The sequence below is a fragment of the Micropterus salmoides genome, unplaced genomic scaffold, assembly GCF_014851395.1.
Source record: "Micropterus salmoides isolate LMB-PRFRI ecotype aquatic unplaced genomic scaffold, ASM1485139v1 Ms_hic_scaffold_10, whole genome shotgun sequence".
NCBI lineage: Eukaryota > Metazoa > Chordata > Actinopteri > Centrarchiformes > Centrarchidae > Micropterus > Micropterus salmoides.
The window spans coordinates 35,310,595-35,366,839 of NW_024040041.1; the positions used below are offsets into that span (position 1 = coordinate 35,310,595).

General features: G+C 43.2%; 3 protein-coding genes across 4 annotated transcripts; all 3 read right to left on the reverse strand.

Annotated features, from left to right (window-relative positions):
* Positions 1–3,055: 3,055 nt before the first annotated feature.
* On the reverse strand, positions 3,056–9,790 carry LOC119896606 (DELTA-sagatoxin-Srs1a-like). Its single transcript, XM_038710100.1, has 3 exons — positions 9,550–9,790; positions 5,298–5,377; positions 3,056–3,974 (listed from the first exon to the last, which is right to left on the reverse strand). The coding sequence occupies exons 2-3, from the start codon at positions 5,363–5,365 to the stop codon at positions 3,545–3,547; spliced, it is 498 nt and encodes a 165-aa protein (XP_038566028.1). The 5' UTR covers positions 5,366–5,377; positions 9,550–9,790; the 3' UTR covers positions 3,056–3,544.
* An 11,542-nt stretch (positions 9,791–21,332) lies between these two features.
* LOC119896609 lies at positions 21,333–55,558 on the reverse strand. Of its 2 annotated transcripts, none has more exons than XM_038710103.1 (3): positions 55,501–55,558; positions 32,632–32,742; positions 21,333–23,752 (listed from the first exon to the last, which is right to left on the reverse strand). In XM_038710103.1, the coding sequence occupies exons 2-3, from the start codon at positions 32,673–32,675 to the stop codon at positions 22,882–22,884; spliced, it is 915 nt and encodes a 304-aa protein (XP_038566031.1). In that variant the 5' UTR covers positions 32,676–32,742; positions 55,501–55,558; the 3' UTR covers positions 21,333–22,881. The 2 variants fall into 2 exon arrangements, with proteins under 2 accessions (XP_038566031.1, XP_038566030.1); XM_038710102.1 differs by lacking the exon at positions 55,501–55,558 and adding an exon at positions 33,113–33,168.
* On the reverse strand, positions 39,076–44,043 carry LOC119896608. The gene is made up of 3 exons (XM_038710101.1): positions 42,759–44,043; positions 41,682–41,851; positions 39,076–41,308 (listed from the first exon to the last, which is right to left on the reverse strand). The coding sequence occupies exons 1-3, from the start codon at positions 43,734–43,736 to the stop codon at positions 40,153–40,155; spliced, it is 2,304 nt and encodes a 767-aa protein (XP_038566029.1). The 5' UTR covers positions 43,737–44,043; the 3' UTR covers positions 39,076–40,152.
* Positions 55,559–56,245: the final 687 nt, after the last annotated feature.

The window sequence follows — 56,245 nt, forward strand, 5'->3', positions numbered from 1 at the left end:
GTAATTTCATTAAATATTAAATATATAATTAAATAATCGTAAGGGTCAGTTCTCTCAGCAGAGTCCTCGTCGCTGCAGAGCCTTTTCACCAAATCTAACTGTGTAACCTGAACTAATATTCAAAGGTTCAGTGTGTACGCTTTAGTGGGCTCTAGAGGTGGCTAGTCTACCGCTCCGCTAGGCATGCTGCGAGAGGTGTTAGGACTGCCCATGTTGCAGGGCAATAGATTGCAATGTCCGTACTGCGAGACGCCTCATACAGTGATACAGGGAGACAGGAAGAACAGCTGATTATCCTCGCAGTAGCAGACCAAATGTGACAAAGCCTGCACAGGATCACAGGACCACAACAGACAGAATCAGAATCAGTTTTATTTGTCAAGTATGTGTACACATACCAGGAATTTGACTTTGGATTGTTCAATGCTCACAATGTTTGTGGGAAGAAACTGTTCCTGAGTCTGTTGGTTTTGGCGTACAGTGCTCTGTAGCGCCTCCCAGAGGGGAGGAGCTGGAACAGGTTGTGTCCGGGGTGATATGGATCTGCAGTGATGTTACCTGCCTCTGGAAATGTCCTGAATGGAGGGCAGGTTGGCACCGATGAGTTTTTCTGCAGTCCTGACTGTCCGTTGTAGTCTGCTCCTGTCCTTTTTGGTGGCAGATCCAAACCAGACAGTGACGGAGGTGCAGAGGACAGACTGGATGATGGCTGTGTAGAACTGGATCAGCAGCTCCTTAGGCAGGTTGAGCTTCCTGAGCTGACGCAGGAAGTACATCCTCTGCTGGGCCTTCTTGATGATGGTGTCAGTGTTGGGCTCAGACTTCAGGTCCTGGGATATAGTGGATCCCAGAAACCTGAAAGATTCCACAGCAGACACAGGGCTTTTGAGTATGGTGATGGGGGCCAGAGTGGGGGGGGCTCCTCCTGAAGTCCACGGTCATCTCCACAGTTTTGAGCGTGTTAAGCTCCAGACCGCACCAGAGAGCCAGCTGATCAACCTCCCGTCTGTAGGCCGACTCATCACCATCCCGGATGAGTCCGATGACCTTTGTGTCGTCAGCGAACTTCAGGAGTTTGACAGATGGGTCTCTTGAGGTGCAGTCGTTGGTGTAGAGGGAGAAATGCCTCACCAATATACTGGTCAAATATCAAAATTTTAAAGCATATATTGCAGAGAATCTTGCTTCCTCTGGTGTTGGAATGACTGCATAATATGCTGCGTAAGGCTGTGCCCAAAATCCCCTCTCATTCACTACTCCCTACCCCCTATGTAGGGAGATGAACGTAGAGCACTATATAGTGAGCTCACTCGCATTATTAAAACATCACTTTCGGACACTACTCCGATTGTTATTTCGGCGCTGTTAATTACGTCATTGCCATCGGACAATCACTTTTTTCTATCTATTCCTCTATGTACACTACTATTTAAAATGCATTCTGGGATACATTGAGTGGACTATATAGGTTATAATAATTATCACTATACATTCGGACAGCACTAAAAAATGGCGAGCTCACTATATAGTGAATGAGTGGGGATTTCGGACACAGCCTGAGTCGCTTACATGCCTGGTTGTGATAAGAGGAGTTTGGTCAGTCCCTTAGGAGGGTGGGGTGACGAGATTCAGTGCTTTTTCTTAACTGTGATTAAACTGTCTTATAGTAAATAATAATGACAATTAAGCTCAGTAAGAAGCTGATTCAAATGCGCGAGTGAGTGATTTTCTTATTGATCGGAGTTGATTGGAATCTTGTTTGATTCCAAACTTATAGACTGAGGTCTTGTAAATGTAAGGGATAATGACTGGAGTAATATGTGGGTTGTCAGAGAGGAGATGAAAGGGCATTTATTTTATTGAAGTAATATAGGGTCTTACACAGCTAGGAGAAAAAAAGCGACTCACAGGTGTCGCAGGATAAAACTGTGGTAGAGGTGCTTGCGCATCACAGACATTTAAGAACCCTATAAAATTCACGATATTACCTACAGTTGTTCTCTCTATATACAAGTAAATTAAGTATAGTGGATTATCATCCTTCTGCCCTATCAATATGTATTGAGAGGAATATCAAGATTTTAAAGCATATAATACAGACACTCCTCCTTCCTCTTGTGACGGCGTAATATGGGTTGTGAGTCTCTGACTCTGACATGCAGTAGTGCAACACCTAGTTGTGAGAATGTGTTACTACATAATATTGGATCCTATTAAAAACTAGGTTAAAAATTTGCAGTATCGCTATTGTAGCGGGGGTTGGGAATTCTTGGAGGATGTGTGAATGCTTCCTATCAAAAGACTGGAAATGAAAGAGTGTTTTTCGAATGTGTATTCACTGACATCTATCTCTGCATAATGTCGGACTAACAGGTGTCGTAGGATAAAACTGTGAAAGTAGAGCGCTGATGTTTTATCTTTACTGTAATATAGCCTACTTTATATGATGCAATACTGCTATCAGGAACTAAACGTTACAAAGAGCAAATGCTAGAGTTGGTGAATCGGGACGAGTTTACGTGTGAAAAAAAAAAGATGGCGATCACAGAGAGGTGACAGTCCTTAATATAGTCGCCCCCAGACCCCCATAAGGGTCGGCGGACTGATTGTCAGACAAAAAAAAGAGCTCCATTCTGTTAAACTTTAGCTCACCTCCTATATTTTAAGATAGATAGTCATTAGTAAAATAACATCTTAAGTATTTAAAACATTTATTAGACAGCAATACTGCATGTGCATATAATATCCTCTAACATTTAACAGTAGCTACACAAAGTCTAGCTATTTATTTATAACCAGCCCACATCGTGGTTGTTTTTATTTTCTCTTCTGTGATGGAAACTTGATATTTTACTGTATTTACTGTTTCACCCTGCATGCTTCATCAGAATAGAGTGTTTCACTGTGTGGTATTTGATTATTTTATTATGTTACAGCTAGGTGAAGTTTTCCATGGGAAAGAAGTTTCCTTATCTGACTGTCCTTGCTGGGCCTTCATTTCAGGTTGCACTCTGTATGTCTGTCTGACCCTTCAGAATAAAACCCTTAAAAGACGTCTGGATTGGACTCTTTATTTCAGAAGACTCACTAAAGGACAGATTTCCATTTCAACAAACATGCACATATGTTGTTTTGGGTTATTTTGTTTTCATTTAATAAATATTTTGTATTTATTTAATATTTTGCACACTGTTCCACAGTTTGTTTTTCCATTTCAGAAACTGAGACCTGTTGTTTCTGTTCAGAGTGATTCAGAACAGACATGTACCCTTATAGTGATACTCATTCCTAGTCTGAGCTCGTGTTACAGACAGAAAGCTGCTGACAATTTTATCCAACTATTTCTGCTTGAAATGTAATTTTTCTAGTTTTTTATTTTGCTGTATAAAATTTGTTTTGTAAATGTGTTCACACAGATATTTAGTAGATTAGATTAATCTTTATTGTCATTACACACAGTCAGTTCCAGAATACGGTATCTAAGGAGACAGCAGAAAGATAAACTCACAAAAGTGAAATGACCGTACTAGTGGGCCAACTGGGATTACTTGTTCATGGAAGAATGTGAAAACACCTGCACCTTGATGACAGATGTGTAGCTGTCGGACATGGTGGCTCTGATGGTGACAGCTTTGCCTTTGTAAGTCAGACTGTCTTTAGCTTTACGTCTGACAAAATCTATCTCTGCCTCATTATACATCATGTTATAAAGGTTGTAATCACACTCTATATTCATACTAAAGACTCCCACTGCGTACAAGTTAGAGTACTGGTTGTAGTCATAAGGAACAGAGTACATGACGGCCATATTCCCATCAGATTCCTTTGTGGATTTGTTCTGCAGCTCATAGGTGAGGACGCCAACAGCTCCATATGTTGTGTTTGGAGTATTGATGAACAGAGCGCTGCAAGATTCAGAGGGACCAAGAGTTGGTGACAAAGGCTTCTCATAGGATCCACCATAAGTGAACACCCTGAGGAGACAGAGAGAAGAGACGTCACGACTTTAACACTGTGTGAACAAACACTGGAAGCAGGGGAAAACTGTTAGCTTAGTTCTATTAAAAGGGAAACTGTCGGGTCGGAAATAAGGACCGGCTGGGCCAGTAAAAGACCTGGTCCCTACCCTAACCAACGTAATAAACTCAATAAAATTACTCTATTAGATTTCTTCTTTAGTCAAAAGACGGCGTAGTCAAAAACTTCACTGGAGACGGTCAAGAGTCGGTGCAAAAGAGTTTATTCCAATAAAGGACAGATAAACCCGAGCAACATCCCTGCAGGCCTCAGGATGGAACCGAGTTGGTGGTCAGCGAACATCGCCTTATATTCACCTTAAGCTCCACCTTGTCCCTCCTTTCAGGTGGGCGTTACTCCTTAACTCCACCTATGGTGTTCGCTGACCACTCCTCCCCTTTGGTGAATTTCTTATCCTCTACTGCCATCTAGTGGCCTTTTTCTTGTACTGTTTTACCAAATTAACCCTTTCATTAATGTTACAATTTTCACCTTTTAACTATTATTATATGTAATTATTGTTACCATTTATCTCTCTTTATATTTTTTACATTATTGGATTAGAAAATGTTTCAACTTCAGTCCCACCGTCTTTTTTTAAAAGTTATATAGGCATAGTTTGACACCATTAAAACTTAAACATTTTTTAAAAGAATTAATAAGGAATAACATATTTCATACATGTATAACGTGATTCAATGAACAATTACATGATTTAACAATGCCAACCATGAGAGTGCTTTGTCTCATACAAGGTTTCTTTCGGCAGCGCAAAGCTTGGTTGCATGCAGTACCTAGCCGTACCAGGCGCCATAAATCACAACATGTCATGATCTCATTCTTGGCTTCAGTTCGCGATGATCTCAGCCCTGGCGTACGTGACTTTCTGCATGTGCCTTGCTTCTAATGAGCGGGTTACGGTTGGCTAGGTTTTGCCTGCGCGGCCTGAGCAGCTTCTCTGCTCATTAAAAAGCACACGTTCATGAATACACAGAGTATAGGAATAATGTATGATAAACACACAGAGTATAAGAATAAAATATGAGTTTGAACACACTCATTAAACACTCAGTAGTTAAACTTTACACTATAAAATAACAATTTAAATGATGACAATGTAGACCACCATTGCTCTAGTAATAAATGATAACAATTTAGGCTATAATGCTCCAAAAAATTCACAACAAAACATGTAGCCGTTAGCAGCTGATCTTAATCCTCTCATAAAAACATTTAGCAAAGGTTTAAAGACACTCAGAGAGAAACTAAAGCAGACTTACTTCGGGTTACACAGGGTGTACTCAGAGCACTTATTCTCAATCTCAACGGTGCACTGGCGGTTTCCCATGATGTCTTCTGCCTGCAGAGGGAGACAGAGCAGCAGACAGACTGTTCAGACTTCATGTGAGTAAATGCCTGTACTGATTCTGTTCTGTCAGATTTACTGCCATCTGCAACCCTCCAAATGGGAATGTTAGTCTTCTGGGAAAAGCATTTAGCCTAGTCCCGTAGGACACGGCCACAACCTAAATCACAATGTCTTGAAACCAGCTGAGAACTTTAAATTGAGCCAAACTCTGTGAAGCACTTGGTATTTTGCCTTTAATATAGATAGATTAATATAGATGTATTAATGTGACCTTATTCAAACATTCAATACTTCTAAAGAATATATAGGATCGGGGGGAACTGATGAAGATGAAGCTCATGAGTCCGTCATGCTGCTGGACAGCCTCTCAGTGAGCAGAACGTCCTACCTGCTGTGGAGTGATGAAGAGAAAAGGCCGTGTGTTGTGTTCATCGTTTATATGCAACTACTAATTTATACCACTAGGCGGCACTGTCGTAGTATCAAGACTGTTTTACTACTGAATATAGATACGGTGAAGCTACTACACACCATGTTGCTGTACTGCTGTTAGCCTGCTGAAGTAAACCACGTTCGTAAGATCCCCATGTTCTTTTGTTCTTGAGCTTACACCACCACACTGGGCTAGGCCAGCTAAAGCCCGATCCAACCCCTCACCACTTTAAGAATCTTTGTCTGAATAATCGATGGCTCGCCAAAAACTTGTAGTCAAAAATTTCCCTGGAGTCTGCTGGAAATGCTGCTGTTCCAGTAAAAGACGAAAGCCAACCAAGTGAAATCCTAGCAGGCATCAGGTTGGAACTAGTGTTGTGTCATTCAAAGAACGTTTCGTTCATTTGATCTTGTATGTGACTCAGGAGGAACGGGTCGTCTGAGGGAGTAATTCGTTCATTTTCACGCATGCGTTAAGGATCTTGGACTCTTACGTTCACTCGTCACACGGCAGCTGCAAGGTCTCCGTCAGCACAGGAAACAGAATTGATTAGTTCAGGACTCTGGGTCTCTGGGTTTGAGTCGTTCATTTGTCACGTGACAGCTCGGCTACTGTGGAGCGGGAATGAACTAATCGTTCAGTGCTCACCCAGAGTCTGTCTTCACTCGGCAGGCTGACTTACTGCCAGCACCAGGGAATGAGAGGCAAGTCTGTAGTCAGGTAACTGGACTGACCATTTCTTTCTTACCGAACATGGGACCCCTTTTTGGACTATCTGGATGCATCTCGGAGGATGAGACTGGGTTTGTTGGATTTGGCCTGGCAACAAAGGGACAATTCCTAGCTCTTTGGATTCCCTTTGTCTTTATTCATTTAAGTATGTCCTTGTCTTGTGTATGTATATGATCTTATGTGATGTTACCCTGGTTCAATAAACCAATTATTGGTGCATTTGTTTTGCTAACTTAGCTCTGTGCTGTAATACATGGAGCCCTTTCAGCAGAGAAGAGCTCATAAACATCAGGAGACTTGATTCAAACTTTTCTCGTGTCATCAGTGGAATTATTGGATGTTCTGGTCAATGCTGTTGTTCATGTGGTGAAATGCTAGAGGAGGAGGAGTTCTGGTACACTGGTGCAAATATATACTATATATTTTATCCAAAGTGACTTACAATTGCTATATATGTCAGAGGTCGCACAAACTGGGGTCTCACAGTGGATTTGAACCCGGGTTTCTCATACCAAAGACATGTGTCTTATCCACTGCTCTATCACCACCCCTTACACAGAAGAGGACGCCAATACCGGGAATATTTCTCTCCGTGTGCTCACTGTGCAATAAACTAGATGAACTTCAGGTACTGGTGGACTTTTATTCATCTTCAGTTCTTACAGAGACGTGGCTATGTGGATTGATACCGGACTCTGCGGTACAGCTGGCTGGCTTCCAACTCTACAGAGCGGACCACGAAACAGATCTCTCTGGCAAAACCAGTGTCTGTTTTTACATCAACAGTGGCTGATGTAACGGTGTGACAGTGATTTAGCAGCAGGATACACAAGTACACTATATTGTACTGTGGTTGTGTTTATTGTTGTGGTCTGATAAATATATTTGTTACTGCTGGCTGTAATGCAAATTGCCCCTCGGGGATGATAAACTTACCTTACAGCCTTTGCGGAAGTCTTTTATTGACCAACATGCCCCCTAATTGGATATCAGTTACTGATTGGACGCTGCAGCTTATTGGACTGATCTGATTTTGAAGTCTTCAAAATGAAGACAGATAACAGATGAAACTCAAGTGTATCACCAAGTTTTATTTAATTTGTAGTAAATCAGACTAAACAAGACACTAAACTGCACTAAACCCATTCAGCCGATCTCACCGACTGCATCTGATGAAAGCAGCGGCGGCGCCTTGAGTAAAATCTGAAAAGCTGATTATCAAAATGCTGGACTGAAATCACACCTTCACGTGCTGGTTCTGTCAGTCCAAAACTCAAAGTAATTAAAATGACATTAACATAATCGAAAGGCAAAGCAGCAAATCTTTTTACATGAATAGCTGCCGTGGCTTTTTTCCTGCGGTTCCAGAGACCTCTCTTTGTCTGTTTTAAGAGGAATCTAAATACGCACTTCCTACTGGCTGCACTAACATAGAGTTAGCGAATCTGAGAAACCACACACACAACCATTCATTTGACGACTTAGCAGCTAGAATACTGTTCCCCAGAATGTAACAAGCAAAACCATTAATCTTTCCCCATGAGGGATTACACAACTCCTAAGGTGTTTCCTGTTTGCTAGTACTTTCCTTTAAGGTTATAACAGTTCCTATACCATATGTTTCTGTAAGTGAACGTGAGAATAAATGATCAACCTAGATGACATAGATTACAGTCTTTGTGAGGTTTTACTTTAATACACAGCACACACTCTAAATCAGAACTGAGTGCGCTAGCCACGTCACAGCAAGTCAGCTTGGCCAAATGTTCAGGCATCATCTAGTAGTGTGTAAAGAATGTTGTTGTTATTAAAAACTGTTTAAAAGTTCACTTCTGCTGCGACCAGAGCAAATTGCACATACACATATAGACAGAGTCCTGATGTTTCCAGATATGGTGTATTTCTGTCATTTCATAAAGTATTTTTTAAATCATCATTGTTTCTAAAGATTGTCCAAAGTTGCAACGTTACTGGGCGCTTCCTCATAGCCAAGTAAGTTCTGCCAATCAACTAACTGTCGTTTCTGCTGTACTAAAAACAATATAATATATTGGGGAGTATAATTTACAGATACCATTTTTTCCCTCCCAATACCGAGTCAGGTACTCATGCTGTGGGTATCGGCTGATATCGAGTACTGATACCGATACCAGTGTGTTAAAAAAAAGAAAAAGATCGTACTACGCCTGCATGACTGTGATATGATTATCATTGTGGTAGGGCCTTGCTCAGGTCAAACCCTTTGTAAAACGTGAATGAATACAGCAAACGGAAGCCATTTATTTTTAAATAGAACAGTATAAACAGTATTGCAACAGCAACTTAAATAAATATAGGAGTCATTTTTTTTTTTTATTAAAGAGCAGCCACAATATTGTAAAATAAAGGCATTTAAATTTTTAAATAGAACAGTATAAAACAGTAGTGCAACAGCAACTAAACTAAATAAATATAGGAATAATTATAAAAATATAAAGTGCAGTAAATAGATTCCTATTTCCAATAAATTACGTGGTATTGGATCGGTGCCTGGACTCAAGTACTCGCTGATACCGATGCCAGCATTTTCTGCAGTATCGGAGGCATTTCTGATACTGGTATCGGAATTGGAACAACTCCAGTTTAATTTAACTTAAATAAATTGAACAAAAGATATTTCTTCATATGATTTGTGTGTAAAAAGCTTAATTTGTAAAGTAACTGAAGCTGTCAGATAAATGTAGAGAAGTAAAAAGTACAACATCTCCCACTGAGATGGAGCAGAAGTAGAAAGTAAAAAAGTACATACCTTTAATCTACTACTAAGTACAGTACATGAGTAAATGTACTAGTTACTGTCCACCACTGGCTCCAAGAACAGAAATGTCCCCCCTCGCACTAGGCTTCTCCTCTGCCTCAGGTTCCTGTCCTAACACCTCTACAGCTGCTCCCTCTCTTGAGGAACAGAGATTAGCATTCCTGACATTTTAGAGACTTGTTAGAAAACAAGGGGCCTTACTGAAATGTTGTGAAGGAAGCCTTGGATGAGGGGATGAAAGGATCAGGTCCAGAGAATCATCAACCTTTTATTTAGCAAAGCTTAAAAACAAACAAAGCCTACGTCCAGAAACACTTTGAGATAGAAGAGAATAAAAAGAGGAAAGAAACCAAACAGATTTCCTGAGTCTGAAAAGGCTGCAGAAATGTAAAAGCTGACAAAAGGTCTGAGCAAAAAGGAAAAGAGCTCTGAAAGATATCTATACTCTTAAAGGTCCTGGCAAACACTTTATAGACTCCACCCCTCCCCACCCACACACACAACCTTGTACTTCTATCTTTGTGAGGACCGTCACTGACGTAATGCATTCCCTGGATCCTTACCCTGACGTTAACCATGGAAATGCCTCTATCCATTTAGAGAACATATCTACTCTGACTAGACAATATTTCTTCCCCTGTGACGGTGTCAGTTCAGTGAAGTCCATTTGCAGATGCTCAAATGGTTTGTCTGGGGGTGGGTGTGCCGCCTGTGGGATCTGAATCGGCCGCCCCACATTGTTATTTTCACAAATCATGCAACTTTGACAAGGTTTCTGGGAGAAGTTGTAGAACCCCTTTGTAAACCAGTATCTGTTCAGTTCCTGTCATACTCCCCTCGTGATACATGGTCTTTACCGTGTGCCAACTTAGCATAATAAGGAAACAGATACTTACTTCCCATCAGGCCCATAGCACACTTTGTCAGAAATGGTGCAGCCTGCTCTTTTCCAAACAGCTCTCTCCTCTGGACTCACTCTCGCCTGCAATTCCTGCAAGTCAGCTGTAGGAGTCATTGGCGGGTCAGTTAAAACAGTGCATTGGGTGGTTAGTGTTTGTTTTGCTGCAGCCTTTGCTGCAAGGTGGCTCTGGCATTCCCCTGTGAGATAGGATCTCTAGGTTTGTTAGTGTGAGCGTCACATTTACACACAGCAATCATTTTAGGCAACAGCACAGCGCCAAGAAGTTCAACAATCAGTTTGCCTGTGGATGTCAGAAAGTTCCTGTGCAGAATAGTTTGAAGGGAGCGGTTTTGCCAAAATTGTCTCATGCAAAGTTGTTACTGCAGAACCTGCTCTATTTTTACCAGTTGCTGGATCACGTGATGCTGAGTCGTCCACAAACAACTCTATGTCTGGGTTTGTTAGAGCAGTCTCCTGTAAGTCTGCTCTTGGGGAGCAGGCTTCGGCAATCACTGCAACATAATCATGCGGCTGTCCTTCATCTAGAGTTGGCAGGAGAGTAGCAGGATTTAGTACAGTGCATCTCTTAACAGTGATGTTAGGCATGTCAAGCAGCACGGCGTTGAACCTCAGACACCTGGCTGTGGAAAAATGAGATGTTTTTTGTCATTCACACAAATCATTGACACTGCATGCAGGACCAACAATGTCAAGTCTGAGTAACCCACAATGTGATGCAGTGATTGCTTTTTCAGCAGCTGCCACAGCTCTCAGGCAGTTTGGCTGCAACAGAGTCCAGTTTGGATGAAAAACAGGTCTCAGTCATCCCCCGTGGTCAACACTGAAGTCGGGGTACATGACTTTTTTCATCAACGGTCAAGTTAAAGTTTTGTTACAGTCTGGTAGATTTAAGGGTCGGTGGACATTAAAAAGCCAGCTTTAAATCAACATAAAATCTCAGGCCTTCCCCATGTGCGGTTTCTGCCCATGGTGCCTTAATGTGAGCACTGTCATCCATAAAAAGTTAACTTACCTGTTTCTTTGTCTCTCATTGCAGGATGGTCTGAATTGCTTCAATTTGCTTTGGGGTGAGAGGGCTTTTTCTTTTTCCCTTTTGCAGTGATCACATGACCCAAAACAATATCATTGAGAAACAGACTTTTTGGTCATCATCAGGAAGGTGTTAAATCTAGAGACGTCTTTCACAAAGATTTGTTTGTCATGACCTTTTTTTTTTCCATCTGTTATCAAATTTGACATCAGAAAATCTGTTTCTGGAACAGTTCTTACTGCAATCACTTTTACAATATACCTGTATTTGACTATGAAATCAATCAGTCAGTCTTTATTTATATAGCAATTTCCATACAAATACATGTAGTATAAAGTGCTTCACACTACAGAGCCATTTCAGAACAATAGTAAAAACATCCCCGCCACCCGAAAACCCTAAAACCCCAAAACCCCAAAACCCCAGGACCCCAGAACAAAAAGCAGTAGAAAAGCAGCCCATGAATAGCAAAAGTATGATAAATAAATAACGTTTAAACTAAATCAAATAAATACAGCTCAGTTAAAAGCTTGGTTAAATAGGTATGTCTTTAGTTTGCCTTTAAACATTTCCAGATTTCCTGCTGCTCTCAGCTCAGCAGGAAGGGAGTTCCACAAACGCGGGCCATAACATTGAAAGGACGCCTCACCATAAGTTTTAGTTGAGGCTTTTGGAATAATTAGAAAGCTACTACCAGAGGACCTGAGGGTTCTAGAAGGTTCATAAAGTGACAGTAAATCTGTTAAGTATTCTGGACCAATACCATTAAATGACTTATAAAGTAGTAAAAGGATCTTAAAATCAATTCTAAAATTAACTGGAAGCCAATGCAGAGACTTTAGGATAGGGGTAAGGTGTGTTCTCTTTCTGGTCAGAAAGCAGCCTTTTGAACCAGCTGCAGTTTAGAGATTTTGTTTTCTGGAAGACGAGAAAGCAGAGCGTTACAGTAATCAATCCCGGAGGTAATAAAAGCATGGGTAAGTGTCTGGATATTTGCTTGAGAGGGAAAGGGTCGTACTCTAGCAAATGTTCTTGAGATGATAAAAAGCGGTCTTAGAAATATTTCTAATATGCGACTCAAAACTGAGATCTGAGTCAAAAATAACTCCCAGGTTAACAATTTTCTGTAGGGGTTCTGTAGCGTGCTGGATAAAATTCATACAGTTAAACAAGTTTAAAAATTCCCCAGGATAAAAGTCTGAAGTATTGTCAATGTGCAAGTTAAAATCGCCTAAAACTCTGTTAAAATTTGTGTGGATGATTGAGAGTAAATCTGACAAATCTGACATAAAAGAAGGACTTCGTTTGGGAGGCCTGTAAACTACTATACACAGTATTGGAGGGTTGCTGCTAAGATTAAGTGCGTGCTATTCAAAGGATGTGTATTCACCAAAAGCAGTATCCTTAAAAACAAATGAGGTTGACAGGATGGTTGCTGTACCCCCACCCTTCTCGCCTTTCCTAGTGGAGTATGCAAAGTGGTAGTTTGGTGGTGAGGCCTCAATAAGTGTGGCTGGGCCATCTGTGTTAAGCCATGTCTCGGTTAAAAACATAAAATCAATATTATCATCTAAGATCAAATCATTAACAAGAAAGGTCTTATTTAAAAGAGATCTGACATTTAAAAGTGCCAAACTTAGAGTCACTGGAGGAGCATGTGGTGATTCGTATGTGCACAGGGATCTGAGGTTATAAAAGTTTAAGCACTAACATGTACATGTGATGTGCAGCTTAGTTCTTGTGGAGACACTGGTTCTGTCTGTGTGCATGTAGTTTTGACTTCTTTGATTAAGGAATGAATGGCAATGGTTTCTTGCCTCGCTGAGATAAATATGAATATCTAGTAATTTAATTAAATATTAAATATTAAATATATAATTAAATAATCGTAAGGGTCAGTTCTCTCAGCAGAGTCCTCGTCGCTGCAGAGCCTTTTCTCCAAATCTAACTGTGTAACCTGAACTTTTATTCAAAGGTTCAGTGTGTACGCTTTAGTGGGCTCTAGAGGTGGCTAGTCTACCGCTCCACTAGGCATGCTGCGAGAGGTGTTAGGACTGCCCATGTTGCAGGGCAATAGATTGCAATGTCCGTACTGCGAGACGCCTCATACAGTGATACAGGGAGACAGGAAGAACAGCTGATTATCCTCGCAGTAGCAGACCAAATGTGACAAAGCCTGCACAGGATCACAGGACCACAACAGACAGAATCAGAATCAGTTTTATTTGTCAAGTATGTGAACACATACCAGGAATTTGACTTTGGATTGTTCAATGCTCACAATGTTTGTGGGAAGAAACTGTTCCTGAGTCTGTTGGTTTTGGCGTACAGTGCTCTGTAGCGCCTCCCAGAGGGGAGGAGCTGGAACAGGTTGTGTCCGGGGTGAGATGGATCTGCAGTGATGTTTCCTGCCTCTGGAAATGTCCTGAATGGAGGGCAGGTTGGCACCGATGATCTTTTCTGCAGTCCTGACTGTCCGTTGTAGTCTGCTCCTGTCCTTTTTGGTGGCAGATCCAAACCAGACAGTGATGGAGGTGCAGAGAACAGACTGGTCTCCTGAGGTGCAACTGGCGGGGGGGACATTTAAGGATCCTATGAAATTCATGATATTACCTACAGTTATCTACAACTTATCATCGTAACCTTCACAGGCCATGTGACGGGACTTCTCTCCCAGCCATTTCCTGGGTCGCTCGCCTCCATGCGTCCTCGCAAGCTCATGTAAGACAAACAATTGTCATTCTGACGTTTCTTGAAGGTCTTCATCTGACACACTGTGTACAACAAATAATACGTATTAAAATAACTGCAAAAAATGCCCGCCACCTAAAGAGCGCTCGCATAAAAAGCCTCTCCCTCTCCAAGTCCCTGGCTGAATTTCAGTCCCAGTACACGCCGGACTAGATGGTTTATCCAGAAGTTTTATTGAGAAACCTATTTTTATTTAAAAAAATAATAGAAAGCTCAATGTTACTTATCAAAATGTCGCTGGCCCGAATCTAAGATGCATTTATTGCCACAGTTAAGAGCAAAATGTGATCAAATGTTTCCCACATTGTTACTCAGAATCCTATTTTTAATTAAAAAGATTACGACTCATACTCATCAAAACAAACAAGCAACACAGACAGTATGCTATCCATATACACAAAAACACACCATTGTGGTAATAGAAAAGACTAATCACAACATTAGCCGACATACTAACGGGTGTCAGTGAAGAAAGTAAGAGTTCATCTTAGAGTTAATGAACCTCCAAAGATGATGGCTTGGGAATGTGAAAAAAGTAAGAATGAAAGTATGAGTTCATCTTAGCTTAGTTTAAGAAGACTTACAAAAACGGTCTGCAGAATGTGGAGGTGAAATTTGTTAAAATTTGCTAATAAGACTCCCATTTGTTTGAAATACAAATGTTACTCTGTGATTTATGCTGTTTTAAACACGTCTGCTTAGAATATGATGTTATTTGTTAGTAACTGTCATTCTTGTGAAGGTTTACTGTGGAAACCAGGAGTGAAGGGACTGTTTCATTTCACAAGAACTGCTGCATTGCATAATACAGAAACTGAACTGCATGTAATGCACACGGTTGCAACAATTTTGTCATAACACTCACACCTAGTGATGGCCAAGTGAAACGTTCTGACGCATTATTGCTTTCTGCCATAATTGTTTCAAAGATGGTTCAGTACTCAAAGATTCATTCACAAAAATGCATGACACCCCCATCTGCTGGTGAAGATAATGTAAAGCAACAAAATTCAACAATCATAAAATGCAAGTTGGCCAATATGTTAATGCCAAACCCAGAAGAAAATTTATTGCACTCACTCATTGATATTGTACACGAGTTTGTGAATAGTGATGAGACGCCGCGACATGTGATGACAAAATCAGACACTATGGTGAGAAATAAAAAGGCTTTCCAACTAAAAAACTAAACAGTTGTCAAAAGATTTCAAGTCGCAGAGTTTTTCCTGATCTGAGAACTTTACCATACGGTTTTTGAGATGTCTGTTAGGGAGACTGATGGTTTTGATTTTAGACTACAACATCCTTTTAGTCTAATTGTGTCAGGTCCTTCAAACAGCGGTAAAACATTTTGTGAAAATGTTGATTTAAAATGCCAATAAGCTCATTTAAAAACAGACTGAAAATGTTGTAGGCCTACTGTATATATTTTTTCGTGTTGGCAACCATTGTACAACCAGTTATTGAAAATTAGAAATGTGAATTTCGTTGAAGGTTTGCCATCTTCTTTGTGTGATGATACATTGTTGCCTGTAGATAAAAAAACAATTTGTTGATTATTGATGATTTAATGAGTGATGCTAGCAATAACATTGAGGTCCAAAATGTGTTTACAGAATATGTGCATCATAGAAATTTAAGTTGTTTATACCTAGTTCACAATTTGTTTTTTCAAGGCAAAGTTAGCCGTACTATTAATTTGAATAACAATTATCTTGTTTTGTTTAAAAATCCCAGAGATAAATCCCAAGTCATGCTAATGGCTAGACAAATGTTTCCTGGGAAGAGTCATTTTTTTATGGATTGTTTCGAGGATGCCACGAGTGTTCCTTACGGATACTTTATGATTGATTTTAAAGCTAAGACACCTGATCTCAAAAAGAAGACGCTGCTTAAACAGTCAGGCGGTTGTCTGGCGGTGTTATAACGAATCTTATGGGTTCAAGACAAACTTAGATGACTATGGAGTATGCACAAAAAATGTTTCTGGTACCTAAACAACAGCTTGATCTTTTAAGAAGACCTCCGGCACACAAGTCTGTTCGAGAAACAGTTGAAAATGACCTGGATCGTACTATAAAAGACATTCTGGATCAAAAGACTGAAGATCTTTATGAAAAAGCAAAAAAATATTCCATCGCATTGCAGAGATTTCTGAACATGGTAAAACAAGGAGAAAAAGACCAGAACACACTAACTTTGTCAATGCCGGTCGCTGAAGATTTTCACACTTAAGAGCAGAAGAATCAAGAAGGAAGAGACTTTGTTTTTGAAGAAGTTTTAAAAAACATGCCAAAAACCAGCAGGAATAAAGCTCAGCATATTTTGGATAAAATGTCCTCCTCAAAAAACATATCTGCATGGACTGAACGTGGGGAGTTTGTGTTTAACGGTAATGTTATTAAAGGGTCTCATGTATGATTTAATAAGAGGAGTGACTGCTTCTCACAACGTGTCTGACAGCCAGAGACCTACAGGTTGGGATGAATATCTGCAATCGTTGGCTATATTGAATATACCTTTATCAGTTGTACCAAATCAACAGGTCACAAGAAAAATTGACGAGATTAAGAGAAAGACTTCTGGAGAATCTTCTCCCCTTATTACTGGACCGACATCTACACCTCTTGTTCCCAGAGGACATCAATTAGCAAACAATGAAACAAGTCCTTTTGTATCTCCTGAAATGTGATTGAGCGATTGGATAACTTTTTAATTGTATATCGTTATCGGTTTTTTATTTATATTCAATACATAGAGACATAACTTTATCTTAAATGTAAAGGGGATATTAGCTCCACTACGCGGCCGCCTTGTGTGTACTCCATTCTTTTAACTAGTCCCTCATTGCGTCCTCCAGCCATTGCGTCGTCCATATGACCTGCTGTATCCATGCAAGAATAGTCCGGATCCAAACTGTGTCTGCAGAGCGTCCTTTCCATAGTTCAAAAGGCACTCTATTATACCCCTGTAAGGATATGTGTTTGATGATTGCGTTATGAGTTGGTCCCCCAATGATATGTCGACCTGTGAAAATGTTGTACATCCAGGGTAGTTGATAAAGCCCACTTCGTCTGCTTGATCCAGGTTTCCGCCGTTAGCTTTGGTGATTTTTGCGCGCGTGTACAGAAACGTATTGTTTAGATCCAGGTAGTCCTCTGTACTAGCTGGAATGAAAAATTCAAGGGGTGCAGAGTCTGATACCGCTGCTAGAGGAGGGAATTCGACATAGACGCATTTCTCAATACTTGTTTGTGTTAACGGCACCATAAACTGGTCTAGCTCCGACTTAACACACTCTCGTGACAGGCTACGTACCAACGACACTCTCGTTAGAAAATGTCTCTTGTCTTCTGACGTTTTGTCGACTTGCTTCTCCTTGCCTGTTTATTTTTTCTAGTCTTAGTGGGGTCTTATTATTTGTTGTTCGGCTACACCTCTTTGGTGGGGAACTTCCTCTTTTCCCAGGAGGTCGTTTTATTGGTCGGGGGGCCACGGCAGGATGTGGCGCCAAAAACGGCATCTGTGTCAACACTGTGTTTGTTCGCGGCTGAGATCTAAATGTTGCAATTCCCTCGTGAGTTTTAAAAGCCGCTCCGGGGATAAACCCCAACATTTGTGTTGTTTTCCTTGAAACGTTAATTCTACGTCTCTCGTTGGTAAAATGCTTACTCTGTTGGTAATGTTGTTGTAATCAAGCTCAATGTGACCCATGTTTTTTTCAGATAAACAGCTGTTTAGTTCGGTTATTATCTGTGACATTGTTGTATAGAACCCCTGTGTTGCTGATAGAACTGCCCTCTTGTTGGATTTTTTATGAAACACGACAAATTTTGAGTCTTCTGATGAAAACGATTTCCATGTTTTTGGATATTGTATTTCTACCAAACCCACCTCGTATGCTGATTTAAAGTGTAAAGGCTTGAATAGTTTTGTTCTAAAGTTTGCTATTGTATTGCTCGGGTAAAATAATGCAGATGAGTTGTTGGGCAGGGTGACGAAAAAATCCTCTATCCATTTATACGTGTGTTTGTAATCTGCTAAGGTAGCTGAATGACCTGTTTTTCCAAAATCCACCTGTTAAATTTATCTGGCCATCCGACCCATTTGACTAACACCATGTCCCGGCCTTGTCTTTTCTTTCTAGATAAAATCTTTTCTATTTTAAATGTTTTGTTTTTATCTATAATAACTTTTTGCATCTCTTGCTCATAAAATGTCCCCTGTAATATTTCGCCGTCATAGTCTTTTAACCTGTAAACAGGAGGGGCCCTTGACACGCATTCCTTTACAGTGAAATATTCATCAGTATAATTTTGCTCATAACCTTTTTTAAAAGGTAGTTTTGAAATTCTTACAGTATCGCCCACCTCATATTTAAAATGAATTACTCTTTTATCTTTTGTTTTATACAAGTTGTTAAATGATATCTTCAGTGTTTTTTGTTACATCACTTTCGTGCCGTCTTGTGTAGAGTATAGGCATCTTGCATCATGAGCCAGTTTTCTACGTCTGAATCTGCGTACCGAACTCCAGTAGTGTCAAATATGACCTTTTTAAGTTTTTGCTTGCCTCCGTAACCCCCTACGTTTTCTGTCTCATCGTGTATATTTCTCATCTCATCCTCCATGATCTTTGTTACAAAGAGTAAAATGTAAATGCTCCGTACTTGTATAGCGCCTTTCTAGTCTTTTCGACCACTCAAAGCGCTTTTACACTACATCTGCATTCACCAGTCAAACACATTCATACACTGAGCCTAATTGTTCAAACAGAAACTAACATTCACACTCTGCCGGAAAAGCCGCCAGGGGCAATTCGGGGTTCAGTATCCTGCCAACCCGCTCTACCTCCTGAGCTACAGCCGCCCCAGAGTGACATTTCAACATCTGTGTTCAAGTATTTTATTTCCAACGACACGCAACATATCTGTCAGCAATGATTACAAGTATACACTTTTCAGAAAATAAGTACAAGCACCTATCTCTCTTTGTCTCTCGCTGGGAGAAATGGGAAGGGTGAGATATCACCCCTCAGACAGGCTGACTCCAGGCTCTAAATACCCCAGAGGAGGGACTGAGTGCTGTTTGGGCAGTCTTGACCATAAAACCTTCCACCTCCGGTGAAGATGAGGTAACAGACTCTATGCATGACGGTTAAAATGACCATATTAACCTTGTCCGGAGACTAACTTCATTCTGAACCATGGTGTCAGGACCATTTTGGACAGAGCCCCCCCCCCCCCCAAACACACAGACACTCCCCAGGATGAGTTATAGGACAGGGTAACCACGGTAATGGTGTTCCCCCTTTCAAATTACCGCAGAATTTGGCCGATGTGCCAAATTGAAGCCAGACGCCAGAGAAGGAACGGCCCCAAATTCCTTTGTGGACAAAGAAATGTTATCTCCTCATAAACGTACCTTTTTACTCTGTTTAGCTAAATAATCCTTAACAGTTATTTAGTAGTTCTTCAGTTTTGAACAAGTTATTATCATGTTCTTGTTAGTAACTATGTTGAAAAGAAGAAACCACAAAGAAAGTTAATTTAAAGTGCTTCATCTGTTGTGGTGGCAGCCCGGCTGACGGTGAGCGTCCTGGTTTTTTCTCCTTTTTATCAGTTATTCTGCTTTTTCCTTGGTTTTCTGTTCCCTGCCTGCCTCCCTGTGTTTTCTCCTGTGTGCTCTCTCTCTCTCTCTCTCTGTCTCTCTCTCTCTCTCTCTCTCTCCCTCTGCTCCTGAGCCCAGCCAACTACCTGCACCTGCATCCCATCAGCCACCTCGTCAGCCTGCCACACCTGCCAGTAATCACCTCATGACTGCCTGTATTTCAACGCCGGTTCTCCACACCATCCTCGCTTGATCGTTGTTGCTCCATACCCGGTGCCACCTCCAAGTTCAGGATCTCATGTTTGTAGTTTTTTCCCCCTGTGCCTTGTCGTTCATCCCTAACCCTGTCTCTCTGTCTGTTTCCCTCCCAGGTACACTCACCCTCGTCCTCCGTTCAGTCGGCTGGGCTCATCCACCGGCCCTCTCCTCCTCGGACTTCCCCCACAGCGTCCTCCCTGTTCTCCCACCGCTCCTCGCTTCCTCGGCCCCAGTGTTCCCCGGCTCCCTGGCCCCCAGTCTTCCTGGTTCCCCGTGCCTGTGTTTCCCTGACATCCACCTCTCCCTCCACTCCACTCCCTCTCCCCCTTTATCCCTCAATAAACCTCCTTCCCTCAGAGTGCTGCGTTTGGGTCCTCTCTGTCCCCACACCACACCACCCTGTAACATCATCAGCGCTTACATACCTGCATGTAATTCACATTTAACTAATGCTTTGTTCCAAACACTTATTGTCATGTGTTTAATAACCAATTTCCCCAGCTCCTGAGCCAAGGATTGAGTTGACTAGAAGTTAAATAGTCAGAGGATTCCCAGGTCCTCTCATGGAACCAGTGCCCCCCCCCAGAGGACAGAATAAATATTACATGTCATTGTTCTTTAATGCCTCTCGTTGTGCTTAATTTATATTACTGTGTTTTATTGTCTGTAATCTGATGCTATGTTCTTATAACTTATAAATTTTCTAAGTAAGAATGTTTAACAATCAGTATTGTATTCTCCTGGAAGTTTAGTTAAGGTGCTTTTTCATCTGCTGTGATCCCTATGAAATTTTTAACAATAACTTTTCCTCTTATCAAATGCTTAAAACTCAGAACTGTATAACAGTTTAGGACATTTAAGAGTTGATTGTGGAAAGGTATTTGATTAAAATACACGCAAATAGACTTTAAGACCATATTAAAAGTTAAGCCAGAATCTCAGAGGAGACCTGAAAGCCCTCCTCCTTTAGCCTAGCCAAATTTAACTTAGTTATGATCATATAACTTGCGTTCATTAGTTCTCTTACTCCCTTAGAATCAAATTCTTTCCCACAATAGACCAACTAAATTCACATTGAACTCAGTTATTCTCATCGATTGCATCCTGTTTGTTTAGGCATTGTTTTATGTCTTTGATATATTTAACCTTTGTATTCACTTTAGTTAGCTAATAAATCTCACCTAATCACAGGAACGGTGTGTGTGTACTGTTTAACTTCAGAGGATTCACCTTTTGATATGAGACTGTCTGACTGATTAAACTGATTTAAAATTATCAAGCAATTACGAACTAACTGATCACTAGCAAAGAATTGTGCAATAATTAAGCCATCAGGCGTCCTGAAGGCCTTCAGCAAAGGGAAATTCAGGTGGTGCCCCAAAACGGGTGCTTATGATAACAATATTTACAAATGTTATTATTCATAACTTTATTAACCAAGAGTAGATACGCTCTACTGCTACACATGAATCATAAGAAATTGTCAATCCATCAATATTTCCTGGACTGATATTACGGACTCATCAATATTTTCTCACTTAAAGAGTTAAAGGTAATAATAATTTGCTTGAGAACGATGGGATTATTCTACATGTTATGCACAGCAGCTACAGTGAAGTCATTGGCAGTGAAAGTCTTTATTCTCAGGCTCCTCCAACAACACAGATATGTATAATAAATATAATAATAATCCTTATTTGTAGAGCACTTTTCAAAAACAAGTTACAAAGTGCTTTAACAAGTGTAAAGAATAATACAAGATAAGAGCATGAAAAATTACTATAAAATTAGTAAAATACAATAAAATAAAAGGGATAAAATATAAGAAAACTAACCCATTTATAAAACACTTATCATCCCGTATACTGAAATCTAATTAGAATTAAAGACTCACAGACACAAAGTAGTGCAGCAGCAAACAGCTCTTAAACAGTAGTTAAAATATGTATATATACTGTTATACTGCTATAGTAAATATATCTATCCTAAGATGTAAACAGGTGCCATCAGTTTGTTTGGCAGGAGAGAAGTGTAAAGTGTATCAGTAATTTAAGGTGCCAGTAAAGTGACAGTTCAGCAGTCTTATGGTCTGAGGGATGAAGCTGAGCCTGGTGCTGCAGGACCAGATGCTGCAGTACCAGCAGCAGGGAGAACAGTTTGTGGCTGGGGTGGTCGGGTCTCTGGTTAGTCTGATGGACTTCTTCCTGGGGTGTAGATGTCCTCCATGGATGCAGCTCTGTCCTGCTGATGTGCTGAGCAGTTTTCTCCTCCCTCTGTAGAGCCTAACCGTGGAGGGCGTAGCAGCTGCCTGACCAGGAGGTGATGCAGCCGATCAGGATGCTCTCAGAGGTGCACCTGTAGAAGGTGCAGAGTGTTGAGGAGTCCATGTTGATCCTCCTCAGCCAGCAGAGGAAGAAGAAGAGCTGTTGTCTCGCTGTCCTTGTGATGCCGTTGGTGAGGGTCAGGTCAGGTCTTCGCTAATGTGGACCCAGAGGAACCTGAAGCTGAAGACACTCTCCTTTTTAGTCATTCTGTGTCCTTATGATGTCGATATAGAGGTTGTTGTCCTGGCTCAAAGATGTCGGGGCTCTGACCTCCTCTCTGTGGTCTGTCTCATCATTTATTCTCACAAATGTGTTCCTCTGGTCCAGGTGGGGGGCTAGGGTGAAGGCGTCGGCAGCTGACCTGTTTGTTCTGTATGCAAATTGGGTCCAGTGAGTCAGGGAGGGGGGTCATGATGAGTGCTACTAGGCAGCAGTCGTTCAGGCAGAGGGCTTTAGTCTCTTGGGGAGGGGGACTGGTGGTCTTTTTTAAACATGTAGACTACAGACTGGAGCAGTTGAACATTATTTTGGCTGTGACTGATGACATTTCATGAAAATACCTGATTTATCCTCTTACACAAACAACTGCTAACCCAGTTTCAACAGTGAGGAGGCCTCAGGCATGGCTGATGTTTGTCCTCAACCTCTAAAAGCATCTCTCCAGGTCAAAGTGAACATGTCTGCTGAAGGTGTCATCACAGTGCTGTCCACAGCGCAGGCATACTGAGTCTGCAGATAGTCTTTGTCAAACTTCTGTCCAGCAGACCGATCCCCCAGACAGGCACTCAGATGGAGGGTGGCTTGAAACCTGGAGGACAGCAGCACCAGCGAGGCGGCCAAACAGACGACAGAGAACGGGACGCTTTGTAAAGACGTCCTCTCTGCTGGGAGGATGAACGGGATGACGATGCGGTTTCTCTCAGGTTCACCGTATTTCTTTGTGAGAGACTCGTATCTCTCCCAGACACCGTCCTCTGGGGGTTTGAGAGGACTGACAGTGATGTTGGGAATCAGTTGATCTCCAGCTGTCTTCATGGAGTTCCAGTAGTTTGGCAGTTTCACAGGCCGATGCTCTCCATCAGGAATCAGACAGCCGTCATCTTTGTCACATTTAAAAACTCTGTGCTGCGGCCTGATGCGTCCTGTAGCGACACCATATACCACATCAGCACTGCTGGTGCAGTTCCAGGGAGAATACAGGAGCACGTCTGTGATGGAGGGCAGAGGCAGGAGGCAGCTGGCTGGGATCATGAAGTCTCCGATCGCTCCGTGGGCCACAAAGGTGATGTCTACACTGTTGCTGTGGTTCTTCTTCTCTTCCACGTCGATGCGTTCTTTCAGGAAATTAAACATGTCCACGAGTTGGGAGAAGTCTCGGGACTCTGAACCGTCTCTCAGCCACTGCAGGACGCTTTGGTTCCTGCACTTCTTTATCAGTTCTTCCTTTTGGTCCAAGTTCCTACAGGTGTTCCCAAGAGAGCGTTTAACTCTGAGTAACCACAGCGTCCTTCTGTAAAAAAAGAATGGCAGCAACTTGAAGTTATTTTCAAACAGTGAATCTTCCTGTCTAGCACATCTCTACACTCTGTGTCAGAACAGACAGGACATCTGCAGTTATTTGGGAGTTCAGTTAAAGCTTTCAGCCTTCAGGTCTGGAAATAGGAATTGTACAGAATGGCCAGGTCCAAACTAAAGAGAGGCAAAAGGAGCCTATGGGAGGAAGATTGAGGGACACCTCAGCATGAGGGAGCCCTGTGTGTCTAACACTGTATCCAGCATCTCCCCAACTGGCAGCAGGCATCCAACAACTAGCACCAGTAGTGACCTGCTTGCTGAGGAGCTCAATCACAACTTTGCCCATTTTAAGCTTTTAGGCCTCGTCCGACCGCAGTAGTTAGCACTGTCACCTAACAGCAAGAACGTCGTGGGTGCGAACCTTTATGTATTTATTTATTTATTTTTAACCCTGTCCTGCCCAGCAGCCTGGTATAGAGTATAATGACCTGGATACCATATTGTGCCAGACAGATTTTACTTTAACAAGAGAGTATTAAAATACTCCTTTGTCTGTTTTATTATTTATTTAATTATGTATTGATTTGTCACCGGGCCGGACAGGGGGGCAGACACGGGGATGGGGGGGCACAAAAAGACAGCACAGAGAAAGGACAAGACCTGTAAGAGAAGGGGGATGGAGGATGGAGGGTGGGGACAACAGGGAAAAGCTGTGGGTAACACCAATTGCAGAAAGCAACGAAACCTGCAACAGAACAGAGAGGGGGGAGGAGGAGAAAAACAACAACAAACAAACAATAAAAATAATAATAGTAAAAGACAACCAGCCGAACAGCAGCAATAAACAGCTGACATATTAAGACAACTAAGAGAAAAATGAAAACAACAAACAGTCACACACACTAAATAAGCAACACAGCACAGCCACGAGAGCTGGAATAATAATTAATTTAAATAAGTAACTGAAAGAAAAGCATCAGGAATAATTCTACCAGGGACAACCTAAGTTTGTTTGTGTCTGTGTGTGAGACTGTGTGTGTTTGTATGTGTGTGTGTATCCAACGAAGGTTAAAATCAAGGGCAACTGGACTTGGTTGAGTTCACCAGGTGCACATTTTAGACAGAGAAGATGGATGGTTTGAAAGAGGTGTCAAGGAAGCATCTACACCAGGGTGGAGAAGCCGTCATTGAACAGGGGAGGGGGTCTACGCCACCACTTATCCCCCACTTACAATGCTGTCCTTTCATCACTTCCCAGGAAACTCAACAAACGTAACCTATTGGCCTCAGGTGAAGATACCAACGATGGTCGTTCAGTCTTGGCCTCAGGTGAAGATACCAACGATGGTCGTTCAGTCTTGGCCTCAGGTGAAGATACCAACGATGGTCGTTCAGTCTCGGCCTCAGGTGAAGATACCAACGATGGTCGTTCAGTCTTGGCCACAGGTAGTCTTAACGACTGTAACGACTGTCGTCACAGCAACAAGGAACACTAACGAACCAGCGGTATCGATGACCCGGGCCAACGACCCCACTGAGGTTAAATAGCTGAGTTTCCCTGCCAGTCAGTCAGAACTGAAGAAGTCCTTTGGATGAGGGACGAAACGTCTTCCAGTATCTTCAACCAAGTCCAGTTGCCCTTGATTTTAACCTTCGTTGGAGAACTTTGACCTGGATGACTGAGAATCTTCATAGACATGTGTGTGTGTACATGTGTGTGCGTATAAGCCTGTTAAAGAATGTAGTTGTTAGTGAGAGTGGGACGCCACGACTGTAACAGGCAGGCAAGAACCCCAGGAGCCAATAGGGGTGGGAGAAGAAAAAAAAAAAAAAAAGACTCCCAGATGCACCATGATGCAAACGTGGAAGACCCCGACCTAAAAGTACAAAAAAATAAATAGTACAAATGACGGAATGTAAGAGGCATAACCCGTGGAAGAGCAGCGCCCGGACCGACCACGGCACGCACACAACATAGACCAGCGCTCCTCCCCACCCAGCACCGCAGTGCCGCGCAGCGAACAACCAAAACGCCCAAATGCCACACAATCATCAACACCAATGCACAAGTGACGAGTGTCGACTCATTTCCATTTCCGGCGCTTGTGTGTTGGTACCGTGTTGTGCTGCTCTCGCTAAATAACAGTTACATTTGTTTGATTACAGCGGCCAACTGTTCGCTAAACACTTCTTCTTACAGTAATTTTGCCTAAGCACTCACAGTTCTTTCCATCTTTTAGTGACTGCTGTTCAATCTCATAGTTGTTCTAAAGTTTTGGTAGCTGACGCTACAGTACTTTAGCTTAGCCGTTAGCAACTTTAGCTTAGCAGCTAGCGATGGCTTCTCCTTCTCCCTCTCTCTCTCCTACTTTCTCCTGCTCGGTGTGTCAGATGTTCAGTTACTCCTCTGCCTCCTTTAGCGGTAATGGTACGTGTAATAAGTGTAGTTTGTTTATAGACATGGAGGCGAGACTCAGTGATTTAGAAGTCCTGCTCCGCACCTTGGTAGATCAGTCTTTAGCTACTGTAGCTAGCCAGTCCCCGGTAGTCGGTGCTGAACGGCCTGAGTTAGCCTCTGGTAGCCGTCCTCCGGCATCCCCTGTGCAGCCAGGAAAGGGGGGGGGCTGGGTGACTGTCCGAAGGAGGAATAGTCGTAAGCATTCAAAGTCCACGGGGCATCATCAACCTGTTCACGTTTCTAACAGATTTTCCCCACTCAGCGACACACCCGCTGAGAAACCAACTCTGATCATTGGCAGCTCCATTTTGAGAAACGTGAAGTTAGCGAAGCCAGCGGCCATAGTTAAGTGCATCCCTGGGGCCAGAGCGGGCAACATTGAGTCTTATTTGAAACTGCTGGCTAAGGATAAACGTAAATACAGTAAGATTGTTATTCACGTCGGCGGTTATGACTCCCGGTTATTTCTAGAAATCTGGCCAAGTTTATTAGTGGACCAAATCCACGACAACCCAGAGTTGAGACCAGGAGGCAGAGTCGCAGTCTAACATACTTCTCTGCCCTCCTAATTCAGCAGTTACCCACCCAAAACCCTACGCAGAGTCGCAGTCTAAAACACTTCTCTGCTCCTCCATTTCAGGAGTTACTTAGTGAAAATCCTATAGTGACGGTGTCTGTCCCCCCGACCATCGAAATTATTTAAAAAGGTAAACAGAAGAGGAGCTGTGCATAAAAACCTCATAAAAATTAAAACCACAAGAGCAATAGTGCAAATGAATAGGAGAGTTAAATGTGGACTCTTAAACATCAGATCTCTCTCTTCTAAAGGTGTACTAGTAAATGAACTAATATCAGATTATGATATTGATTTATTTTGTCTTACTGAAACCTGGCTGGGTGATGGAGAATATGTTAGCCTAAATGAATCCACCCCTCCCAGTCATATTAATACTCACATTCCTCGAGGCACAGGCCGAGGAGGTGGAGTTGCAGCTATCTTCCACTCTAGCCTACTAATCAGCTCTAAACCTAAACTAAACTATAACTCATTTGAAAGCCTTGTTCTTAGTCTTTCACACCCAAGTTGGAAATCACTGCAACCAATTCTCTTCGTTATAGTGTACCGAGCACCTGGCCCATACTCTGAATTCTTATCTGAGTTTGCTGAGTTTTTGTCAACTTTAGTCCTTAAAACGGACAAAGTTATTATTGTAGGGGATTTTAATATTCATGTGGATGTTGAGAATGACAGCTTTAGTACTGCGTTTATCTCTTTGTTAGATTCCATCGGCTTCTCTCAGAGTGTTCATGAACCGACTCACTGTTTTAACCACACCCTCGACCTTGTTTTGGTGTATGGTATTGAAATTGAACATTTAGTGGTGTTCCCACAGAATCCCTCTTTATCCGACCACTGTTTGATAACTTTTGAGTTTGTATTGCTGAACTACTCTCCATTGGGCAAAAACTTCTATACAAGATGTCTGTCTGATAGTGCTGTAGCTAAATTTAAGGATGCGATTCCTTCAGCTCTAAATACATTATCTAGTCACAAAGTAACGGAGGACTCCTATGCTAATTTCAGTCCCTCCCAAATCGATCATCTTGTTGATAGTGCTGCAGGCTCGCTGTGAATGACACTGGACTCTGTAGCCCCTCTAAAAAAGAAAATACTAAAACAAAGACGGTTAGCTCCATGGTATAATACTGAAACTCGCAAATTAAAGCAAATATCACAGAAACTTGAGAGGAATTGGCGTTCCACCAAAGTGGAAAATTCTCGTTTAATTTGGCAAGATAGTCTTAAAACTTATAGGAAGGCCCTCCGTAATGCCAGAGCAGCGTACTACTCGTCATTAATAGAGGAAAATAGGAACAACCCCAGGTTTCTTTTCAGCACTGTAGCCAGGCTGACAGAGAGTCACAGCTCTATTGAGCCAAGTATTCCCATAGCTCTCAGTAGTTACGACTTCATGAGCTTCTTTAAAGATAAAATTCTAGCTATTAGAGACAAAATTCACCAAGACCTGCCCTCAATTGGCACCGACTTATCTCTAAACTCAGGAACCTTAGAAACAGCTGTAGAACCAGATACATGTTTAGACTGTTTTGCTTCCCTCAATCTTTACCAACTAACTTCAATAATTTCTTCATCTAAACCATCAACCTGCCTCTTAGACCCCATCCATATAGACCTATATCTAACCTTCCATTTCTCTCTAAGGTTCTGGAGAAAGCAGTTGCTAAACAGCTGTGTGACTTTCTACAGAGCAATAGTTTATTTGAGGATTTTCAGTCAGGATTTAGAGCTCATCATAACACAGAGACAGCACTGGTGAAAACGACCTCCTTATTGCATCAGATAAAGGACTTGTCTCTGTACTGGTTTTATTAGATCTTAGTGCTGCATTTGATACCATTGACCATCAGATCCTATTGCAGAGACTGGAACATTTCATTGGTGTGTTCATGAGTGCCAAACACTATGGAGGGACGGACCGCTGTGCGTTCACAGATGTCCATAGATGAACCATAGTGCGTTCAGGGTCTCCACAACATGCTCGGGCCTTTTGATGCCAACCCCCCTTGGGCTAAACACCCATTTATGGAAAATGTGGCAGCAGAGAGGCAATGCTCCTCAACTAACCGCGCGTCCCCTGACACATTTCCATGCAGAATGGCGACAACGCTGCACGCTGTCAAGCTGGATGGCCGCATATCACCAGTTTTCCAGGGAATCAGAGAAGCCACACTGTCCTCACAGGAGGAAGTCGACGTCCTGGCCGTTGAGATCCAACAACTCCTGCTCAAGCAGGCTGTCGCTGTTGTCTCTGCGCACAACATGCACAAGGGTCTCTACTCCACATACTTTTTGGTCCCCAAAAACACGGGAGGTTTCAGATCCGTGGAATGGTAAGTCAATGGGTTTTCAGTGCTGGTGCATTGAGAGGGAGACGGATCCGTCCACCTGTTTGGTGGGATCCATTCTTTCCTTCCTGCAAGGTCTGATGGAGAAGGGACGTATTCGACTGTCAAGGTGTACGCTGCAGCCATCTCTTCCTGTCACGAGGGGTTTAATGAAAGATCAGTCTTCGCCCATCCCCTTGTAAAGGGTTTTAAAGCGACTGATGTCATGTGTCTCAACACCACTCAGTGGGATCTACCACTTGTGTTGAAAGCTATAAGGTGTGCCTGTTATGAGTCCCTTTGGCAGTCCTCTCTGAAAATGCTATCTCTCAAGACAGCCTTGCTGCTAACTCTCACCTCTGCTAAGAGGATGAGTGAGCTGTGTGGCCTCTTGGTTCACCCCAGGTGTAGGCTGCTTCGTGGTGACCATGGTGCGGCTGTGTTACGACCGAACCCCTCCTTTGTTCCCCAGAACATTAGGAGCTCATTCAGGTCCAGGATAATACATCTGGCTGGTTTGCTTTGTGAGTGTATCTCCCAAGTCTATGTGCAGGCGGGAACAGAATCACCCTCAGAGATTCGTGCACACTCCATCCAGTGTAGTGGCAGTATCCGCGGCCTCTATCAGGGGGGTGAGTGTCAAAGAGATCTGCACAACAGCGTCATGGTCGTCACCATGCCATGTGTGTTTCTATCTCTTGGATGCGTCAAGCACCTTCTCAGTTTCTGTGCTCACAGGTGCAACCCAGAATCTGTGAGGAGGGACTGTGGTGTATACCAGTAGTAAAGGGGGAACATACACAGTCTTTGTCTGTCGTTCCAAGGGGAAGTCAAGACAACTCAGGCGTTGATGGGCAGGCATGACACCCACTGGACCGTCACTAAGGCAATGTGGTGGTTTGGGTGTGGCCGGCTTGTAGCCAACCGTCTTGGTGTGGTAGACTTTGGCCTGTTGCGGACAGTCATCGGGCTCCACCCACTGTACCCATAGAGTCCAGCAGAGGACGGACCTGTGTGAGATTGAACGAAGGTTACGATATGGTAACCTTAGTTCTTTAAGCACAGGCGAAGTCCTCTACCGATTGCTAGGACACTGCTATTTATATGGTACACACGTATCGGTAGCAACATCCTGTTGGCTGGCTACGTACAGTGGGCCAGTGCGTACGTGTGATTGGAGGAGATACCTATAGAGTCTGAAGAGGGCTCCGCCTGTGCTTATAGAACTAGTGTTACCATATCGTAACCTTTGTTTGTTTATTTTAACTCTGCGTTTAGCACCATCATCCCCAGCAGGACGGTGTCCAAACTGCGTGCTGAGTACTCTACATTTTATACACCAATGACTATACAGTAACCCACAGCACAAACACCTTTATTAAATTTACGACAAAACTGTGGTGGGTCAAATGCAAAACAACGGTGAGTCTGCCTACAGGGAATAAGTCCAGAAACTGACTGCATGGTGCCACATTAACAACTTGATACTCAACCTCTCCAAAGCAAAAGAACTGATAACTGACTTCAGGAGGAAAGGAGAGGAATATGCTTCTCTACATATCAAAGGAGACATACTCAATATCATGGTATCATGCTATGATCACCAACTAGAATTTGTGTAATGTTTTTGTGAGTAGTTGCACTTAAACTACTTAACTACGTTCAATGACAATAAAGCAATCTCATTCTCTGCCCCCACTGCTACACTGTTAGCAGCTACTGTGATACCCACTGGTGTTCCTCATTCTTTGTGTAGCATCATGGGGTTAGAGACCATTGATGTGTTAATTGACCCTTCGCTAAGCCACGCCCCGAATACACAGCTGGCCAGTCACAGTGCAGAATAGGACTCACTGTGACTCAGGTCCGACACTTTCATGGCTGCGCTCCATTGACTCTAAAGTAAAAAGAGTCTTTTCTAGTTTTCTAGCTTTTTTCTGCTGTATTTTTCTTCTGGTTCTGGTCAAACGCAGTTCCTGGGGCATCTTGTAATAGTTACAGTCGTTACCCAGAGAGGTTGAAAGGAGAAGTACGATTTATTCTCTTTCCAAAACCTAAAATAAATCCAGAAACATGTCGGCTGTGGATTGTTCCACAGCCGACATGATGTGTGATGTAAAGTTAGCTTCCTATTGAATGTAACGTTATAAAGCCCTACTGTTCTGTTTTGCAATGATTGTAATAATGAACAGAGGCCTACCCAGCTTAACAGGGACACTGTTGATCCTTAACATCGTTGTCTATTGTCTCAATTGTCTGGGATGCGGTGGTCCACTTGTACGGTGTGATAGGTAGCCTTTAGCTTCTAGCTTTCATTTTTTTTCCATGTACGTTTGAGTCAGTTTTAGTCAGTATGAGTCAGTTTGACAGCCTGACTACAACCTTCAAATATATAATGCAACTGCAAAACTGTCTGCTTCTTTCTGAGATCGCTTTTTCCAACACATTTGTCAATATTTCTTATGGGAGTGCAGCAATAGACAGCGGCAGCGCCGACAGTTTGTCGGACTTACCAACAGTAACTAAGGGGGCGGGGCTTAGCAAAGGGTCAATTGACAGGAGTAGGCGGGGTCAGTGGATGGCAGGTATTGGTTAAACAGGAAGGTATAAATGGTGGCATGGCCACTTCCTCTTCGTGCTGCTGACACCAAGCACCCACATCGCTGTGCATGCAATGTGCACGGATGCTTTAATGGTAAGAGTAAATGCGCTCACGTGGGGTCACTGATAATAGTGTTACAATCTGTTAATTTGGGTTGCCTGTGATCCCAGGCTCACTGTTAGTACGGACCTTTCCCTCCCCATGTGGACGAGCAGTTGCTTGCCAGGGTAGGCTTCCTGCAGGGTTGGACCTTCCTTTCGGAGCATCAGGGGTGTCCATTCGTTGTTAATCATGGGTAGGTGTTCATGTAGACTGGGTGAACGGCTAATCATTTTCATTTAGCCACATGTGAGTGCTAACATGGTGCGTGGTAACTGTGTGTTTGTAGGTTGTGCAGCCTTCCTCTTGCCTGCACAGTGGGGGAAAAGCTGCCTTGCCTCTTTCTAAACATGCTAGAAAACCTCCTTTTTATGTACATGATAAAAGTTCTGTTTGGCTCTTTTAATGTAAGCTTGAATGAAGGTGTGATTGGGAGTAAGCTAACGGTCTCTGTTAGCTCAGTTTTAGCAGACTGTTGTAAATATTAATATTTTGTTTATTTTTGTTTTCATTCTCCTTGAGGGAAATTTTATTTCTGTTTATTTGCTTTGGATTTAAATTACCAGTTTGGTTTCTGTTGAACTAACGGATTTTGTTTTTGTTTGACTTTATAGTCGCAGTTCTGTCTGTATGTTTTTAATAATACAATACAATTCGCAGTAGGGTTAAAGCCAGGCTCCTTAGCGAGAGCCGCAGACGATCCGCCTCGCCACATTTGGCTGATGTGAAAAGGGTTTTAAAATATCTTTCCTTGAAACATGGTGACCCCTGGAAAACCTGGGTTGAAGGAAAAAAGCTAGAGACTCACTGCATTTCTTTGAAACTTTTTTCCTCCTCTTTTGAAGCCTGCATGATTTCTCTCTCTGGTCTGTGATCAGATCAGAGACCGAAAGCAAAAGTTGACTGTTCTTCCTCCGACCTGAAGGTGAAAACAAAACATTTCTTATTAACAAGATTAGTGTTGCTATTAAAATGCACTCTTCACTGTAACTCTGAACCTGGTTTCATTGTTGTTGTTTTTGAGGTTGCAGGTTTAGTGGACTGGATTATAGTGGAACAGGTTTTGTTGCCCATGATGCAGCTGACCAGAATAAGAAACCCATGCATTAAGGAGCTTTTGTTGTTTAAATCTGAACCTGTTAGGCCTCCACTAAAGCCTAACAGCTGGGTTACAGGGAATACCGGCCAGATGTTTCAGATCTCTAAGTTTAAAGTAAAGAAGCGTTCAGAGAGTCAGTGAAAGACAGAAGAAGACAGGATCTCAGGACATGATGAGTGTCTGATCTTACCTGCTTTGGTGCTTCACAGGTGAATTTCTGAGAGCAAATACTAACATCTGATGATCGCACCTGTGTTTTTTATATGTGAGGAGGCGGCGTGCTGATGATCACACCTGTGTTTCTATTGGCTGATTAACAGTCAGATCTTAAAAGAGAAAGCGCCTACAACACAGTTCAACATGTGGTGATCCCTAGAAGGGAAACTCCGTGTTTAATGTTTGTGTTTGAGAACAGATGGTTTACAGTAAATAGTGTCCCAGGCAAGAAGTTTAATAGAAAGTAAAACTATATTTTTTTCCAAAAAGAAGCTCAAAGTTTACAGCCTGCAGCAGCTCTGACATTAGAAAATGTTTGTACAGTGTGTGGAACTCCTTCCTCCTGTTACATTAATTAAAACATTCCTATGAATATTATATTCCATTCCTGCCATATTCAGCCAATAGACCCCCACTAAACCACACTGCTCCTTTAAGCTGAATTATACTCAGTTTGCTAATGTTAGACCCCAGCCTCTGACCTTCGACTGACTCGTGGTAAAGGAATATATGTACAGCTGAATAATCAGAATCAGGTTTAATGTCAAAATGTAGAGACTTTGATGTAGAGCTGATGCTGTCTGAAGGCAAAGATTGATCTGATTTTTCTTCTGTTCACTCACTTTGCATTTTGTTAATTGATATATAAAAGCTATTAACATGTATATTTTTCTTAATTAACAGCATGTTTTCCACACCTGTCCAAAAGCTTTTGCACAGTACCCAATTTCAGTTAAAGAAAGCTTTATTGGCATCTCGCCGGCTGTCTCTCAGGTTGTGGCAGGCTGGCACATGGTTTGCTGAACAGCCAAATCTTTGTCAGTATATATCAGTATATCTTTGTCAATGTCAGTATATTTGGTGCATTGTGTTAAGAAGTGCAGCTCCGTCTCTACAGCCCCCAGACTGCAGTGCTGTTGTATAGTCATGTTTTAGGGCAGAATAGCATTGTAGTTTGTGTTGTGTTTCAGTGACTAATTTTGTTTGGTCTGATGGTTATTGTCCTGAGCCTCTGTGATGTGAGCTGGTGTTGAATCAGGAGTCTCAGGACGACTTGGTTCAGTGGGCTCCTTCCTAGATTCAGCTCTTGGCTTTTCAGAGCTGGATAGTGGAGTGAGTGGGAGTCGCTCATTTTTACATGTTGCCTGACTTTGAGCGCTCTTCTTTTGCATCTTAATAATTAGAGGCTATTGGCCTAATTCTGCCCTGCAGGCGTTATTGGATGTTTTCCTCTGGACCCGGAGGACACTCCTGCAGAACTCTGCATGCAGGACTTCGGTTGGCCACATATTTAAGGCTAAAGTTTTTTTTGTTAAATGTTGCTGTTGCTAATTGTGAAATTGTTGGTGGAATGCCTGGAATGTTTTTGAAAGATTAAAACTCTCTTGTTGGTGCCAGTAAATCCAAATCATCTGCGTAGAGTAAACACTTTATTTCAGTGTCCAGCTGTACGACTCCTGGAGCTGTAGAGGTCTGTAATGTTGTTGCCAATTCATTAATGTAAATGCTGAATAGCGTAGACTCAAACTGCTGCCCTGTCGCACCCCTCTCTCATTTGGTGGAAAAAGTCGGTCGTGTTATCTCCAAATTTGACTGCACGCTTACTGCTGGAGTACATAGATTAACATCACTCTGAATGAGTTTATATAAAAGTCCATTTGAGTCAAATGCCTTTTGGAAATCAACAAAACAAGCAAATATTCTACCTTTATTTTGGATTACATGTCTATGGATTAGGGTGTGCAGGGTGAAAATGTGGTCTGATATTTGATTATTTGGGAGAAATCCAATTTGGCTTTTACTTAAGGCGCTGCGTTCTTTCAGGTGGTCAGTTATTCTTGTGTTCAGTAAGCTGCAGAACACTTTCCCAAGGTTACTGCTGACACAGATGCCCCTGTGTTGTTTCGGTCAAATTTATCTTATATGGGGGTGGGAAGTCCTTCGATCCAGGAGCCAGGGAAGTGGCCTACATTTAGTACGAGATAAACAGCTTTATGGCCAATTTGAGGTCCAGACTTGGTGTCTTTCAGTTGGTTTTGTATATGTTTATTTTACTTTGCTCTTACTTCTTGAGGGGTTCAGTGTACTTGATGTGAATATCTTGGTTGTCTAGTTGCCAATGATTTTGGTTTGACTAGAGACGTTTTCTCTAGTTTATCTTTAGAATCAGTCCAATGATCTGTTTATACTTTGTTGTTTTTAGTGGTAGACAAATTTGATATTTGAGAGCTACATACATATATTGTTTAGGTGGTGTCAGCCAGGTTCATGCTTTCTTTATCGTCTGGGTAATTGGTGGATAGAAATGGGTTTAGGTTTCAAAGTGTGTAATGGAGCTTTGATAGTTTTCATAGCTGTCTTTACCCCATCCATAGGTGCGCTTGATTTTGTACATTTTCCCAGGCTTTGTGCAAATATTGTCTCTGTTCTGCATTGACAGACTTTGGATTTTATCGTGTACAGAGAGAGTTTCAGGGGCTTGACTGTGAAGGAAGGTTTAGTTTAGTCTCTCTCTCTCTCTAGAGATCTCTACATATAAATATATTGGGAAAATAAACAAATGTATAAATGTCATTTCTGGGAGACTGACCTGTGGGAAACAGCAGTCTGTGGTGTTAAAGTCAGACACTTTGTCAAATCTCCCTGAGCTCTGGCAGGTGTTCTGACTCTATAACAGCATCACACTGTTTCCTCCTTGGCTGGAAAGTCTCACGTGTCATCTGGCTGTGATGAAGTCACTGATATTAAAAGCAAAACATCTTGTACAACAAGTTGTAATCTGTTATAAAATTCCTGTAGCGCACCTGGCTTATTGTTCCTTAGCAGGTGTGTCAGACTGCTGCTGGCTGCTTCAGGGTTTAACACTTACAGCTCACCTGGACACTTTATTAGCCTGTACAATCCAACCCAGCAGCTCTGACACACATCTACATTCAGCCAGATTATAATGTGTCAGGAACACTGTCAGACAGCTGTGAGGTGAAGCCTTGTTTTAGCCTTTTCCCAAGGCAACAGTGGCTGAGGCTCATGGGTATTGTAGTTTTCTGACAGCCCATGTATGTAACTCTGAGGCTGTCCATATAAACATGAAATCATTTAATTAATCTGAAACTTGCAACAGAAGCAACATTTAAATTCCAGGTTTCTTTTTCAGATCTGATGTTGCAGAGTTACAGCATCTCACAAAGTGAGTCCACCTCTCACATTTCTGTCTTTTCATGTGACGACACTGAAAAAAAGACACTTTGCTACAATGTAAAGTAGTGAGCGTGTAGCTTGTATAACAGTGCAGCTTGTATAACAGTGTAGCTGGTATAAAAGTGTAAAGTAGTGAGCGTGCAGCTTGTATAACAGTGTAAAGTAGTGAGCGTGCAGCTTGTATAACAGTGTAAAGTAGTGAGCGTGCAGTGTAAAGTAGTGAGCGTGCAGCTTGTATAACGGTGTAAAGTAGTGAGCGTGCAGTGTAAAGTAGTGAGCGTGCAGCTTGTATAACAGTGTAAAGTAGTGAGCGTGCAGCTTGTATAACAGTGTAAAGTAGTGAGCGTGCAGTGTAAAGTAGTGAGCGTGCAGCTTGTATAACAGTGTAAAGTAGTGAGCGTGCAGCTTGTATAACAGTGTAAAGTAGTGAGCGTGCAGCTTGTATAACAGTGTAAAGTAGTGAGCGTGCAGCTTGTATAACAGTGTAAAGTAGTGAGCGTGCAGTGTAAAGTAGTGAGCGTGCAGCTTGTATAACGGTGTAAAGTAGTGAGCGTGCAGTGTAAAGTAGTGAGCGTGCAGCTTGTATAACAGTGTAAAGTAGTGAGCGTGCAGCTTGTATAACAGTGTAAAGTAGTGAGCGTGCAGTGTAAAGTAGTGAGCGTGCAGCTTGTATAACAGTGTAAAGTAGTGAGCGTGCAGTGTAAAGTAGTGAGCGTGCAGCTTGTATAACAGTGTAAAGTAGTGAGCGTGCAGTGTAAAGTAGTGAGCGTGCAGCTTGTATAACAGTGTAAAGTAGTGAGCGTGCAGCTTGTATAACAGTGTAAAGTAGTGAGCGTGCAGCTTGTATAACAGTGTAAAGTAGTGAGCGTGCAGCTTGTATAACAGTGTAAAGTAGTGAGCGTGCAGCTTGTATAACGGTGTAAATCTGCTGTCCCCTCAAAATAACACATCGCACAGCCATTAATGTTTAAACCGCTGGCAACAATAGTGAGTACACCCCTCAGTGAAAATGGCCACATTGGGCCCAAAGTGTCAATATTTTGTGTGGCCACCATTATTTCCCAGCACTGCCTTGACCCTCTTGGGCCTGGAGTTCACCAGAGCTTCACAGGTTGCCTCTGGAGTCCTCTTCCACTCCTCCATGACGGAGCTGGTGGATGTTAGAGACCTTGCACTCCTGCACCTTCTGATTGAGGACGCCCGACAGATGCTCAGTAGGGTTCAGGTCTGGAGACATGCTGGGCCAGTCCATCACCTTTACCCTCAGCTTCTTTAGCGAGGCAGCGGTCGTCTTGGAGGTAAATACTGGACCGTGTGAGCTTTCAGCTGGGAATAAAACTGTTTGATTCTTACGCTGCAGTGAAAACACAATGTGACCCATGAACTAAATGCAGCTTACAAATCAAAGTTCCTGTCCTCAGGTGGTCCCAGTTCCTGAGATGGGAAGTCCTATCTCTGCGGTGTGTTCAGGTGCTTTCAGTCTGAATGTGGAACAACACGGACGCTGCTACAAAGACGTGTTGGATCGTCGTCCAAGTCTGCTGAAACACTTTGAAGCTTTTTAGTACAAAGTCAGTTTTGTCCCAGAGTTGTTACTGCACCGTAAAAACACTGTAAACGCAGTGCGTGGTTTCACCCCGTTAATCCAACGTTTCTAACCATCAGCACGTTGTCCGCCATGTTTCTGCATGTATGAGGTCAGCAGCTCGTGTTCTGAAATGTTCTCAGCCGTTCCCAGTTGTCGGTTTGACTCCAGGGGGCGCTGGCGTGAATCTTCCCAGTAGGGAAATCATTTGATTCTAATTATTCTAACAGCACACAAATGCACCGTGAATAAACACATTTCTGTTCTGTCTTTTAAAACAAGTCACCTGTTCTAGTTGTCATGGTCACTGTGCTGAAACAGCTGCCATTGGCTGTCTCAGCGTGAAGCTCTGAGCCCGATTGGTTAGCCTGACGTGTCACTCAGGAAACTGGGTTGCTGCTGCAAGCATGTTGGTGAGATCAGGGGGGGAAACGTTTCCCTGTTTCTCAGCGTAACGTTTAACACAGGTCACTGTGGATTAAAGAACGCTAGAATCCCATAGATAAACGTGTTGCCGTGGTGATAAAGTGAATTAAAATAGTTTGTTAGCATAGAGCAGTCAGCTCTGTAAGTTGTTCATCTTCAGGTCGGGTAAATTGTTACCAACTTGAGAGCCAATCAGAAAGGTAGAGGGGCGGGCTGTAGAGGTGACCTCGTAGAGTGACATCACAGGACAGACGTGAGCTGTTAAAATCCCTCTGTGTGTATTTGTACTGCTTCATCAAGATGTAGCCTGATGCTAATGTCAGTGTTGCAGCCATTAGAAAGTAGCAGCAGCTAACGTTCCTGTGCGTTCATGTGTTCATGTGTTCATGCTGTCAGCTGCTTTAAAGCTCCGACAAACTCTGCGTGAGAAGTGAAGGAGCTCTGCACTGAGGACAGAGTCTCGTCCGCTCGTTAGGCAGAGAGACAGGAAACGCTGGAAGACGTCTCAGCTGTTACTCAGACGACCTTTCTGCAGGTTCTCCCTGCAATACTAATACTCTCTGTACACAGTACTAATACTCTCTGTACACAGGACTACAGGACCAATACTCTTTGTACACAGGACTACAGGACCAATACTCTTTGTACACAGTACTAATACTCTCTGTACACAGTTTTACTTTCTAAATTAACAGAAACACACAGCAGGCTTTTATTTGAGTTGTTTTAATGACACGTTATAGAGATGACATCACACGTTATACAGATGACATCACGCGTTATACACTGAACAAAATTATAAAGGCAACACTTTTATTTTTGCCCCCATTCATCGTGAGCTGAACTCAAAGATCTAAGACTTTCTAGGCCTGTTTCTCTCAAACGTTGGTCACAGACCTGTCAGAATCTGTCAGTGAGCTCTTCTCCTTCAGAGAGAAGAAATGATCCCAGTTACTGAATCCTGCTGATATCGTTCACACATCCAAACACATTGTCAGAATTTAAACAGCAACCATGAAATCTTTTTAGTCAACAACAATATTAACCAAGTACCAGGTCAGAAAAAGTGTTCAGAAGTTCTGATGTTCCTTCAGCTGTTTCCAGAGTGAACCAGGAAACCAGAACTCTGATTCAGTATGTTGACAGTTTCCTCCTGACTTGAACTTCCCATAAAAACAGACGGCTCTCTGCAGCCTCTGCCTGTCGCTGCTGGGACCCGTTAGACTTTCAGAGAGACGAAAAGTGAGCCAGATGTCATCAACAGCTGGATCTACAACCTTCTGAAGCTGGAGGACACGTCGGGACTCTTTGTTCCTGCTTCATCATCATCCTGTCCTCATGTTACATTAAGCCTTTGTGTTTCTGCAGCTCTTCAGCTTCATCAGGCCGCAGCCCCAAACGCTTCGGCCTCACACTCAACCTGCTCCGTGTAACACAACTTATATACAAGTATACAATACAGATATATGGAGTACTTTCTCAAATACTTCACCTTTGGTTTCAGTTTCAGATCCTATTCTTCCTGACTTATTTCATTACATGTCTTTTAGAAACATGTTTGTTTCAATATTAAAAATAAAATCAAGAAAAAATAGTGTTTTATCAGGTGAAATTAAATCTTTGCAGTAAATTAATTTACCAGTAAAACCAGTAGGCCTGTAGATCCACCACAGTTACTTTAGGAAATCCATCACTAGCTAGAGAGGCTATTTTCACTTAGAGGAGATTCACTTTAAAATGTTCTTTCTTAATATTCTTAAGGCCAGAGTTGAATCTGCTCTGTCTTCCTAAACCTGAGATATTTTCTACTCTTCCTTCTTTTTTAATCGTTTTGCCGACTCATCTTGATTCTTTTCTTTTGACTCATCTTGATTCTTTTCTTTTGACTCATCTTGATCCTTTTCCTTTGGCTTTGCATCAAAGTTAATGGTGAAATGATCTGAGACTCCCTCATTCCAGACAAAGAGACCAGAGATTTCAACGTTTCTGGTGAGGACCAGATCCAGAGTGTGACCGTCCCGGTGTGTTGGCCACTTCACATGCTGAAGAAGTTTATTTTTCTTCAGAAATTTTGAAAATCTTTTAGTATAGGAACTATTTTTATCGTCAACATGGATGTTGAAATCGCCAGTCACAATGATGCTGCTGTATGTTTTAGAAACCTCATCCAAGAGCTTTTGAAACTCTTTCAGAAAGACACTGAATTTATCGTTTGTCGGTGGGCGATACACATTGATCATCAGGAGCGGCTCGGTCCACTCTTTACGTTTCAGTTCTGTGGCAACATATTCAAAGGTTATGGGTGCTTCGATAATAATAATTTGTTTACCATGCAAATTCTGTAGGAACATATTAGCCACCCCTCCCCCTCTCCCATCCCTTTCAAAAGTATGAGCATTTAGGCCTGCAATGTGTAAAATGTCAGAAAGGACTGTGGCTGCGTTGCTTTGTGTTAACCACGTCTCTGTTATGAGAAAGACGTCCAGTGTCAACCCTAATATGATGTCTAAGATCATCTGTAGTTTGTTCATTGATTTCGCGTTCAACGATCGAACATTAAGTAACGCCAACCTTAAAGTTCCAGGAGGTCCTGGGTTCTTCATAAAGTTCTTTCTACGCTTGATCATTGTTTCATCATCGTTAGGATTCCATTTAATCTTCACTGTCTCATCATCTGTATTAAAAACCTCCTGATCGCTTTCTTCATCTGTTTCACTCTCTTCCTCCTCCACTGTTTCATCGCCTTCATTAACCCTTTCATCCTCATCCTCCTGATCGCTCCCTCCCTGCTGCCCACTTCCTGTCAGCTCATTTTCCTGACTTCCTCCCTCTTGCTCGTCTCTGCTCTGCTCAGTTTGACCACTTCTCTGCTCGTCCTCGTGTCTTTGATCTGTTTCAGTCTTCTGTTTCCTGTTTTCCTCATGTTCTCGCTGACCCGTAGCCATCTGCTCAAACATCTTCCTGTGAAGAAAACAGATGATGCTCGATCAGTCAGCAGGATTTAAGAAACCACAACATCAGTGGTGACCTACATACACATCGGAAATGTAAACCTAGCATGGTGTTAGCCAGCTGGGTTCGCAGGACATTGCTGAAACTTGGCGGCTGATAAGTGGATAACTAGTTCATCTGCAGGATCAGGATGTTCCTGCTTCTAGCAAAGGTTAAGCAGCAGAATGTGAAGCCATAGATTATCCACGTTGTAGGATAAATATCAGGGCTACTTTGATCTGATAATGTGTCCACTATAAAAACAAACAGCTTTCAGACCTGTAGCAGGAGAGTATCTGAGTTCAAGAATCCCTTTAACACATGCAGAAGACAGAAAACTTACTTGATGTTGTCAAACTGTTCCCTCAGTGTCTGGCTGATCTTCAGAAGTTCGTCAGCTGTATCTCTCAGTGATTGGCTCGCTTCAGTCACATGATTATTCTTGATCAGGTCTGTCCAGTTGTCAATCACCTCAGAAAGTGCAAACCCCAGTCCTACAGCTCCTCCCACAACCTGATGATGAACAGGAACAGATCAATACATCAGCATCAAGGACAAAATGTACATTTATCAAAACTGTCAGTCATAAAAACAATTAATCGGTAAAGAACAAAACTGTGTGTAGTCGTCACACCTGCCAACATTTAGGTTAAAAACAGGAGTTTTTTGCAGTGGTGGCAGGGCGTGTGCGAGGCGACCACTTCACCTCACTGTAACAGGGACACTAGCTGCTGAACAGAGACTGTTTCTGCTGCTCCCTGAAAACAGATTTCTATCTGTTCACCTGCTGCTCAGAAGGAGCCTGTTCTGATGTTCTGATCGTGGCTCTGGACTCAAGCTAGATAAAAGGTAATTCCCTGGCAGTGGCAAACAGCTTTGGTTTAATATTTGATTACATTAATGTTTAAGAATATTTTATTGCTACTGTGTAAAGGGAATACTGCGGGGAAAAACACCTTATTGCACTTTTGTGTATATAGCAGTACATTTAAATCAAAAGAGTGCAATACACTACTTAAGAATTCATTATTATATTTGCCTAGCACTAGTATTTTAATTTGTTTAGGTGAAACGCCGCCCTGACATTTTGACAACAGCTAACATGAAGTTAGCTAACCCATCTGTCTGTGCAGAGAACAGCTGCAGACGCACCCCTGGATCAGGGAGGGGGTTGGAGTTGAAATTGTATGTAGTCTGACACTAAGCAGACAAACATCACATTTTGGATCTGCAAGTGAGGATTGATAATAATAAAGTTTGAGTGCGTGCAAATAAGTTTCCCAGGAGAAACAACTGAACGGCAGGTCACCAGGTGACGGCTTTGAAATCTGCACTGCCGGCAGGTTTGAGTTACAGATCATTTAGTGTGATTTACTGTGGAATCATCAAACACTACATGTGTGGAGTTACTGAATCTTACCACGGCTCCTTTAACAGCAGTTCTGAATCCAATTGTAGACATTTGTTTGATGAGATGTTTGGCTCCTTTAGCAAACAAAGATTTACATCTTTTCCCGCTAACTTGAAATGAGAAAAATGTTAAAATACTGGCAATTCCAACTATCGCTGCATATCGTTTCAGGGGGCTCTGGATGACCCCCATGGATCCTGGTCCTGCATCAAAATAAAACTGTGGCACATTGATCTCCCCCTTCAGCCCACAGCGTCGGCCCGTGGCTCTCAGAATCTCTGTCATGGTGTTTCGGTCCAGTTCATCTGGGTCTGCAGAGGGACTCCTGCTCTTCACCTCCGCTTTCAGCTGCTGGAACAGTGTCTGGATTTTATCTGAAACTTTGTTGCTCTGCTCTTCTATCTTCTGCGCCTCTTTCATGGTGCTACTGGATAAGAGGTGCTCAGTGAGTTTAGTCAACATAGATATGGGGACACCCACACCTGAGGACGCTGAACCCAACTGACTTATAAGTTGAGAGGCTGCTATGCCGGGGAACAAAATGGCCCCGATCGCACATGCAGCTCCAACCACCGACAGTGAGCTGCCAACACATTCACTGACGTTGCATTTCTCCCTGAGAGACTCCAGCTCCTGGGCCAGTTTCTTCAGCTGCTCTGCACAGAGCTCCCTCTGCTGGATCCAGGAGAACATCAGCTCCAGCAGCAGGTCAGTGGTGGCCATGATGGAGGTCTCTGTGTCCTCTGGATCGTCTAACATCAGGTCCTGCAGCAGGTCAGCAGAGGCCATGATGGAGGTCTCTGTGTCCTCTGGATCCTCTAACATCAGGTCCTGCAGCAGGTCAGCAGAGGCCATGATGGAGGTCTCTGTGTCCTCTGGATCGTCTAACATCAGGTCCTGCAGCAGGTCAGTGGTGGCCATGATGGAGGTCTCTGTGTCCTCTGGATCGTCTAACATCAGGTCCTGCAGCAGGTCAGTGGTGGCCATGATGGAGGTCACTGTGTCCTCTGGATCCTCTGAGCTGAGAGCAGAAAACTGAATCAGGTCTGAAAGAAGAAAGTCAGAGGAGTTATTTGGTGCAGCTTATACATCTCCGTGACAAGTGAGCAAACTTTCTGCTGATGAAGACCGTGAAGCATGATAGAAAATCCTGAAGAGGATCTTTCAATCCAACTTTATTTATAAAGTAAGTATAAAAACAACCAGGTTGACCAAAGTGTAGGAGCCAAAATATCATCATATCAGGGATTTTCCGACCTGAAAATCTGACTCACGTAAACCATGCAGATCTGTAATAAAAACATGTCCTCACTGACGTAAGTAACGTTGTTATTTTGCACCAAAGCGTGATGTTTCTCTGAACCTAACCAAGAGGTTTTGCTGCCTGAACCTGAGCACATTGTGAAGATCTGAGAATGTTAACAACGCTCTGTTTCAGGTTAACTAGCAGCTTCATTTTGAACGTTTCATATTTATTGTTGCTAACGTGACAGCGGAACCTGACATGTCCAAACATGAAGCTCAGGTTACCCAGGGCGTTGAAAGTCTTGAGCAGGCGTCCATATGTGAGGAGCTGGGAGTGAGAATGTATCGACCTCTTTCCTGCCAACAGGCAGGCACTTCACTCTGAAACCAGGGCACCACAATAACGGTGGCCCGGGGTCAGTAAAACGTAACATCGGGACATTTGAACTAGCCCAATCAGGCCAGTGCAGAAACATTAGTATTTAAAAGGAAAAGAAACCTCCTGCAGTTGTTTTGCAGCTCTTGGCGCACCGTTGTCCAATCCAGAGTTGTAGTTACGTGACGAAAGGTTGTCAAATGCTTTTGTAAAATGTTTTTGCCAAACATCTCTGGCTGAGCTCTGTTAGCTGAAGTTATGTTAACGGTAAACAGTACAAACAGGCAATGTTAGATTTGGCTTCGTACTGTAGCAGAGTCACTGTTCAGTCAGATACTAATATAAGTGGCTGGACTGGAGGGACACAAAGGCAGAGAGCCGAGGGGGGAGCGGCTGCAGAGTTCTGCTTGACCGCCGAGGAGAGCCATGCACCTCCGAGTGTAACGTTATTGTTTAAAAACAAGATAATATATTCTTTGTAGGGTTCATCGTTGGGGATGATTGATTCAAAGTACATATTGAAGGACGTTTATAGTCATCAATAAGTTATTTCACTCAGTAGATGTAGCGTTCCTTGAGATTCAGCAAACAATCTGAGGTGATAACTGCGTTTGATCAACGCTACGTAGCACTTGGTGCTCTGACTATAACTGAATACTGACATGTAGACAGGGCTTGTGTTGACTAATTCCTTGTTGTTTCTTAAATTTAGATGTTTGTTCACTTTGTTGCTTTGCTGTAGTTTATCTAAAAACTCACCATGCTGTACTAGTGTGTAGTGTGGCCATGAGAATGTGGTCTCGCTGGGTAAAGGTGTTGCCCACTACTGTTATTCTTTAAATGTAAGGTTTGATTACTAAAGTGTTTAACAAATAGTATTTTATTCTTATATTCTGTGTGTTATTCATGAACCTGTGTTTAACTTGTTAGAAAGATCATCCATATATTAATTAAATAGAACACCTTGTCTGACCCCATTAGTCACTAGAAAGGCTGCAGAAATACTCTTTCCCCATTTAACTTGCACAGTTTGATGCATGTACCAAATAAGTAAAATCCTTATCAAGTATGGAGGGACCTCTTGCTCTTGTAGTTTATCAAACAATATACCATGATTAATTTGGTCAAATGCTTTGGACGCATCAAGAAAACACATAAATATTGTAGTGTTATGCCTTTTGTAGGTATTTACGACCTCCTTCGGTGCATAGATACACAAATGTACTGTGCCCGCTTTTAAAACCAAATTGATTATCGGTGGTTATTATGTATTCTTGAAGCCCATCTCAAAGAATCCGTTTTAATACTTTGGAAAGTATGCTAGCCAGGGCAATTGGTCTATAATTATCTATGCTGGATATTTTACCAGTTTTGTCTTTAACCACTGGCCCCTATAAAACAGACAACATAGAATCAGGTAAACTGCCGCAGCATAGCAGCACAGATGTTCTGCAGTTATTTGATCAAGGCCACAAGCTTTGTTCACTGCCAAATTATCAGTGGCATAGCACAATTCATCAGGTCTAATAACCACACCATCATTGTTAGGAGCATCACCGACATTAAATTCCACACTCGTAACACAATTAAAAAGATCTCTGATGTTTTCTCCATAATTCAGCAATATCTTCACCCCATCAATACTAGAAGGCAAAGGCACCTTCCTGTTAGTAATAACCTTAACTTCTTTCCAGAATTCATAAACATTATTTTGCTGAAGCTTTTTGGCCGTTGAGTTTGCCCTCATGTCAGCTCTTTTCTTTTAATAAAACATACAGCGTATTTAAATCTGGCATTTGCATATTTTTTATGTTCACACTCTGGGCCATGCCTAGCCTTTCCTGATAAGACCCAGTTTTTAAAAGCTTTTCTGGCCGCTGTATGGAGTTCAGATCCATGTTCATTCCAGCCTGGTCTGAGATTATGTTGTTTAGAACTGTTTTTACAGAATAATTTACTGCCATCATTTAAGCAATTCACAATTTTATCGTTCATTATACACAGGTCAATTTTATGATTTTGGTTCTTACAGTTAATATTGTCACACAGAATAGCACCAGTTGGTATGTCCATATTCCGTAGACTCTTATCAGTCTGCAAGTTATTCTGCCATAAGCCATCTTCTGTGTCCAGTCTAATTTCCTATTTTGCTCGTGGTTTTCATAACTGGTCAACTCAGGTGCACTTTCAACATTTAATGTCATGGAGACAGGTATGTGACCTGTTGTGACTATACAAAATCTCAATGTTCTCTAGACAATCATGAGCATCTGCTGTACTTATGCAGTGATCCAGCCAAGATGTTGTATGCCATGCTTCACAAGCATAGACTACATGTTTTCAAAAAAGGAGCTTCACACACAAACCTATCAGAGCTAATGATAATATTAGTAATATTAGCATGCCATAGCCAACTTTAATCACATAAAACGTAATTTCCCAACAACAAAAATGTGGCTAGTGAAAATGCTGCGTGGCTAGTAACTTTGGAAAACAAAAAAGTTAATGTCAAGCCCTGCGTGTAGATGTGTTTGAGGCGGGACAGTTATCAAGCACGTAAAGTTTGGTGCAGATGTGAGCATGCACACTGAAGTTACAACAACTTCCTCTTTCATAGCGAATCATCGATTCTGGACGCTGCTCCATGGCCACGCTCGTCAATGGGTTTAGAGTGCACAGTGAAAATTTGAAGATGATTGGACTAAATCCCTTGGAGGAGTTCGTTACAGTATGGAGTGTGTAAATCATCCAAAAATGACCATTAAATCCAAAATGGCCGACTTCCTGTTCGGTGTCGGGTATCGCTCCAAGAGGCTTTTTGGTGCGTCTGGACATGATACACGTACCACAGAAATTTCACACACGTAGGTGAAACTTTGTCTTGGAGCTGCTCTGTGGGGGGCGCTAGTGAGCCATTTTGCCACACCCATGTGTGAGACCAATAAAACACAAGATTTTTCACCACTCCTGAATTATGGGCAAAGTTTTTGAGCACGTTTAGGCCCCCAAAACTGAGTTTACTTTGCAGAAAAAAATTATTCCTTCAGTTCTAATAAGGACCTCGCATGTTTCATGCTCGGGCCCTGGGATTGTTGCTAGTGCTACGTTTTGTAGTCTTGGATCACAACAATGTAGAATAGAACTACAGATTGTACTTTAATGATGCATGTGACCGTAGGTAGGATAAGTAGAAACAGAAAATAATAGATGGTGTTTATAAACATAGTTTATATGCATTAATAGATTATTTGCACAGGAATTTAAGGTTACTGTGTCAATGTTTTTGATATTATAAATGATAGAATCTCATTGACCTGTCAAACATTAAAACAGCTGCATGTTGTTTAAATCACCCTCTGGATGTTTTTCATACTGCAGTAAAAGGGTTTCCATCCAGAGCTGAGTGCAGCAGCAGGAAGGAGGAGGATCAGGGGGGAACTGATGAAGCTCATGAGTCCGTCGTGCTGCTGGACAGCCTCTCAGTGAGGAGGACGTCCTACCTGCTGTGGAGCCTCAGAGTCTCTTGTTTATCCGACTGAGACCAGGACCGAGCTGTGAAGTGAGGCTGATGCAGTCTGCTGCTGAAGTCAGACTGCAGCAGACTGCTGCTCTGATTTTATTGGCTGCGTCACGATCAGATGTTCAAAGTGAAAGAGAAACTATGGCGATCCTAACAGCCTGGACAACGCCCTTATTTTACACCAGAAGTACAGCACAGATTTCTGATAGACACATCAATTCTTATTCTCTTAAAAAATTAAGTGTCTGTCCAGATATGCATATAAATACACACACACACACACACACACACACACACACACACACACACACACACACACACACACACACACACACACACACACACACACACACACACACACACACACACACACACACACACACACACACACACACATACATACATACATACATACATACATACACATATATATATATATACACACACACACACACACACACACACACACACACATATATATATATATACATATATAATATACACACACACACACACACACATATATATATATACATATATATATATATATATATATGTCCACTTGTCTTCCTGTAGGTTTATTCAATCATCTACAGAAGGACTCACAGTGACACACGAACACCTCTGAGTCCAGGGGTTACATGAATCATAAGAAATGGTCAATACATCAATATTTCCTGGGCTGATATGACTCATCAGTATTTTCTCACTTAAAGAGTTAAAAGTCTTTAAAGGTAATAAATACTTCACTTGAGAACGATGGGATTATTCTTCATGTTATGCACAGCAGCTACAGTGAAGCAGTCATTGGCAGTGAAAGTCTTTTATTCTCAGGCTCCTCCAACAACACATGTATAAAAATTAAACTGCATAGAGACTCAAAGACACAAAGTAGTGCAGCAGCAAACAGCTCATAAACGTAAATATACAGTATATATACTGTTATACTGCTATAGTAAATATATCTATCCTAAGATGTATAAAACTGCTTAAACCTGCGTCCTCTCTAGCGGCCAGCAGGGGGCGACTTAAACCTGCGTCCTCTCTAGCAGCCAGCAGGGGGCGACTTAAACCTGCGTCCTCTCCAGCAGCAGCAGGGGGCGACTTAAACCTGCGTCCTCTCCAGCAGCCAGCAGGGGGCGACTTAAAGCTGTGTCCTCTCCAGCAGCCAGCAGGGGGCGACTTAAACCTGCGTCCTCTCTAGTGGCCAGCAGGGGGCGACTTAAACTTGCGTCCTCTCCAGCAGCCAGCAGGGGGCGACTTAAACTTACGTCCTCTCCAGCAGCAGCAGGAGGCGACTTCAACCTGCGTTCTCCTTAGCGGCCAGCAGGGGGCGACTTAAACTTGCGTCCTCTCTAGCAGCCAGCAGGGGGCGACTTAAACCTGCGTCCTCTCTAGCAGCCAGCAGGGGGCGACTTAAACCTGCGTCCTCTCCAGCAGCAGCAGGGGGCGACTTAAACCTGCGTCCTCTCCAGCAGCCAGCAGGGGGCGACTTAAAGCTGTGTCCTCTCCAGCAGCCAGCAGGGGGCGACTTAAACCTGCGTCCTCTCTAGTGGCCAGCAGGGGGCGACTTAAACTTGCGTCCTCTCCAGCGGCCAGCAGGGGGCGACTTAAACTTACGTCCTCTCCAGCAGCAGCAGGAGGCGACTTCAACCTGCGTTCTCCTTAGCGGCCAGCAGGGGGCGACTTAAACTTGCGTCCTCTCCAGCGGCCAGTAGGGGGCGACTTAAACTTGCGTCCTCTCCAGCGGCCAGCAGGGGGCGACTTAAAGCTGCGTCCTCTCTAGCAGCCAGCAGGGGGCGACTTAAACTTGCGTCCTCTCCAGCAGCCAGCAGGGGGCGACTTAAAGCTGTGTCCTCTCCAGCAGCAGCAGGGGGCGACTTAAAGCTGTGTCCTCTCCAGCAGCAGCAGGGGGCGACTTAAAGCTGTGTCCTCTCCAGCAACCAGCAGGGGGCGACTTAAAGCTGCGTCCTCTCTAGCAGCCAGCAGGGGGCGACTTAAACTTGCGTCCTCTCCAGCAGCCAGCAGGGGGCGACTTAAAGCTGTGTCCTCTCCAGCAACCAGCAGGGGGCGACTTAAACTTGCGTCCTCTCTAGCAGCCAGCAGGGGGCGACTTAAACTTGCGTCCTCTCCAACAGCCAGCAGGGGGCGACTTAAACCTGCGTTCTCCTTAACGGCCAGCAGGGGGCGACTTAAACCTGCGTCCTCTCCAGCAGCCAGCAGGGGGCGACTTAAACCTGCGTCCTCTCTAGCAGCCAGCAGGGGGCGACTTAAACTTGCGTCCTCTCCAGCAGCCAGCAGGGGGCGACTTAAACCTGCGTCCTCTCTAGCAGCCAGCAGGGGGCGACTTAAACTTGCGTCCTCTCCAGCAGCCAGCAGGGGGCGACTTAAACTTGCGTCCTCTCCAGCAGCCAGCAGGGGGCGACTTAAACCTGCGTTCTCCTTAGCGGCCAGCAGGGGGCGACTTAAACTTGCGTCCTCTCCAGCGGCCAGCAGGGGGCGACTTAAACCTGCGTCCTCTCTAGCAGCCAGCAGGGGGCGACTTAAACTTGCGTCCTCTCCAGCGGCCAGCAGGGGGCGACTTAAAGCTGCGTCCTCTCCAGCGGCCAGCAGGGGGCGACTTAAAGCTGTGTCCTCTCTAGCGGCCAGCAGGGGGCGACTTAAACCTGCGTCCTCTCCAGCAGCAGCAGGAGGCGACTTCAACCTGCGTTCTCCTTAGCGGCCAGCAGGGGGCGACTTAAACCTGCGTTCTCTCTAGCAGCCAGCAGGGGGCGACTTAAACTTGCGTCCTCTCTAGCAGCCAGCAGGGGGCGACTTAAACCTGCGTTCTCTCTAGCAGCCAGCAAGGGGCGACTTAAACTTGCGTCCTCTCTAGCAGCCAGCAGGGGGCGACTTAAACCTGCGTTCTCTCTAGCAGCCAGCAGGGGGCGACTTAAACCTGCGTTCTCTCTAGCAGCCAGCAGGGGGCGACTTAAACCTGCGTTCTCTCTAGCAGCCAGCAGGGGGCGACTTAAACCTGCGTCCTCTCCAGCAGCCAGCAGGGGGCGACTTAAACCTGCGTCCTCTCCAGCAGCCAGCAGGGGGCGACTTAAACCTGCGTCCTCTCTAGCATCCAGCAGGGGGCGACTTAAACCTGCTAATCAGTTCTGTTTCCTGTGCTGACGGAGCCCATCCAGCTGCCGTGTAACGAGTGAACGTAAGAGTTCAAGACTATTCATGCATGCGTGAAAATTAACGAGTTACTCCCTCAGACTACTCGTTCCTCCTGCGTCACATACAAGATCAAATGAACGAAACGTTCTTGGAACGACGCAACACTAGTGCGTAGCAGCAGCCTGAGCAGGCAGTGATGCAGCCGTTCGGGACGCTCTCAAAGGTAGAAGGTGCAGAGTATCCTGGAGTCCATGTTTATCCTCCTCAGCCTGCGGAGGCAGAAGAGCTGTGGTCTCGCTGCCTTTGTGATGGTGTTGGTGAGTCCAGCTCAGGCCCTCGCTGATGTGGACCCAGAGGAACCTGAAGCTGAAGACTCTCTCCCTTGTAGTCAGGGAGGGGGGTTATGATGCTGTTTCATAAGAATTCCTGATTTATCCTCATTTCCTGAGGATCGTAACAAAATCTGTAAAACTGAATCTAGAGCTGGATGCTAACTGCTAACCCAGTTTTGACAGTGAGGAGGCCTCAGACCTGACCGATGTTTAACCAAACCAGTATCTAAAAGCATCTCTCCAGCTTCCAGTGAACATGTCTGCTGAAGGTGTCATCACAGTGCTGTCCACAGCGCAGGCATACTGAGACTGCAGATAGTCTTTGTCAAACTTCTGTCCAGCAGACTGATCCCCCAGACAGGCACTCAGATGGAGGGTGGCTTGAAACCTGGAGGACAGCAGCACCAGCGAGGCGGCCAAACAGACGACAGAGAACGGGACGCTTTGTAAAGACGTCCTCTCTGCTGGGAGGATGAACGGGATGACGATGCGGTTTCTCTCAGGTTCACCGTATTTCTTTGTGAGAGACTCGTATCTCTTCCAGACACCGTCCTCTGGGGGTTTGAGAGGACTGACAGTGATGTTGGGAATCATTTGATCTCCAGCTGTCTTCATGGAGTTCCAGTAGTTTGGCAGTTTCACAGGCCGATGCTCTCCATCAGGAATCAGACAGCCGTCATCTTTGTCACATTTAAAAACTCTGTGCTGCGGCCTGATGCGTCCTGTAGCGACACCATATACCACATCAGCACTACTGGTGCAGTTCCAGGGAGAATACAGGAGCACGTCTGTGATGGAGGGCAGAGGCAGGAGGCAGCTGGCTGGGATCATGAAGTCTCCGATCGCTCCGTGGGCCACAAAGGTGATGTCTACACTGTTGCTGTGGTTCTTCTTCTCTTCCACGTCGATGCGTTCTTTCAGGAAATTAAACATGTCCACGAGTTGGGAGAAGGCTCCGGACTCTGAACCGTCTCTCAGCCACTGCAGGACGCTTTGGTTCCTGCAGTTTAGTATTGCAGACTTTAGTAGTTCTTGCCTTTGGTCCAAGTTCCCCGGAGAGCGTTGATCTCTGGCTAACCACAGCTTCCTGTAAACAAAGAACTTCATCTAGTTATTTTCACACAGAGCTTCTTCCTGTCCAGCACATCTCGAGCCTCTGTGTCAGAATATGAACAGAAGTCAAAGCTGATGGTGCTGTTCACTCCTTTCAGTGGGGTTTCAGTCAGACGCTGTCACTACAGCAGATAGCTGGCCAGCTCGTAACAGACAAGTCAAGATTTGAACAGAGTTGAGTTAGTTTTTTTTTTAAAACTCTACCATCTCTGCATTTGGGCCCAGACCTTTTGACTTCCTGCTACACTTTTAGCAGCTGCTGTGATATCCACTAGTTTTCTTCTTACTTTGTCTGACATGAAAAGGGTTTTAAAATGTCTTCCTTTAAACATGGTGACCGCCTGGCACTGGTGGAAGATCTTCATACTAAAAAAGTAAAAGTACAGATGCCACATAAAAAATGTCATCCAGTATAAACCTACTCAAGTAAAAGTGAAAAAGTTCCTGGTTTTAAAAATACTTAAGTAATCAAAAGTAAAAGTACTACACATCAAAATCTATTGATCTTACAAAATTCAGTCTATCTTTTTAAATTCACTCAAGACAGCTTTGAATACAGCACTGTGAGTTACAGTGAATCACAATAAGGAAAACTGAGTGGACAAGCAGGATTAGTCTGCGTTATTAGTCTGCTGATGTGGTAGTATCCCCTTCAGACCGTCTGACAGACACAGAACCCCATTTGGTACTTTGGTTTTTACTTTATGTTAAAGGAGACCAATTAAACTTCTTTTCCAGTCCTAGATTGTAGTTCTGTGACTCCTGTATGGCAGCTTTGCATGATTCAAAGTTAAAAAATATATTTTATTTTGCTCCTGTCTCTTTAAGCCCCCCCCCCACAAAGCCCACTGTCTTCTGATTGGCCAAGACCTGCAGCATGTTACCAGTTTAACATTAGTTTTTCAGTGTTGCTCCTCTCAGGCGCGCTGCACAGGCGACTAATACCAATGTAACGGAGGTTTTGAAATGTAGCAAAGTGAAAGTAAAAAGTTGCAGCAAAGTACAGATACCTACTTAAAAACTACTTAAGTACAGTAACGACGTACTTCGTTACTAAAACCTGGAAACCCTCAGCAACATTGGTTTTGATCTTTAAAACGTCAGGAAGCTTTTTATTTCAGCGACTCACCACATGTCATCGACAAACTTTTTCATCTCTTCTGAAGCTTGCTTCTCTCTCTGATCTGAAATCAGATCAGAAACTGAAAGCAAAAGCCGACCTCCGACCTCCGACCTGAAACAAGATTATAGGGTTGGGTTGTAAAATGCACTCTTCACTGGAACTCTGAACCTTGTTTCTGAGTTGATTTATCTTCGTTGTTGTAGGTTAGGTTTTAGTGGACTGGATTATATATGTGAAATAAAAGCATCTTTATGTTTGAATGTACCACAAAGATGAGAATGTTTCACAAAGTTGCCATATAAAGAAGTATTTCTAGTTCATACAGTCAGGAGGGAAATGTGTTTAAATGTGTTTCACTCCTCAGGTACTCATCTTATGATTATTCTTGCTGCTAAAATATCACGTAATCATGATGTTTTGTGAGAGTATGCTTTAGGACTGACAGTAGAAATGGTATTTCACTCTTCTTTTACTCTCAGCTCTGACAGTCCTTGAGTGTAACTGCTTATATGTGGTACCAGTAGTGACAAGGACTCTAGCAAAACACAAAACTGGCGAACAGGAAGGATCAGGAGAGAAAAACCATTCCCCTTTGTGGACGTTGTCTTTCTGTTGCCTCTCCAGTGATTAAGTCTTCCCTTATTTTTTGAGCTTATATATAAATTGCAGGTTTTGGCATTACAGAGGCTCTGCAGTTCTTTAGCTAGAAGCTTTCTGTTTTAGTGTAACCTGGACTGTTCTTATAAAACAATATTTTGAGTGAACAGCTCAAGCTACAAAAGAGCAGGACTTCAAGTGGTCTTATCTTCCCTCCTGAGCTCAGTGGGTAATTCCACACTGCCACACATGAGCACAGGGCCACACCTCACACTGATTTAGTCTTTGCTAATCTGGTGGAAAAGCGGTCTAATCCAGATTGGATTGGTCCTCGGTCCCCTAGAGAGGGGAAGACTTAGACAGGGTGAGACACACTGTGGACAAGCTTTCCAGCATATTGGTGGACCAGAGGCAAAGAGTTGGAATTTGTCCTGTAATCAGGCGCCCTGCCCGGACAGGACTGCACTAAAGACTCTTCAGTGGAAAAGATCCTGTGTTTCTATTGGCTGAGTCAGCTCTTAGAAAGAGAAAGTGAAACTACAGTGTCCAAAATGCTCGCTGGTAATCCCCAGGATGTCATCAGGGAAACTGCTACAGAGCTGATCTAATAATTATTATTGTAATACATTTTATTTATAGGCACCTTTCAGAACTCTCAAGGTCACCTCACAAAACACAATAATAAGAAACAACTACAGTGCATCCAGTCAGGCTACATAAGCAAGTGGAAACTATTATTCGTTACGTAAAGTCACTTTATTTGAACAATGTTACTGATACGGTGCCTGATGTTGTTGTAAACCTAACAGAGTACGGCTACAGCTGTGGCTCAGCGGGAGAGCGGCTTGGCTACATATTAGAAGATCGGTGGTCCAATCCCCGGCTCCTCCAGGCTCCATGTCTGAGGGTCCTTGGGCAAGACACTGAACCCCGAATTGCCCCTGATGTCTGATCCATCAGTATATGAATGTTAGTTCTGTCTGAGCACTCAGTGTGTGAACATAAGAGAATGCAGTGCAACAGCACTTTGAGTGGACAGAAGACTAGAAAGGAACCATACGGAGCATTTACAGTCAAAACAGGATCCTACATGTTAATGTTAATGTCGTGGTGTCTGCAGGTCCGCTGCATCACAACATGTCAACTGAGCAAACACTGAGGAAGACCAGGAGACGTGGCAGAAAGCTCCAGAAACAAGAGTTCATCAACCCAGAACCTTTCAGTGTAACATGCTGAGGACAGAAAGGCAGAAGAAGACAGGATCTCAGGACATGATGAGTGTCTGATCTTACCTGCTTTGGAGCTTCACAGGTGAGTTTCTGAGAGCAAATACTAACGTCTGATCCTCAGCTCTGTTTTTCATATTTGAGGAGGAGGACACAATAGTGCTGATGATCACCCCTGTGTTTCTATTGGCTGGTTCACAGTCAGCTCTTATAAAAGGAAAAGTACCGATAACACCAAGGAGGGAAACTCCGTGTTTAATGTTTGTGATGCAGAAACAGTGCAGAAGTTTAACAGAAAGTAAAAGTGTTGGTTTCTGCTGATAAAATGACAATATTTTACTAAAATAGTTTAGTAATATCATGTATGTGTGATCACTCTCTCTCCAACACACACGCTGCTGCTGCAGCCGTGTTGCTGGACGCAGCAGTCTAAAGTAAAGTAGGACTGTGTCACCTAGACTTTTGCAGTACAGAAGTCAAAGAGAAAGTTATAAGGAGCATGGTGCTGTCACTGTGTCACAATCCTGAAACGTCACTACAAACAGCTGAGTGCAGGAGGAGTCCACAGAGCAGAAATGAGGCAGACTTTTTAAGGCAATTTCAGTGCATTAACTTCCTGAATCACGACAACCACATTCCCCTTCAACAGAGAGGCAGACATTTTGGTGAATAAGAAAGAACAGTGGCCAACTCATAAAACAACCCCATGTTCTGAAAACAGGCCAGCTGCAGCGCACATCCACACAATTAAACAGGTCGGCCTACTCAGCGGCGAGCTGACCACGTAATGATATCAGCCCTAAAACAGCAG

Bases quoted from the DNA above. Each gene is read 5' to 3' on its own strand.
- LOC119896608 (XM_038710101.1), bottom strand. From the start codon at position 43,736: ATGGCCACCACTGACCTGCTGCAGGACCTGATGTTAGACGATCCAGAG. The intron at 41,852-42,758 runs GTAAGATTCAGT...GTTCATCATCAG, and splicing joins CTGCTGTTAAAGGAGCCGTG to GTTGTGGGAGGAGCTGTAGG. The intron at 41,309-41,681 runs GTAAGTTTTCTG...TTTTCTTCACAG, and splicing joins GAACAGTTTGACAACATCAA to GAAGATGTTTGAGCAGATGG.
- LOC119896609 (XM_038710103.1), bottom strand. From the start codon at position 32,675: ATGCAGGCTTCAAAAGAGGAGGAAAAAAGTTTCAAAGAAATGCA. The intron at 23,753-32,631 runs GTGAGTCTCTAG...CTTTTTTTACAG, and splicing joins AAAAGTTTCAAAGAAATGCA to AAGGACGCTGTGGTTACTCA.
- LOC119896606 (XM_038710100.1), bottom strand. From the start codon at position 5,365: ATGGGAAACCGCCAGTGCACCGTTGAGATTGAGAATAAGTGCTCTGAG. The intron at 3,975-5,297 runs GTAAGTCTGCTT...CTGTCTCCTCAG, and splicing joins TACACCCTGTGTAACCCGAA to GGTGTTCACTTATGGTGGAT.